The sequence below is a fragment of the Botryllus schlosseri genome, chromosome 12, assembly GCF_051294905.1.
Source record: "Botryllus schlosseri isolate E-star chromosome 12, Bs_hap1, whole genome shotgun sequence".
NCBI lineage: Eukaryota > Metazoa > Chordata > Ascidiacea > Stolidobranchia > Styelidae > Botryllus > Botryllus schlosseri.
In genome coordinates, this window is record NC_137247.1 from 25,030,836 (window position 1) to 25,102,924 (window position 72,089).

The 72,089-nt window shown below is 39.5% G+C and overlaps 2 protein-coding genes across 3 annotated transcripts; both read left to right on the forward strand.

Moving 5' to 3' along the window:
- The first annotated feature begins 16,144 nt into the window (after nucleotides 1–16,144).
- LOC145451497 (alpha-L-iduronidase-like) lies at nucleotides 16,145–18,279 on the forward strand. The gene has a single exon (XM_080329713.1). It carries the CDS (start codon nucleotides 16,215–16,217, stop codon nucleotides 18,135–18,137), a length of 1,923 nt encoding a protein of 640 aa, XP_080185839.1. The 5' UTR covers nucleotides 16,145–16,214; the 3' UTR covers nucleotides 18,138–18,279.
- Nucleotides 18,280–19,110: 831 nt separating this feature from the next.
- On the forward strand, nucleotides 19,111–44,447 carry LOC145451496 (hepatocyte growth factor-regulated tyrosine kinase substrate-like). 2 transcript variants are annotated; one of them, XM_080329711.1, is made up of 18 exons: nucleotides 19,111–19,195; nucleotides 22,617–22,780; nucleotides 22,842–22,934; nucleotides 23,867–23,990; nucleotides 25,370–25,422; nucleotides 25,962–26,030; nucleotides 27,383–27,507; nucleotides 28,382–28,454; nucleotides 28,982–29,167; nucleotides 31,260–31,343; nucleotides 33,190–33,318; nucleotides 34,628–34,853; nucleotides 37,025–37,197; nucleotides 38,023–38,169; nucleotides 39,368–39,526; nucleotides 41,429–41,629; nucleotides 42,769–42,924; nucleotides 44,254–44,447. In XM_080329711.1, exons 1-18 carry the CDS (start codon nucleotides 19,159–19,161, stop codon nucleotides 44,329–44,331), a joined length of 2,277 nt encoding a protein of 758 aa, XP_080185837.1. In that variant the 5' UTR covers nucleotides 19,111–19,158; the 3' UTR covers nucleotides 44,332–44,447. The 2 variants fall into 2 exon arrangements, with proteins under 2 accessions (XP_080185837.1, XP_080185838.1); XM_080329712.1 differs by having other exon boundaries at nucleotides 34,640–34,853.
- Nucleotides 44,448–72,089: the final 27,642 nt, after the last annotated feature.

Sequence of the window (72,089 nt, forward strand, 5' to 3'; positions counted from 1 at the left end):
TTTGTCTGAAATTTGTCATTCAATTCAACTGCATGGCATTTCAAATGGGCCCATTTGAAATTTTCTGGCAATGGTATTGGCGCCCACATTAACCGGAGTACTGGGTAGTCAGAATTTATTTCGTACAGAACGAATGTCGGAAAAGCGGATGGAAATTCATTAATTAAATTTGGTATATCACAGTTACAAATGTATTAGTGCTGGTACTAGGTTTACTCTCCTCCAGTATAGGAAAGTGAGCTTATTTAGTTGTTTCCCCCTGAAGTTGCAAATTCAGTTTGTTTAGATGTGACGTTAAATGTTCTACGAAAGCAAGATTAGATACCCATTTTCGATGACAAGATTATGAGTCGGCGATGTTTGTATTTTCAAGGAAAGTTGCTATTTCATTTCTCAGTTCATACACTCGTGCAAGCATCTCGACGTAACAAAGCATGTACGCGTTTTGCCAGTGACACTTGCACCCGACGGGTTTGCCCAAGACACAGAAAACTTCAGAAGAACGCATATTGCTTGGAATGCCGAACAGCTTCTTGTAGTTGAAGTGCTATATGTTTCGTTGTTCTTGTGTTTGAAATATACGTGACAAAGCAATGCTTATTGGGGTAGGCCTATCTTTACTATTGCTTTTGGGTCTGCATTCATTACAGTGGAACATATTGACTCAAAGGCTTTTCGCGTGCGCCTTGTCAGGAGTTAGCGACACAAGAAGAGCTTACTGAAATATAGACATTAGAGATGTACGGATCATGGTTTTTCGGGATCCTGATCCAATCCTGTTCGATAAAATGGAATCCTGATCCAATCCGGATCCTGTTTCCGTCTCAAATGTCAAAATCCGGATCCAAAAATATCCTGCACAAGGTTGAGCATCATTTGCCCCTGTTGTCGAAATTTTTCTAATTACACCTTGGCACTGCATGGAAGTTTGCTATTAGGTATTTTCCGAAATAGTGGTTCAATGCTGAAGCCAGCCGAGTCCACTTTCACACAAAATATAGAAGTAGAAAACAGAAAATCACTTTCATGCACTAGAAATTTAGAATCCTGTCCTGATCCGGATCCGGCTGTCGGGCAAAAATGTGAATCCGGATCCGATCCTGTTTGAGAAAAACTTGCCGGATTCCTGTCCGGTTAGAATCCAAAATCCTGATCCTGTACATCTCTAATAGACATACGAAAACGAAATTGGCAAAATATGACGTAACAATGCAATAATAAAAAGGATCGCTAACAGCTGTACCGGTACTCCGGTAGTCATAACAAAGTGACAAGAGAAAATCAAATCATACAAAACACCGACAATTAGCGGTATTTTATTTAATATTTTAGGATTGCATAGATAGGCCTACTCTTTGTGCTTGTTATTGTGCCGTTAACTCTTTGATGGGGGCACACGGGGGATCTTTGAGGTGATGGATTCCTCTGTGGTGAATGTGGTTCTGAGAGCAATATTCAAGTTCAGTACCCCCAGTAACATTTGAGGTATCTCTGCGTTTCTCTGAGAGCTATTAAAGTGATTAACATTTAAAAAGTGGTATTCAGCGACTCACGCAGCAGCCTGATTCTAAAATCGGAATATGACGAACCCGGACCCTTTTTCTCCGTAACGCTGTACTGAGTTTGGTCCGAAAGTGAACGAGCCCCGTAGGTGCGTGAATTACATGTTCCGGAATCATCATCCGTAAGTGGAAGAAACATTATAAATTTTGACATTTTTCGAAGCAGTGCTGCATTGCAGATTGGAACTCATTACGAAACGGCGGGCCGTATTCTTGTGGTAACTAATCATTTCGTCGCGGGCCGGACGATTTCGCTTGGCGGGCCGGATCCGGCCCGCGGGCCGTAGGTTGCCGACCCTTGACCTAGTGGGTATACGAGAAGCTTAAATCTGGTTTCTGGTATATTCGAATACCGATGAAAGATTCCAATTTCACATTAGGAAGAGTTCGCAGCATGTAATTTCTCCTAAGATGTAGTAAATAAAACTTTTTAGATGATCACAAAGCACCCAACTACAAACAGTTGGTCCGAAAATTCGTAAATACGACATCGAAAACTTGGAACAAACATGAGCATAAAAACTCACTCCTGTTCAGTCATCTTGATATATTTCTCGATCATGTTGTTGATTAGCAACGGGAGAGGTTCTACCAAGACATCAGAACAACAAAAGAAAGATACCATGGCAGATGAACCATTGAACATATTATGTCAGACTATTGCCGGAACCTTTCGAGAAGCTGCACTAAATAGCTTACAGGCGAAAATCGTACAAAAAACAATTTCGATTTAAAATATATCAATAATATTGTATTCCATCTGATTATTTCAAATTTACAATAGGTGGTTGATGTAAAACTGATTGAATTAAGGCCACGTTATTTGAGTATCTAGGTAAATACTTATATATATGACTGGAGTTTATTTATGTACATGATATTCGTGAAAGTCTGTAACTATGATAAATCTATTACCCCTAAATAAAGTGCTGTTGCTGTATTTTGATTTACGATAGTCTTCTGTGTGTAAAAATAACAAGTAGATTGAATTTCTAAACTTTATAGTACGAATAAGCCGATTTTATATATGGTCATTGCCGCGAAAATGGGAGATTTTGGTCAAAATAGCCCCAGGGGTTATCTCGACAACAAGAGCCAATTTGAGAAAACTAAGGTCATATTCGGAACCAGTGCCCTTCAGAACCCCCAAAACCATTCTTACTTTGTCTGCCAAAAAATATGTGTTGACCAGTGTAATCAGTAAAATGATCATCAAATTCAGACATAACGAATAATCCTTCTCGTAGTTGAACGCACGTGCTACGTCTTGCAATACGCCCAATATGGATATCGCTAGTCGCCGTTACGATATTGACTAGAACAGGGGTCGGCGAACCCCGCACGCGTGCCATTTGTGGCACGCGAGATGATTTTTCATGGAACGACAAAAGATTTGACGCGAACTATTATAACCATATTTTTTTGCAAAATAGTAAACAAAAATTTTCAAAATATAGAAAGCTCGCAGGCGGTCCAAAATTATTTCGTAAATCAACATAAAATAGAGTCTTTCAGAGCAGATTTTACTTGTCATGAAATTATTTTCCACGCTTCGCGCGATTTATTGGACCTGATGTCTCAATTACAATGTGGAAACTCCAATAAGTAAATATATATGAATATAGAAAATGTTTTAAAAACAATGCGTAATGTACAGAAATGAGTCAAGCGCATTAGCAGGTATGACAGAACGTCAACTGAATATCGTAGGAAATCATTTGGATGCTTTAGTCTAGGAGTGTTCACTGTGCAGCCTACGAGAGCGCAACTTATGAACCGGCATTCAGGCGCTGGGCATTTTCACGCTGTAGAAGACACGACCTAGACATAAAGTTTCGGACAACATGCGACCATGCGACTCCCGTGCGGTGTATGCGTTGTCAAAATGATTGTCGGCGACAAAACCTTGACACAAAATAGCCACCTTATGCTAGCCAAAACGTTCGACATTGATATGTCCACAGTTCCAGGCGCCGAAATGACCAGCGCCGAATAGTCCAGTGCCCGCAGCTTGAGCCGCATGTATCAAATGAATCCTGCCGAGGTTAAGGAAAATAATGAGCCCCGTGTCGAAATGCGAATTTGGAATCGTGTTCGTCTCTTGGAAGGAGAGATTCATTTAGTTGCGACTGATGGCAAGCGATTCCAATATATCTGGAGCAACGACAATATTTACCTAGGGTTACCATATTTTGGAATCTTAAGAGAGGACACTTTTCGAAATATTTCCAGACTTATAATAACGGAGTAAAATCCAAAAAAATTGGTAAATTTAATGATGTGACTTTGTAATTGGTTGACTAAAAAATGAAAGAAAAAGTCGACTTTCTGGCTCAACTCCCGAAGGTCGCGCCGGGCCGTCAATTGAGTACTGATTTTCTATATCTCAGTTGAATTTTAACATACATTTAACCACGATTTCCAAAAAAGAGAACAAATTCTCAAAAAAGTGCACATCTGGGCGTTCTCCGAGGACGCATAAGATCTATCATTGCGCGACTGAAAATAAATTATGTAAATATTATGTATATGTAAGCGATAGGTCGGGTGCGGTAGCGACCTAAATTTATTTCCTCGCGACCAATAATTGAGGAATCACTGGCGTAACGGATGCTGTTGCCAAGCTGGTAACAATTTGACATCTTGGCACGCTGCACACAAAAGGTTGCCGGTCCCAGAACTAGAAATTGCCAAGCTTATGTATCAATTCCACTGCGGTCACTGCCCCAAATACTTCAATGACTTATTTACTATAACGATAGCGTACCATCGTTATTTAGAAGCATCAAGCCATGCGTGTAATCCAGATGTAAGCCATGCTCTTGGTCTGCTGTGTTTCTTATTTAATTGGCATATTTAGTAATTGTTAACCTTTCTACCAGTGTTGGGATCAAGTCACTACCTTCGAGTCACGAGTCCTCTCGAGTCATTGCACATTTTGACTCGAGTCAAGGCAAGTCAATCGATTTTCGAAGGTGACTCGAGTCAAGTCAAGTCACCCGTTTTTTGGAGGTGACTCGAGTCAAGTCGAGTCAAGTCAAGTCATGTCACGAGTCAAGTCACAATTCAAGTCAAATTGAATTTCGAAGTATGAGTGATTATTCAAAGTCATTACATTTTGCAAGGTGTGTGAACGACAGACTAGTTGGTCATTTATCTTGAGTCAAATAACCAATATAAAGTTAAATAAACATGCAAAAAGACGTTGCATAGCCCACGCACACGTAGAACTGCTATTAGAATACGTGAGTAGCTGTGTACAGTTACATGCTACAGTCAGTTGTTATCAGCCAAGATATGGGACCGAATACGAACCCCCGAGAAGTTGAAACAAATTGATTTGGTACGATTGCCACACTCTACCCATCTACATATCCCTAATAATATAAACGCACAGACTATATTTGTTCGATTTAAATCATACAAGAGTGTTGTCAAAATTGAGCAATGCGCAGCATAAGCATTGAGCCGTCTAAGAAACAGAGACACATTGCTATTCAATCTACTACTGGTACAACAACGTAAACTGTGATTGTTTCGTTTGCGGTCAATTTATTTGTGATGTAGCGATGGAGGATCAGTGTAACGTACGATCAGTGAATGACTGGTTGCTCTCACAAGTGACACCGGCGTATCTTGAACAATTCGAACATACACAAGATACATTGATTTATTCGACATTGTTTACTTAATGACTTGAAATTGACTCGTAAATTTTGCTCCGAGTCACGAGTCAATGCAGATTTCTGAAGCTCCGAGTCAAGTCAAGTCAAGTCATTTTTGCAAAGTGACTCGAGTCTAGTCAAGTCATCGAAAAGTTGACACGAGTCTGACTCGAGTCGAGTCATGACTCGAGTCATCCCAACACTGCTTTCTACAGGCATAATTAGTAATTAGGATCAATGATGTTAGTGTAGGATTGTTGCCGGAATAAATTAGTAAGATTTGCATTGTTAGATAGGACACAGTAGGCTATTGATTCTGTTTTTGTGTAACTTTTAGTTCACCGTTTTACTTTCGTATTTCCACTGCTGCAAGAATATCCATGCGCCTTGGCTTTAGTCAACGAACATATTGAAGGATATACAACTGTGGATTTGGTTGTGGTTGACTACCGGGAGTCTTGCTACATAATTCGAGTTTGATCTTGAAGAGCCGTAATATTAACCTCGGTATCAAAAGTGCATAAGTAGGCTACAACACATGCGCGTAGCGCGTCCACGACTTCCAACTATATGGTCGAGGTAAAAGATCATCGCTTTATCAAATATGCCGGACCTGCAGCGTGGAACAGCATCTCGCCGGCTATCAGACGGCGACTTTCAAGTCGAAATAAGAACAATTTCTACTGAATCGATACTAGTCAGCCGTCTAGTTTACCGGACCACGACCTCACATATTGACCTCGCTTTCCGACACATGACATGTCTTTTTGTCGCCTGTCCTTTTATATTATCCTATTTTACTTTTCATTCAGTGTGCAATATGTGCATGTGGGGTTGCATTTAAAACAAACGGTGTTCTAAAACGCTTTGCTTAGAACATGTTTTAAGCAGTGTTTTAAAAGGAGGCCTTTAAAAAAATGTGTTTGTTTTTAAGTTATAAAGTTATACCATAATTGTGTAAATACTTTCCAAACATCATGTTGTATGAGCCTACGGATAATTACCACCCGATATAGCCGACGTATATCGATATGGGATTGTTGGAACCCTCAAAATAGTCGGTTCAACATAAACAGTACAGATATTCCGTCAACGGAGCTATATTTATCCTATATTTTCAATTGTCAATTTCAATCCCCTATGACGTCACAATTGAATATTCGTGACGTCATGACTTTAAAAATGAACAAAAAACAATAACATAAATGTTTTAAATTAAGGCCTTATTTAAACATGTTACTTTTAAATTTTTTTTTGTTTCAAATGCAACCCTATGTGCATGTGCAAATGTGTATTGATTTTTTTTAACAGCCCTATTGTGCATGCCTCCATTTTACAAAACCTAGGATAAGTGGGTGTCTGATTCTAAAGATTACTTCAAGTCGTTTCGACACCTTCCTATCTTTCGTTGTATCGCAGACTTGCCGTGTATTGAAATGGTGAAATTGTTGACAATAAATTGAATTGAATTGAATGCCAAAGAGCAGCTATATGTTTGGATTTTAAATCAACTACCGAATTCCAATTATTTGGTATGAAATTCTATTTTAATCCAAGCAGAATGGCGATTATTATCATCCCTATCTTTTTACCTAATCACTGGGTCGTAGCGGAATCGATTGTTGGCATGCGACATGAATTTTTTTTCACAAAGCATATATAGGCTACCGTAGCGCACCACTTACAAGAATCACTATAATTACTTTGATTCGATTTGATTGCCAATGCCAATCCTGCTGTTTCGCCTCTTTTAGTTTGTGAGCTGTTTCTCGGCAGTCGATTTTAGTCAACGTCTGACAAGCATCGTCGTGGTTCTTGTAACAGCTGTCCCAGCAGGTTACCAATAATCTTCTCACGCACCCCGCACCCAACCTCATTTCCCCCGACCTTAATCTTATTGAGAAAGTAGTCAGCGAAGCAAATGCTTTGAGAGATCGTCAAGTGTAGCGGATGTGCTCGTGCTTCATTCGCAGTATCGTATACAGACAATTGAATTCATTTCACTTTGTTCTTTCTATATTTGTTAATATATTGCAGTATGATTTGAACCTGGTAAATCTGCAACTTTCTGACCAATAATTACTACTATTTGGTTGTTCTGTGCTATTAAACAAAGCTCCTTTGATCTGCGTGTGTGATCAGGATTGCAAGAGAACTCAGAGCGTTCATTAGTCAGTCGGCTAGTGCGTAGGCTACAACAGGAACTGTTGCATCGACTTCAATCAAGCACTATACCAGCGTGTCTTGCAACAAGTTGTTGCACCGACCACTACAGTTCTAGTTATTTCAATAATGAGATACGCTAACGTGTCAACTTCATCTATAGAAATTTATACGAAGTCCGCGGACCTATAAGAAGTAAGAAAGAACGCGCGCCGACGAAAAACGCACGCCGTAATACTACTGCGGAGTAATTTCTAATATCTACATACTGCGTGCGAATCTTAATTTATACATTGCCCTGTTTCGGATTAGCTCTGACCCAGTTTCTGCGACTCCAGCATCCACTTTCCGGTCAGTAGATTTCGGCCGCCTTACGAATAGGGGTATAGGACTACTGTCTGTTAGGCGGTAAGGACAAACCTGTGCAACGGTATACTACATATGACATATTACTCATTTCCGGAAGTGGTTAGCTATATTGTGATTGAGATACGTAGCAACAATCTGTTGCTGGACGCAAGTTGTATCCAACTCCATCGTGGGGTTCTTAGCAATGTTCCTTTTAAGCTGCGCACGTACGCAAATGCGCATTGCTGACACTGTCTCTGCGCGCAGAAAATCCGAAGAGATGACCATTTTTAGTCGTTACACACTGTTGTCCAAGGGACTGCGCAGTGAGTTGGTGAGTGTGCGCAGACTTGTCAAAAATTAGAGGGAAGATTTGGTTCTTGGCCTGTTTTCCTCCAAGGAACCTTTTCAGAAATTTCCATGGGCTGTCCCCCATACGTTAAGGGCTGTCAACGACGATGGGGTAAACGCCGGAAACCGATCAGCCGTTTAAGGTGTCGACTTCACTATAGGAAAGCTTGAAGCGCGGCCGATCACCACTAGACTAATTATAACGATCCAATAATGTACGTGTCAAATCAGGGCTGCAAGACGAACCGTCAGGTACGGTCTCTTTCTTACATCGAATTAGAGCGCAATGTACCCTACATCAGACACAATCACAACCTGATTCCACGTCGGCGATTGGCAAATCAGTGAATTGGTATTTTGGGTTTTGTTTCATTTCTTTTTGCGACTATAAACATCAACTGAAAATGTGGTATAGATCTATGCTCATTGCTCAAATTTGAATTTATATTGTTGGGTCTTGCATCAAGTTCTTAACTTTAACATACGCATAATCTGGGACCTACGATACGGGGTGGCGCAACTACATTACATCAGCGACTTAAAATTAACCTAGTTACGAGTCAATAATAATAATCCACAATTCTGAAACGCCGAGTCAAATCAAGTCAGGTGACACGTGACTCGAGTCAAATCAAGTCAAAAGTCATACGAAAAAGTTGACTCGAGTCAAGCGACTCAAGTCATGACTCGAGTCATCCCAACAATGGTATAAGCATTTAATCGACGCGATTGTGTGTCTGTGTTCATTCCATGTCTTCATATAGATCATTGCTGCTTAGAGCTCAGCGAGTCGTAGGCCTATTGTTGTATCCTGTACTTTTAATCTGGCTAAAGTTGATGACGTTATATTTTGTTTCAATAACTGTGGCTCCAGTTAAATGAAGATCGTCATGCTGATCATCACCGTGTAGCCTGCGGAGCGGCTACCAGTCCGGTATACAATGCCAATTGTGTTCGTAGCATATTTCTGATGAATTTTAAGACATTCTCGAAGGTATAGAATTTCAATATAACATTGAATGCCGACAGGATATAGCGTAATGGCGGATCGTCCGACGTCTTGATCAGTAGGTCGTTCGGTTCAATCCCCGGCCGAGTCGGACCAAAGGCTTAAAGTAAAACTTGCATCCGTGCCTTATTCCCCGCTTGGTGCTCAGCATATCTTGGGTAAGATGGAATGGCAGTGCAAGACTTGCACTGAGAAAGCCTAGCACCTCCATATCCAGCGGTATATGTAGCTGGGGGAGATATCATAGTGGTGACGATAAGCGCCTACCGACTAGGCGCCCCGGTGGTTATTCTGGGCTCCTGTTCCCCCGCGTCGCTGTTCTTACGGCGACAAAAAAAGCTCACCAAAAGACCGGATGAAAGAGCGCACTCACAGAGAATGGAAAGAGCAAGAAAAGAGCTGCGGAATAGAGACTAGCATAGTGTTACCATATTTTTGCGTAGTAAATTCTGGACACTCTTTAGCGCCAACTAGCGGACTTTGAAATGAGGAATGACACATTGTCTTCCAATATGACGTCACAATAACAAAGCTTTGCCTATCGGTGGTGACGATCCGGATCAGGAGCCGTTACAATGTTAGGTTGGTGCATTCATGTGGTTGTGTTGTTACCAGGATCGAAACAACATTTTTTCGGCCCCCGTCCAAATAAACACTAATCTTGAGTCCACCATAGGGTAATCTATGCGACTTCTGGGGCCTTACTACATCTAGTGTTTATATGCATCTGGTCATTAAATTTTGTGAATGAAATCAGTCTATAATATTGCTCCTTCCATCTTATTACTATAAAATTTTGATCCTTTCTCCAACCACATGATGATATAGTTAGCGGTGGAGCTGGTGGAGGACGATGGAGGACGCAGTTTGAACTGTGAAATTCCATACATGTCCGGAAAATTCCGGACGTATGGCAACCCTAGACTAGCATCGAAATAAGAACTGTGACATCGCAGGCACTAGGCCGAGGTCGTTCGGCATCCTATGCTATCTGTTCATTACATCGTATTGTGTACATTGTGTGTGTCTTGTTCAGATGAAAATATAATCTGACCAGAGGTGGTCAGTAACGAAGTACTTCTACTTTTTCGAAGTACTCAAGTAGTTTTCCTCTACTTCTGGTACTTACTCAAGTATATCTGATTTTCGCTACTTCTACTTCGTAATATTTTGTGATCTACTTACTTACTTTTCGCTATTTTCAGTTTGTCAAGTAGAAGTAGTTCAATCTTCCAATCAGGAAGATAGCCTGAGGAATTTCGGGGCTGTTTTCACGGAGTATCAACATTTAATTTTCATAAAAGTTGAGTAAAGCCCAGAATTTTCGTCGCGCTTCGCGTGCAGTGGATACGGAGTTACCAGTATGATTTCACGGAAGTATCGATGAAAATAATTTAGGTAGCGGGTTGGCGTGGTTCCGTTCACACTATGGGATATCTAGAACTAGATATCTCGATGTTCCCGCGTTCACACCACAGTGTCGCCCTTTCGCCCAAATAATTCATCATAACGATTTTTTTTGGGGGTATCATGGTGTTTGTCCACTACTATGGTCATTTACACCAGGCCGATATTCTTCTTATTTTTCGTAGCTGCCGACTTATAGCACGGCCCACCTCTAGGCTTTTGTAACACACCGCTGACGCGGATGAGGTGGCGAGGAGGAGCCTAGGTAAACCTCCAACACTTCGGTATCGGAATTCGGAAGTCGACCTCGGTCGGACTCGAACCCGCACCCATTGGTGTTGCAGCCGCGGATTATACCACTGCGCTATCTCGCCACCATCATAACGTTTGAAAATGATGTTTCGCAATCTAGCATCTACTTGTCATATCGTAATCTAGCATGTCCATGGCGCGTCCTTAACCTGGAAAAGTGGACTCTGACTTTTTTCATCTTTTCACGTTTTAGCATACCACCTTTGAAACTTTCTGGACTAAAGGCATGAATAACGTGTTCAGCTTTTAGAAGTAGGCCCTAGTATTTATGTTTCATTTTCAATTCCCAGTATCATATACTTTGAGTTATAATTAATATCAGTTCTTTTGTCTGGATAACATACATGTTGAAGTACAAAAGCAAGTGTAGTAATGCCTTTAATTTCCGGAAATAAAGCTACACCATATGGCATTTTTACGGTCCACCATATTTTTTTATTAACGTTTACTAATCGCGCAATTTGTTTACACCGTCTCCTATACAACTTCTCCGTATTGCTTTTCGACCAAACTACGGACCTTATAATATGAGGGATGGCGTCATACCATGCTATTTTCTAAAACGTGCTGTTCGAGAAAACAGAGGATAAATATCGCATTTGCATATCACTCCTATCATTTTCATCCCATGATGTGGACGAATGCTTATGCTATCGAAAATTGGATACCTGCTGGTATGCATCAATATGAATCAAGCTCCTCACCTTTAGCGTAGCTTAATTTGCACCTTATTACAATCCATGTGAACGAATTAGGATCGTTTTCACAACTACTTACTAATTTGAGTACTTTTAAGGTCAGCCAATTCTACTTCTACTTCAAGTAGTTTTAGGATCCTTATGGAAGAAGTACTTCTACTCGTACTTGAGTAGATTTTTTCGTCGCTACTTCTACTTCTACTTGAGTAGCTTTCTTGACTACTTTGACCACCTCTGAATCTGACGATTGTTGTTGGTGCGCATATGCAAAATGCGCATTAGGGTTGTTCAGATTCGAAAAATTGTCAGGAAACTTCGATGCTTGTGACCCAAATGAAGGTTTAGTACATAAAAACACTTTTATGAGCAATTTTGGTCATCTTCGTCGTGACCTTCTATCCCCGAACCCCCCCCCCAAAGATCCTCGGGCAATTCTCCTTACTACTGGATATGTAATGTTGACCACGTTACTGGTTTATAGCTTTTGTGACGTTATCAGTTGAAAACGGCCGTGTAGGGATGATATATTGCAATAAAATAGCCATGATTTCAAAATTGTACTTAAATGCAGTCCCATAAAGGCCACATGCATAACGATTTCACTCTGCACAACCTGTCTATCATGCTCATGGGAATCATGTATTGGTTGCACCATTGACATCGGCTTGTTTTGGATCGTACATTGAAGAAGCGCCGTTGGGTTGCGATTCGTGAACAAATACTGATATTCCCAGCTAGTTTTCAGCCATAAGATATTATTCAAAGGTATGTAATGTCAGTAATACTTTTCTCAACTCCAAATCATCTGTAAAATACCAAGTTATCTTATTTTATGGTAGATTGCAATTTAGTTGAAGAAGAATGCCTGAAACAATGCATCAACACAATGTTCAGCGCTTGCCTTATAGATATTCTTGTCATATTCCATACGTTGTCAACCTCTTCAACAGTTAGAAGGACACAGTCCTGCGTTGTGGTAGTTTCGGGGCAATTTTCTTTCAGATATGGCGGATGTAGTGGAACATCATCTAGAGTCGGTAACTTGGAGTGACTAATACACTCAGATAAATATCCTTGCGAATAGTGACCAGAATATCAGACCAAATAGTGGGAAGACCTGAATCTTGTTCATGGTTTGTCCGCAAAACCCATATCCGCGTTGTTTCAGACATTCTTCTGCAACTAAATTGCAGTCTACCATAAAATAAGATAACTTGGTATTTTACAGATGATTTGAAGTTGAGAAAAGTATTTCTGACATTATAAAGGCTTTGATTTGGGTCACAAGCATCGAAGTTTACTGACAATTTTTCAAATCTGAACAACCCTAATGCGCACAGATCGTGTGTATGGATAATATCCATTGGATATAATGAGTCTTCGGTTCGGTTCGATTTATTAGCAATTTTCATCAGTTCAATACACCGCAAAATTACGATACAATGTAAAGATAGGAAGGTCTCGAAACGACTTAGAGAAGTATACTTCTATAAGTCTATGAGTCTTTGGAATCAAGGAACCCACCTTGGCATAGGCCCTAGACCAGTGGTTCTTACCTTTTTTCCTCCAGCGCCCCCTTTCAAAAATTATCTTGCTCCAGCGCTCCCCACCCCATGTTGTAAGGACAATGGGTGAGAGGGAGGGCCGTAACAGCACTTCGTCAACCCCCCAAAAAAACGATTGTCTTGGGCACCCATAGCGTGATAAAACAAACTCATGAGGGCGTGGCCCCCAAGAACTCCGTCACGTGATTTCGATGGGCAGCAACGTTTATGTGGTCTGGTCGCCCTAGCAGCGAAAAGTTTTCTATAATGCATGAATGAAATAGGTTGTACTTGCATATGTGTGTCACTATAAACTTTTTATCCTCTCAGCCCACGTCATCAGATTCACCAGTGGCGCTGAGTGAGCTGATGTATTCGAAAATGAAGACCACGTAATTAACAATTGAACATTTTCGGGCATGCCCCCGTTGGTAGAATTAAATAGTTACATGTTATTTTGTTACCCCTTGTCCGATATGTAGTCAAAAGTTATTGAAACGCATAAACGTATTAAACTAAAGTGAGCACACGATACAATAAAAGTGGTATTTCGTCACTGGCAAATAATTTTCTTCTAATGGATGTCATTTGTCCTGTGGGATGCAGATTGCGACGACATGATAATTCGGCACGAGCGATTTAAGCACTTATGGACAATTAGACTTATATACATCGAAGTTTACGCTCAACATAAGGGACTCTTCGGCTAAGGTTTTCTCGCTGACGATCTTTTTGACACACTTCTCGGAGTTCCATATTCACCGCAACTTCATATGTCTTTGTGCATCGTGGCGTGGTAATGGCCGACGCCGAAATGCCTATTTCTATTTTCCATAATTATTCGTATTCTTCCGTGGGGGAGTCGTCAAAACATGATGTTCAATTTATTTTCATTCACCGAAATAATTTAGGGCACCCTTAGAGCTAATCTATTTTGGGTTTCGGTTGCAGCAGTTTCGGTCTTGGTAAGAGGTCAAAGTTCAGTCGGTCTTTTGGGTACTTTTGGTATTGGAAATATTTTGCGCTTTAATCGCGCTCGAGGACCATTCGACTATAATAAACAATATAATAATTGTGTGTGGTATATTCAGGGTCAAATCAAGGTTGTTATATCAGCAACAATCGGGTACGGTATCATACCCTGTGTTTCGAACCCTCCAGAATTCACATCGCCGATTGGCAATACGGGGAAATTAATGGTATTAGATTTTGTCTTAGTGCTTTGTGTAACTATAAGTAGCCTAAGTCCACTGAGAATTGGATACATATATCTGCTCACATTGAATTTAGCATATTTAGCATAGCAATTTTAACATGAATGTATTCCAAACAAAGCAACTCATATTATATAACGCTCATGTGAGGTTGTGAACCACAACACGAGATAGTATCATCCTTTATGATACGATGAAGACATATTCTGACGATTTAAGTTTGTAGCTCTCAAATATAAGTATATTTATAGGTATTTATTTCGTGCACAAAGCTTCAAAATATATTTTATGTACAAGGGGCTCTCACTCTGAATCAAAAGTGATATACAGGGCCTCCTTCTTCGATTTTCACACACTGTGTGCGCTGCGGGATATAATACCTAATTCCAAACATTTTGTTGAAAATAACCCCAACAATGGTGACGGCAGTGTTTTAAATAACGCGAAATTGGCGATCTAAAAGTACGCGCAATTCGTTTTATAGGAATTATAATAAACCCACTACATTTATGTAAACATATGTGGCAAACATCGCCGCGTAGCGCGACCAAAATTTTGGGATTTGACATGTTTTGTGGAATGTAAAATTGTTCAGAATACTCATTAAGAATATGTCCTACTACCTATTATCATCTACGGCGAAGCCATTTTTCTTCAGCGCCCCCCTGAGCCCAGCGTTCCCCATATCGCCCCCTGAGCGTTTCCACCTCCTTCAAAATCGGGGAGCGCTGGAGAAAAGGTTAAGAACCACTGAGCCAGACTATTCGTTCTCCCCCGTACAAGAAATACAAGAAAACGCATTGCTCTATCAAGTATGCTGGCGGACCCCAATTGTGGAACAGCATCTCGCCGGATATCCAACAGTCGTCGAGCATGTCCAAATTCAAGTCGAAATACAAGCAATTTCTTCTAAATCAATACTAGCCAGCCTTCAGGATTACCGGACCACTACCTAACATCGACCTCGCCCTCCGCCACATGCCACCTCATTTTGTCGCTTGGGTCTTATATTCTATGCGTTACTTTTCATTCAGTGTGCAAGTGGATGCCTCTTCTTTTCTTCGCCTAGGCTAAGGTGGTGTCTGGTCTTAAAGGCTACTCCAGGTTGTTTCGACACCTTCCTATCGTTTCATTGTATCACAGTCTTGTGATGTTTTGAAAGGATGAAAATATTAATAAACTGATTGATGCTAGCAACCCCTACGGATAGTTTGATGGCATTGAAGGTTATGGCCGCAGACGTGAGAATTCTCAAATAACCACGAATTGGATGTAAATCGCGCGGAGCACGAACATTTTTCCTGTCAACTGCGGCTTAGCGCCCCCTTCAGATGCTTCCACGCCCCCCACATCTCCTGTGTTTATATAACTCTGTGGATAAAACGCACTCGACCGATGCAAATCACGGGACCAGCTGAGCTGACGATGTTGCAGAGATGAGCATGGATTAGGATTAGGTTTTGAAAAAACAGGATTTGTGAAATTTTGTCGGATTTGGATTGGATTTGGATTAGACATTTTTTCGGAACGGATTAGGATATGGATTGGATTTACCTATTTTCTGGGAGATTGAAATGTCGTGTGGCGAATGGCAACAAACTTTATTCAGATCAGTTATTAATGTACTTATGGTTACTAAGTTATCTTGAATCCAGGGAATCGTTGATTGTGAAAGAAAATTTTCGAATCCCTCCGTTGCATAAAATTAGTATTTTTTCTGAATTTCCAGTTGGAATCGGATTAGGATTGGACATGGACTTGAATATGAAAAAAGTTATGGATTAGGATTTGGATTTGGATTTGAAGGTTCGGATTTGGATTGGATTAGGACATAGAAATTTCAAATCCGCTCATCTCTGCGATGTTGACGACTTGACGGTGATATGACTCACGATAGTAACACCTTTTACAACTGTTGTTTTCCGTAAAATTACAATAGATATGAGCTGGTTTCGCACAAGGCAGTATTGCTCCGTAAATGTTCTAATCATAGGCTCGTTGTGCGCGGTGTTATGTACCGGATGCTACGTCAACTTGTACATCGATGCTGCGAAACCGGTGTCTGCTCTGCATCACTTTTGGAAGAGCACTGGAATGTGTCCTCCTTTACCGCACCAGAACGCTTCCGACTACTTCTTAAGCAAGGATATGTACCTGAATTTATTGAATATCGCCTCTGTTCCGCATTCTGGCATAAAGCAAGTGCGCATGCATTGGCTGTTGGATATGGTAACCTACAATAACGATTCAAAGTCCTTCGACTTTCAAAATCTGGATATTCTAATGAAGACTCTGCAAAAGTTGAATATGAACCCCGGTTTTGAGCTAATGGGCAGTCCGTCTGGGATATTCCGAAATTTTGATGATAACGATCAAGTGATAGCGTGGATGGATTTTGTAAGAATTCTAGCGCAAAGGTACATTGATCTGTTCGGGCTTGACACTGTTGCTGAATGGAACTTTGAAACTTGGAACGAGCCAGATCATAACGATTTTGATGATGTAAAAATGTCTGTGGAGGGATTTCTTAAATATTACGATGCATCATCTGAAGGATTACGATCCGCAGACCCATCCCTCAGATTTGGGGGTCCAGGGGGGTCTTGCCGACAACAATCATTTTCAAAGCGATGCTGGGCCTTGTTCGATCATTGTCTCAATGGTCGTAATTACATAACTGGAGATAAAGGAAGTCGTATTGATTATATTTCTATGCATAAAAAAGGCGGTGGTTCGTCTACCTATATTCTCGAGAGCGAACTTTCCGCAATTAATAAGATTCATTCACTCCACCCAAAACTTTCCGCAGTTCCTATATTTAATGATGAAGGAGATCCAATGGTGGGTTGGAGTAAACCATTGCAGTGGCGAGCAGATGCGATTTACCCTGCGATTGTAAGCAAAATAATCGCCCAACATCAAAAATCAATTATTTCCAACTCAAGCTGCGACGTTGATTACAAACTTTTAAGCAACGATAATGGGTTTTTGAGCTACAGTCCTCATTATTTCACGCAGCGTACTCTGACGGCTAGATTTCAGATGAACAACACAAGTCCAAAACATGTGCACCTTGTAAAAAAACCTATTCACGCTTTGATGGTGTTGCTGTCGAAGCTAGGGGATGTAGAATTGTACTCGGGGGTTGGACCGAATTCTAAATCGGACTTGATCGGTGTAATCGCGTCTGAATGTCGTGAAAATTGCTCTAATCGTGAAGTTTCTGTTCTATTATATGCCAGCAATGATACCAGTAATTCCACATCCTCCTTTGATGTGTTTCTATCAATTGAAAAATTGATCAACGAAAAATACGTTTCCGATATCAGATTGATGCAGTGCGTCATAAATAATGATCTAGTGAACCCATCTAAATATTGGAACATGGCCGGTAAGCCTGACTTTCCCACACCAGACGTATTTTCGAAGATGCATAGTGTAAGTGAACCGTATTGTAACGATCCATACAAAATTAATGCAGAATCGCGGTCTTTGACTCTAAACATATCACTTGCCATGCCCGGAGTAATGTTGCTACAAATTTGTTGGAGACCCGAACATGATCTACCTCCGCCTCAGCTAATTTCAGTGACTAACATCACTACCGCTCAGGTTCAAGTAACTTGGAATGATGAGTCGATTAAGTCCAAGTGTATATCGTCATATCAAGTGCAACTATGCACTGATGTTGATTGTAAACAACATACAATCGTTAATAAAGTAAGAGTGATATCTAATTCCCTTGTTTACATACATGCTTCTGGATTAGATGTTAATGTTCGTGGATATTACAGAGTATCTGTCATTGATTTCTGGGGTCGACATAGCTCATTTTCAAATCTCGTACGTTACGGCGTTAATTAATGAATCACAGAATTAATATAACTGCTTGCGGCATATTCCTTCAATCCTCAATGTTAAGGAAGAATCAGGAGTAGGCTCGCTCTTGCAAAATTTTCTTTTTTTGGTTTAAACTATTATGAATATTATATTTACAGTACTGTAGATCTACTTGTTACGTGATTGTGCAATTTCGACCTGGTCGCTTCAGTTTTTATTGGTCACAATATTTGTACTTTAGCAATATTGTGTACCATGACTTGACTACCTTGATCATGAATCATAATTCATATGCATTGTTTTCATATACGCTTCCTGTATCTTTTCAAAATGACTGACTAACTGACATGTTTTTTACCGACGAGGTTCCGCTAGTAATTGGTGCTATTATTCAGTGTTATAATTTCCATCTCGAGCATTGAGGCCATAATACTATACTGGGGCTTGCACATTGTTGCTTTTCCATTTTATTCAGTCACGAATCTTGTTCAATTCCTTGCCAATGTAGATGAATTTGGCATCCTTGTAAATTGTTTAAAGTAAATATTTTTTGACAATTCTGTTTTTCGTTCTGATGCAAATAATCACATAAAAGCTGTGATGGGATGAATATTTGCTTTTGGTATTTCTTTGTTTTGGAAAATAGCTTGTGTTTACTTATATAATAAAATACATCATACAATGGTTTTGTTATGAAAAACGGTAACACATATAGGAACAGAGCTTGTATTGATGCTGTTACATAGAGTAGATTGGCATTGCAGTATAAAATTGTCTAAATATCTAAACAAAGTTATATGCTTATTCTAGCCACGCATTCCTATCCCTATCTTATCTTCCAATGGATGTTATTTTAAAGTAGGAAATTAACTTGATTATCTTTGAGTCAGCAAGCTTCAAGCTCGGATGTTATTCATCACTAAGGGAATATATAATTTTCTTTCAAACTGAATTTGTTCACAGCATTTTACTATTGATTTCACATTTTTCCAGAAAAAAGTATACGGTAGAGCTAATTCTTACTTGCAGTAGATTACCCAGGAAGATGTTTCGTTCGAAAACGCAGTTCGAAAAAGTGCTGGGTAAGTTACCTCATTTACCATTTCTACCATATTATTTAGTATTCCGATGTAGGGATCTTCATAGGTTCATAATTATGGTAATAGCCTGTAACTGATTGAGGGCAGACAGGGATTTCACTACGAAGTTGATATAGAACATGAAATTTTTGAGTTTAGGTGTGGAGCAAGATTTCAAACTTAGCTAATCACATTTTTTCTTATCACAATTTGTACCTTCAACATGGCCAGTAGCCACGGTACACATCATTTTTATACGGAGAAATTGCTATAATTGTTGAAGAGGAGACAATGCATATATGATAGCCATTGTGGAATGTAACTCTGAAATGGTACTACTGTACTAGTACTACCGGAAATATTTATTTTTATTGCATATTTTCGTTCTATTCTAGTTAAAATTGTGCATCCTACGATTAACATTGACAAAATCAGAAATAATAAAAAAAAAACTTGCAAGGCTGAGTAATTTTATGGTCGTGTAAATCAACGGGGCTTCCCCGCTTCCAGACAGAACGGCGCTTCTTCGATATACGCCCCAGATCGAAACAGTGTTTCACATGTAACCAGCAAGTGTTTCCCATGGACACGATCAAATTTTATAAACGTATGTGGAACTCCATTCCACCCCATATTAAAGATAAACCACTCCATATCTTTAAACAAGTGTTTCACGAATATCTTGTAGGAAAATATGAACATTCGTAATCAATGTGTCAATCAGCGTCTCTTTGCCTAGTTTGTGTTCCTGTAGCCAGTGCAATTGTTTTATCTCGTCTATTCAGGTTACCTACTGTGATCCCACTCATTTTTTCATCTGTTTCTGATACATTGCGTATATGTTATATTTTTTGCTTGCAAATGTGTTATATTATGTGATAAGTTTCATATTACAACCTTCCTTTCAGGCTGTAGCTGACTTGATGATCTCCCGATCCCTTCGCTACAGCCTGGTTCTGAATTATATATACTTTCCTTTGTATTTATCTATACCATGTGTATTATCAATGTTCATGGACCGAATAAATTCTCTCTCTCTCTCTCAAAATAAATTGTTTTTTGTCTGTGGAGAGACGGATATTAGGGTTGGATGTGGTCAAAGTTGGGGTTGGGGATATCAGGGTTGGGGGAGATTATGGGTTTGGGGTAGGTGGATATTAGGGTTGTGTTTGGGTATTCCAGGTTTAGAGCTGGGGAAGGGGGATATTGGGGTTGGAGGCGGGTTAGGGTCAAAGTTGGTGTTAGGACCCCAAGATTAGGGTTGGGTATCATGGTCGGGAGAGTGTGGAATATCGTGTCCCGCACTCCAGACCTATTCTTGGGTTACCCTAACCCTAACACAGCTCTAACCCCAACCCAGCTCTAACCCTAACCCTAAACCCATCTTGGGATATATATCTCCGAACCCTAATATCCCACCTCCGGCAACCCTAATATCCCACCTCCGGCAACCCTAATATCCCACCTCCGGCAACCCTAATATCCCACCTCCGGCAACCCTAATATCCCACCTCCACCAACCCTAATATCCCACCTCCGGCAACCCTAATATCCCACCTCCGGCAACCCTAATATCCCCATTTCCTAACCCTAACCCAGCTCTAACCCTAACCCTAAACCCATCCCCTAACCCTAATACCCCCCTCCCCAACCCCAATGTCCCCCTCTCCTCCAACCCTAATATCCATCATTCCTCGAACCCTAATATCCCCCCTCTCCAACTCTAATATCCCCCTCTACTCAACCCTAACATCCTCCCTCCCCAGTCCTAATATCCCCCTCTCCTCCAACCATAATATCCCCCTTCCACAACAAAGGCAAAAAACAATTTATTTTGACGTTTATAAATTTTATTGTGTTCATGTGAAACATTTGTTGGTGTCACGGGGAGCACTGTTTCGATCTGGGGCGTATATCGAAGAAGCGCCGACAGAACTGCTTCAAAAACCAAATTTTGAAAATGAATTTCCATGGCCCATTGTAGTTTGGTTAATAACGCATAGTGGATCACCTGATACTCCTGTTGTAGCCTGTCTAGTAAATAATTATTACATACCAGTTATGATTGCTGGAATGTGCTGGTCACGGTGGGCAATTTGAAAGGGAGTGTAATTTCGACCACCTTGCATGCAATTCAACAGAAATGGATAATATTTTCACTTCAAAATAAACCCAAATATTTTTGGATGACACTTGTCAGTGGGTGATCTCCAGTAATCAGTTGAAATTTCAGAAGAACTTTTTCATCAGCAATCGTATCGCTTATTTCAATATCAATTATCATATTTTTCAATTGTATATTGCAGTTCTGTAATGCCAAGAAGCTCTTCAAATTCAACAGAACTATGTTATTAACACAATGTACCCTGAATCAAAAACAAGCCTAACCGACTAATTAGTAGAGATGGTGTAATCGTGAGGTTCACGTTTGCGTTCCGTGTGTGAGCCTCAGAAATTTTGAGGTTCATGTTCACAAACAAACCTTGGCAGGTTCTGCACTGTGAACCTTTTTCATACATTACAATTTTCTCTTCATTATAACATCTTTGGTTCAAATTTATTGCATTTCAACTTCGGGCCTCTCTATGCATGGCGCTGGCAGCGTAAAACAATCAACACTAAACGAGCCTGCCTTGACAATCTCAAACAATTTTACTTGCTTTGTTCCAAAAGTCTGCTCGAAATACCCAGCTTTCCGTTGGTGAATATTTTGTGACTCTCTGCTGTGAGCTTGACCCGCAATCACACAACATCAAGATTGAAATGCACTATATGAAGGTAGTCAGCGAATGATGCTTATTCAACCAATTAATGAAATTGCTATCGTTGTCTGATATAAAACATCTAGCAGGCGAACTGGGTCAATCTTGACTTCATATATTTACTGTATCATAAAGACCAAATCCGTGCGATTGGGGTGTTGTCTACTGCTACCGTATGTAATTTGTCAATATGGTAATATCGGTGGCAAGTAAAGAAACCCGTTTTACACTCTCCTCAATATCAAGGTAGCAATTCTCTGACGCCGAATACATTGTCTGGTCTAGACCGTTAAGGCGGAAGCTTATATTCCCTTGCAAGTCCTCATTGAAATTGTTGTTAAAGCGATGGAAGATATCAATTTTATGGGATATTATATCATTTGATTGCCCCAGTTGATACATTTGGCGACGTTTAAAACGTCAATATGTTCTTCAGCATTGTGGTATTATGTGACCCGAGTCGCTGCTAGGTATCGTGTACATTAATATGGGCGATCACTTCACTGATATGTAGGGTTGAAATTAGTAATATGATGTCATGTGGCTCATGTTTACGTTCACACGAACCTGAACCTTTCAGAGGTTCACACCATCCCTACTGACTAGCCTATGTTTCATTGTATTCGAGATTCTCCATATTCATATTCATGATACATTTTCAGATAAAGCAACCAGCAACCTTCTGCTAGAACCGGATTTCGACTCCATGCTCACGCTATGTGACATGATCAGAGGGGGTGATATTAAAGCGAGAGATGCCGTGGCATTCATGAAGGCTCGGATCAAGGACGAGAAGAATCCCAACGTGTGCTACTTTGCCCTGAGTGTGAATATTTTTACTTTGCAAGTAGCGGCTGATTGCGTTGAACATGACGTTATCGTTTTAGGTTTTGGATACAGCAATGAAAAACTGTGGTGACGGAGTCCATGAAGAAGTCATCACGCAGGGTTATCTCGAGGAGTTGAAGGAGATGGTCAAGGTAACAGTGTATTGAATCGTATTTATGAAATGACTCTGACGAATAACAACAAAGCAGATCGAAGTGCTTGCCAGAATATTTAGACAATTGGATAATTCTAGTTGTCTAATTATACAAATTAGAGCGAAATGTTGGTACCGGTGGTCTAATTTTAAAATAGTTTGTGAAATGTTTCTATTCTCTCGTTTTAATTCTAATCTAATTTCTAGTTTTCCTGAAAATGGTGCAGGACAACTGTATAGTACGAAACGAGCCAAGCCCGGTGTACAGACATTTGCCATTCTTGCGCTCATAAGAATGAACTCTATTTTGATAATAAACTGTAGGCCTACTTGCTTTTGTTGTATTGTAAACAGGAATTGAATTCAATTCCCAAGTTTTTGCTAATTCAGTAATTCTAATGACAATCTAATTTGACAAAGTCGCAAATTTTTTATTTGCTTACAAGTAGAGTTGAGGGGATGCTTGACAATTCTATTTAGAACCACATGACCTAAATATCCTTTGTGGTTTCGTTGGGAATGATGAACTCTGCCACTGCTCAATAATATAAGCCCATGATCTGAAATATTAGCTCGATTTTTGACATGTAAGGTGTGTCCTTATATTATTTGTAACCTGCATACAGGTAGTGCATAAATATCTGATATTTCTTTCAAAGTGCATTATCAACTGGAATATTATCTGTGAACCTAATATTATTATCACAGCGCTGTAGTAGGTAGTCAGAGAACTATAGGCTGCATCTGCTACACTGGGAATATTGGTATATGTCTTATAGCTTACACATGTAAAGCTGATTAAATAAATGAGCTGAAGTTAAGAAATACATCTGAAAGCTATATACTATTTTATTTATCTGACTATGCTTACCCCGTGTGTCCTGAGACTAAAACCGATATTGGTGATTTAACGTTTTCGAACGTTTCCAGAGCTCGTCGGCTGACCGCGTGAAGGTCAAGATATTGGAGATGGTGCAGGCTTGGGGTATCGCTTTCAAGGACAGCAAAGATTACAAAATAGCCACCAATCTATATAATATGATGAAAGCCGAGGGTGAGTCTGTTGGCACCACGTCGCTTGCCATCTATTATCTAAACCAGTGGTTCTCAACCTTTTTGTTTTCGCGGACCCCTTTTCGACCGTCACGGACCCCCTCAAGTTTTCGTTCAAAATTAGCTCAATTATCGTGTAACCGTCATCCGTCTCATGCAAATGTTAATTGCAGGCTAGCGATAAACAGCCATAAAATGACTTTTTTTGAAAATTTCAGTACACTAAATGTAGAAATTGGGCAGACACTTTTATTATTTCGAAGGTAATTTTCCAGCTGTATTTATGGTATCACGACCAGCCTAGTCATTTCTATATAGCATCTCATATTGAAGGTATTTAGTGGTTATATCAAAGAAGAAATTGGATTTCATGGCGAGGTGTCAATTCCTTCATTGGAACAGATTAGGAAAAAATTCAGGAATTTCTGTTTCAAACGACTGTTTACCGATTTGCTGAGACTGACAAAGCCATATCCAAAATGTTTTGCAAGAATTTCGAAGTCACCCTGTTTGATTTTGCTATCTCCAACATTTCATTTTTCCACAAACCCCAACAAATCATCTCTAAACAGCAATATGTTTGCACAGCAGGCTATTGCCAATTTGACAATTGAAATAGGTTTGCGCAGTCTGATATTTCATCTCAGAGGACCACTTGAATGATTTGAGTTGTAAAGTTTTAGTAATTACGAAGCGAAACTGGCTCATGCTTTTCCTAATTTAAAAATAAAAAGAAATTAGGTTTTCGACCATTCTACAAATTTAGAGGCTCTGCGGACCCCCTGAAAATGCTTCACGAACCCCCAGGGGTCCGTGGACCCCCGGTTGAGAACCACTGATCTAAACAATTATGCTAGAAATGGTACAGCTAGTCGCTGACAATGTTACTCCAGTAGCATTAGAAGTAGGCCTAATGAAAAAAAGGGTGGACATGTGGACATGCGGCCAACCATAATTGAAATCGATTGAACTTGACTGTCGTCAGGTGGCATTGACGTGTGACTCGGAAACTTGTGACTTGGTTACAACCCTAGAGGATGGAATATAAAATCGGAAGAGAAACAAAGATTTAATTTACTTTGCGTATCGGAAACGAGCGAGTCCTGTGTCCCCAATATAAGTGCATCATGTTGCAACACACTAGGAGAAAGGATTTAAAAAAGGATAAATTGCCCAATCGAAGTTTCCGATGCGTCGGATTTTTTAATCCTTTTTAATACTTAATTTACTACTTTTAATACTTTTGAAATAGCCTTCTTTTTCCATACCTTTTCAATACTCTCGACGAGAGAAAAATACAGGACTAAGCTTTTTGCTTTTGCAATCTCTAGTGAAGACTATTACAGATTACCAACCAACGGTATACTCCTTTTTTCACAGGATACGAGTTTCCAACTCCGACTAACACCGCCGATATGTTCAAGTCTGAGAAGGTGAGCGATTCCTCGGGATTCAGCATAACTCCCACATCCGCTATGTGCATCACTTTCATTTTATTCGTGTCACCAGCTTTTAGTTCTTGGCAAAAAATGTGTCATAAAATCAAAGCTTGTAAATTTGACGCGACTGTGTGGTGCTATCTTTGACACATGTGTTCTGCCATCTTTATGTTGCCATACCAGATTCCGATCTTCCTATTTGTGGGTGTTAAGGCAATTCAAAATGACAAGTGTAATATTCAAGATTCCATAGGTTGAACATTATTGAGTCTCCTTGGAGGAAATGTAGTCAACGTTGGACCTTTCGACTTCCGCTTGTAGTCGATATCACATGTCTCGAAAATTGAATGCCTACGTCAATGTGTAATTGAGTGCTTCTACCTGTTAATTATACCAATATGCTCAAGAAGTACTTGACTATCTTGCTCATTTTTTGTTGTGATTGTTGAAAGTGCGAAAATTAAGACTTTCTGTCTATTTCGTGAACTTGAACGCGTGCATCTTTGGTAAGATATGACTGATGATTTTTTCAGGCGCCTGTTTGGAAAGATGGTGACGAATGCTCAAAGTGTAAATCCGAGTTTGGACTTGTTCAGCGAAAGGTATGTCGTCATAAAGTAGGCTGCATTTAGTCGTGAGTTTGATTTGACCAACGACATCTGCTGATGATTACAATGACATCCTGCCATTTTTCTGTAAAAGTTTTGACCAAATAGCAGTGGTGTAGCAGAGCAGCTACTTGGTGCTTATGGCTCCGTGCCATGGGCGGCAGGCTGCAAGGAGGCGACAAAATGTGAGGTGATGACCTTTTTTTTCTAGTCAACACCACTGAAGTACTGAAAAAGGTGGGTAGTGTGGGAGTCGACACAACAAGATTTCCAGTAAATATAATTGGAAAGATTGTGAAACTATTTCTAAATCTGAGCGGCATTTTCAACGAAAGCCAGGGGTGGCAGCATATGCTCCTATGCCCCTGCCAAAAATAATATTGCTATTTGTTTTATGGGCGAGTGGTTATCAACCTTGTTAATCTAATCTAAGATATTGTTACGGCGAATGTGTGCAACTTATAAGAAAATACTGTGAAATTCAATTTATTGAAAAATTTGGTATTGACGTCAGACGTGCCACACAAAGTCCTGTTCCAAACCGTCAACTCGATTTTGATTGTTCAGTTTATTTCGAAAGAAAAGCGTCTTGGCTGTTAGGTAATTTGAGGTTAAAATTTGAAAGAATTTTGATTGAAAGGTATTGCGGTCTTAAATGTGTTGTAAGCGACTTCTAAACAGTCTGGAGCAACACTGGCAGAATTGTGACATATGCCAAGTCCAATGTAGTCTATGGACTTCATATGACTACACAGCAAGTTCCAAATTTTTAAACCTTAACATTTAGAATTTGGTGTGTCGAACTATTTGTATTGCACGATTGACGATATATTCGGATTGGAGGGCCTGCAGTTGACACGGAAAGCAGATGTGGTCAAAGTAGTCAAGGATGCTACTCAAGTAGGCATGCCGACTCAGAATGCTATTCAAATGCAAGTAGAAGTAGTGATTTTCAAAGCAAGTTGAAGTAGAATTTGCAGACTTTGAAAACTGCTCGAGCAATGAAATTCTGGACTCAATTTATCCGTCTTGGTCTCTATCTCTCTCTTGATGGAAGGATACATTACTTTTACTTGACCAACTGTGAATAGTAAAAAGTAAGTCACAAAGTATGGCAAAATAGAGGTGGAAAATTGGATTTACTCGAGTAAGTACTGCAAGAGAATAAGTACTTGAGTACTTTAAATAGGTAGGAGTACTCTGTTACTAACCTCCTGTGACGGACGGGCATTGGTTCGAGGACAGGTGGTTGAGAACCACTGATGTAGACTAATTTTCAATTTTTATAAATCATAGCGCTTAATGAAATCAGATAATCCGGTTGATGAGTGTTCTTCGAATTGCAGCACCACTGTCGGGCCTGCGGAGGATTGTTCTGCAACAAGTGCACCAGCAAGCAGTCTATCATCCCAAAATTCGGCATTGAGAAGGAGGTTCGTGTCTGCGACAGCTGTTACAATGAAATCAACGCGTAAGTTTGCAAATGAATTCTACATTTAGGTTACTAATTTTGCGGACCTTCACTGGACTAGCACAAACTATTGATCTACTTAGTTGTGGTTGCGCATTTTGGAAATCCAGTTAGAAAAGGTCGGATTTGTTATCACAGAAAATTATTCAAGCCCAACCATTTGATAAACGCATAGCTAGATGGCGCTATTGCACCAAAATTATGCTAATATTATGAAGTGGTCCAGAAGCAGGACTAGTTTTTGAAGTACTCAATTGTAGGTTTTGCCTGTTTTGACTAGTTGCTCGAGTGGATGTGATTTGATAGTGCTTGTACCTACTCGACAGTTTTTGATTTTCAGGCAAACCCAGGCCTGGAATAAGTTACTTTTACTGCAGAAGATCAGTACTTTAGGCCATTAAGGGATCTAATTTTGAATCGATTATTAGGCCTCTGGTCGAGTGGAGTATTCAAGTATGACTCATCATGATTACACTAGGAAAGACGTGGCAAGTTGCTACCTGTTTTGTATGCTGCAATACGGCCAATCAAGGTTTCAAGGCTCCCACAGTAGACAATTTCCTCGAAGCTAAATAGTCTTCATTGATTAAATGAACTCTTGATGCCATGGATTGCATAATTTCAGTAGGGCTACTATTAATAAAACAATCTCACTGCCCGGCTCGAATGGTTAGAATTGATACTCAATGCAGATTTGAGTACGGGTACTTGAGTCATTCTGCCCATCCCTATCATTGTGATTTTTGTCACAACCCTACCCATAGTGCGATCTCCTTTTCCCCTAAAGTGATAAATGATCGAATTAGGGCCTACTGGTACAGTCTTAGATTTGAGATCCATTAAAGGAACAAGAAGTATTATTTTTCTTTTGCAGGAAAAGCGCCAAATCTGACTCGAACGAATTGCCGCAGGAATATCTCAACAGCGCCTTGGCAAAAGAGAGCCAGGTTTGCTGGTTTGTCCATGGTTTATATTAACCATCTGCACTATTTTGAATGTTAAAATGCGTTGTTGATTGTTGATAGTTGTGTTAGGTGCATAACTACTGGTTCGGCAGAGGCCAGTAACGAATAATCTACTTCTAAAATGCAGATACTGTGTCTGATATTTCTTAACTCCAGCATTGAATCTAATTAGTAGTGTTTTATCTGGTTGGTTGCGGATTTTTAAAGGCTTTTTATTATAGTTGCAAGTTTTCGAAAGTGATGATTTTTTTATCTAGTTCTAGTTGCGGATTTCAAAACTTGGATGGTTCCAGTGAGTAGTTCTAGTTCTAGTTGCGTATTTAAAAAATCCAGTACTTTGTACAAGTATTCTGTGGCACCAATTCTCCACTAGGTGCTGACGGTTACCCCCGTTGAGTGTCAGCCGAAAACATTCGGGTTTATTTCAATATCGATATATAATAATTCAATAATATCGACACACTGCAGTCACACATAACGCCGCCTTCAACGATTGATCCTTTATTTAGAAGCCGTCGAGCAAAAGCGAGCAGCAATTGAAGGAAGAAGAAGAGCTTCAAATAGCCATCGCCATGTCGTTGAACGAACAGGAGAATTCTCGTTTGTCTACGAAAGAGCCAGCACGCGGTGCGAATGAAATCTACGCCACAGTGAACAAGGAAGCTATCACGCAGGCTCAAGTAGTACCCACTACGGTGAGTGTCTTTGGTTTGTGGATATCAATTGGGATTGCCGGTCAGTGTCAAATCATTTGCTGATGTTACTAGCACGGAAGAATGTATTTCCGAGTCTTTCAGACTACTATTATAAAGTAGTTTGTGTATGTATATCAGTTAGTCTTACCTTTAACAGCCTGAGTAACAATGACGTTAATCTCCATGCATTCGGGAACCTCAACCTTTTTCTAAGTCTTAAAAACAAAAATCTACAACTACAACAATACACATCTAATATGGTAGGTTTTAATGACTCGATCCATGACTTGAAATAAGGACTAGCCTTTTATTGACTTGACTTGGACGCGATTCATTGCGCATGACTCAAACGAAGTCATCTGGCTCGAGACTCAGACGGCCAAAACCGGCATCTCATTGTATTAACAAGGAATAGTAAAGTAACCACACCATTGGGATTTCGTCTATTGGTACTGGTATTTGAAAATGTGACCAGAAACTACCAAAAGTGAGTAAAATTAGTATATTATAAATGCGAACAATTCGATATCACCAAATAGTGTTATAAAAAGTGGGTTTAACAAGACTTTATCTTAAAACTGAGCAGTCAACACAATGACTTGGACTCGGACTCGAGTCATACTACCATGACTCGGACTCGACCCTCTGCTCGCTGACTTGGACTCTGAGCTTTGCGACTTGGTTACAACCCTGTTACTAGTGATTATGAAGTCTGCGTAAACAGAGTGTTGAAAGAACATCGCGATTTAAATCTAATTTTTGCACAAAGCCTCCTAGTAACATCAATTTAATTATCAACGGCTGCGGCAGTGGTTCTCAACCTTTTTCACTCCACTCCTTTTTGAAATCAGTAACCAGTTCTCCAACCCCTCCAAGTATGTTTACTTCTCGTTATTAGGCTACCGGTATTCCTAAAGGTGGAATTGATCCTATACTTCAAGCAGAGCTTCATCAATTGGGTTTAGTGAACGTCCAATATGTATGATATTAGTCAACAGCCCATGAGCTATGTACAATTGAATATAATTGGTGTCAGCCTATGTATTTTTTGCTGGATGGTTATCAAGTTTGTCCATTTATTGAGAGATTTTTCTGGATGACAGGAAAAATTAGAGTATACCTGAACCTTCCAAAGCTTAACGCCCTAATATTGTATCCTCTTGGTGGTGCTATTGCACTTTAGTCCTTGCTCATGTCATGAGGCTTTTATTTACTCCACTTGAAAGACTGTAATAAATCAACAATTCAGTGGATAACAAAAACAACTCAACTGCTTGAACTCGCATTTGATAATTGTTATAATGCATGATGTACACATGGCAGATATACCCTAGAATTTTTATTCACCATTCCACTCCAGCCTTTTGTAATGCTGCTGGTATCACCTGCGGATTTCTCTCATGGAAATGTGGGCTACCTATTCTTTGTTATCATTTCATGAGCAGTATATTGCTTAAAACACATTATATGTTCTCTAAATTTGTTACGTAAGGATCAGAGAAATGCTCCATTCTGTTATTACGCACATATGACATGAGATCACCAGGCACAATTGAACCAGCCACTAAAGAGTAATGTGTGTGGATTAGTAACAAGATTGTATTGTTGATGGCAACCAATACCCATACATTGGTCAATAGATAAAGTTTGCTAATAGTTTCTCTATAGCTGGAATCAACCACACTGAGGTTTGTTTCAATTAATGTTTCAGACAATTCCATTAACACAACTAGTCTTCTAACTGGCAACTGTGAATGTATTTCTAGTAGTGTTCAAGTACCATCATGACCTAAATAACGATGCAGCTTGTGTGTTATTGATAAGGGGAACTCAACCATCTGCCCATGTATCTCATATGACTGGTCATCCGTGATGAAATACTTGTCAATGAGCTGAGAGATCAATTCAAGCTTTGTAGTATTTGGCTGGAAGGCAAATACGAAGATAGGTCACTGTGTTGTTGTCTGTGAGCAGCATTAGTCCATGTTTGCTCTCTTTGATGTAACTGCATGATAATGAAGCTACTAGTTTGCCGTTATGAGACTTCAATGGACTTTTATAGTGTGACTACAATAGTTTTTTTTATTGGTAGGATACTGCTGACTTGGACCCCGAGCTGGCTAGATATCTTAACAGGAATTACTGGGAGAAGAAGAAAGGCTCGCAGGATAAACAGGTTGGTTTAAGTATTTACTTTGAAACCATACTATTTGTGCTCTTGGTAATATTTGCGTCGCAATTTCAATGGCTGTTGACAGGTCTTATGAAAAAAGATCCAAACTCTATATGAACACTGCCCTTTATCATGCCAATAATCCGAATCAAGACATTCTTTATTATCATGTAATTTCTGCTCGGTCCCGTTGTACCATTGAGCATGATTGATTTTGCGTGTGCTAGCCATCAATACTTCAAACCATGTGATAGATTTGGTGATATTCTGTGGAAGTTGTCGCTAAAACTGAACGCTGTATTTCATTTGTCCAACTTACAGCAAGGTCCTGTTACATACATGAGCTCCAGTTTATCTATCAGCTTATAACTAGGGTTTCTTTGTTCCATTGAACATTTTAAGCTTGCTGTAAAGAATTCTTTGCCACGCCACACTGATTTCTGTTTAGCATAATGTGCTAGCTTATATGAATGATTATATGTCCATAGGCCTTTTAAGGACTATGGTTATTTTACATTGGATTTTTATCAATAGGTTTGGAGATTTCCCTGGAATGGCTAAATGTTATTAGTAGGGCGATTATTTTTTGTCTTGTAAATAAAAGTCGGATATTAACTGACATTGTAATGGTATGGTAGAGGTTGCACTGTTAGTGAACTTTCCAGTTTACATTTGAACCTTTCAGCCTAGTTGATACTGTTGGAATTACCCATTGTCTACTTATTGTGAATAAACCATTTAGTTAAATAATTAAATTGATACCTTGTAATGATGAACACAATAACACACATCAAAACTTAGGTCGTCATTTTGTGGCAGCTGTATGTAAGTTAGGTGCTTTAGACACTTCATGCAGCTTAAGTTTTGGCAGATGTATCAAACAGTTTTTGTGTATCAATTCTTGACTGCAGTTCTATTGGCTATGATTTGTAGTGAATTCACTCTACCGAACATGCTGATATGTGTTCCAATTTTTGCCCTTTTGAATAGATTTTATGTAGCCTATATATTTTTATTTTGTACGATAAGATGTAAAGTATCTCTTGTAGTAGTACTACAATAGATTTTAAATTTTTGTGCAATAATGCGCAATTCAACTTCTTCAGTTTTTCATACATCAAAATAATAATCACCATAATTAATTGACAAAACGCTTACTTTGTTGCCAATATAAAACAAAATTGCAATAAATTTTCACTATTTTCTACAATAATACTAATTTCGACTACCCGAGTTCTTCATACGTCAAAATTTGTCAAAAAAAGTTTTTTGGTGTTAAAATTTTTAATTACTACGCCTAAATTTTTCAATTTTAGGTCAAAAAATAATCGCTAGAGGTAATCTGAATTTTTGGTATGTATTGGAGATTAGATTACTCAGTCTAATTAATTGACAAAACGTTTACTTTGCTGATACAACATTAGCAATACAGGCTAACATAAAACAAATTCGGAGACGCGTTGATGTTATCATTATAATGCTATGCTAGGCCTACCAGTGAGAGACCCTTGGACATGCGTAACTTCCACGTACAATTGAATAATATATTCATGAAATATTCCTGAATGTTTTCGACTGACGCTCATCAGGGGTTGGCCTTGTCAGCAACTAGTAGAGTGTTGAAAACAACATGCCGTTTATGTAAAATGTTCTTTTCAATTCTCAACGAGCTGTTGACTGTTACCCCTGATGAGTTTCAGCCAAAAATGTGTCAGTAAATAATGCACAAGGAAGCCACTGTGACGACTAAACATTTTTCCAAGATATATTTTCGATCATGCCTTTTTAAATAACTGATCAGGTAATTTCCGGGTTACGGTGCCAATATAATAACACCGTTTGTGTTCAGACCAAGGAAGACGGTAACGTGGATTCTAAAAAGAAAATGGTGACACGGGAGGTGAAGGAAGCCCCCGAAGAACCAGAAGCGGTCGTGGAAACTCACACCGAACCCGCGGAACCAAAAAAAGCAAACGAAGTAAGAACCGCCATTTCGAATCCCGCTATTTCGTATTTGATTTCAATTGGAGCCGGGCTAATGTCAATATTAGCGCGGGGGGCTTTTGTCTGGCTACAAAAACGTTAGGACAATGCAAGCATTTTAGGACTTTAATCGGACAATCGCAATCGCTTATTTACATGCTAATATCAATCTTGCTTTTCATTACGCTTTGAAAGCGATAATATTTGACCGAAATCTCCGGTATGTTTGGAAACTTAAAAAATGGTATCATATCTACGTGCGGCGCGGGTGACATTTAAATCAACATTGTTGTAAGTTCTCAATGTCAATAACCAACTGTCGGTCTAACTTTTCATGTCGTCCGCACAAAGGCGTTTGGCAAAGACAAGATTATTCTTGTGTCCCGATACATGAGCGATTTGAAACGGTGTTGACCAACCGATGCGGGTGACGCTCTGCTAACAGTCTGGAGGTGTTTGAACTAACTGCGAGGTAACGTGATGCCCGTTCGGAGCAGACTCGGACTCGACTGGATTATTCTAGACTTATTGGAGTCAAATCAAAAAATGGAGCATCTAATTGTGATCTGATGTCTCAAATGTTACTATGGTCTTATACAAATTTTAATGCTACAGGAGATCTATACAGTAGGGTTGTTCTGAAATAAGTTTTTTGGGGGGTTCTGGGGATTCTCTGATTAAATTGTTAAGTTGGCAAAAAAAACGCTGCATAAAAATTTGGTTCACTTCCAACAAGAGGAAGCGGCCGCAGAGCCTATTTAAATTTTTGAAATTAATATCAAAATGAAAATAAATGTTTTAAAATTGTACTGCCAACCCCATGAAATCGCCACGTTACCTAAAAGAACTATTTCTGTTCACTTTTAACCAGTGCAAGCGAAGTTATTTCAATTGAAACTCGTGGATATGCGTAAATAGATTGGATGGTGGGTAATCCCAGAATTATTGACAAAAAACTGGAATAAGTTGGTCTCTGCTGGTTGGAATTGCGTCAAATTTGTTTCACATCGTTTTTGTAGATAACTCGACAATTTCACGGGGTTTACAGAAAAATCTGAAATTTTCTTCAATTTCTTTTATAATAAATTCAAAAATTTTAATCGGAACTGCGGCCGCTTTTGCTCGTTACTATTGAGTCAAGTTTGTTGCGCAGCGTGTTTTTAGGTAACCTAGATGTTCCAAATGCGCTATAAGAACTAGAACTAGAACTAGCAGCAGAAATATTCGGAAAGCTAGTTAATGTCAACCGTCAATAAGATAGGTTGTTTGTGCAAGTTTTCCGACCGCTACGACCAATTCTGCAGCCGTTATTGCAGAGTCTCCAAAACGGCGGCTTAGACATTCCGGACAACGAGGAATTTCTGCACGGTCTCCGCACCAGTGTGGAGATCTTCATGAACCGCATGCGTTCGAACCAGATGCGCAGCAGGTCGATCGCCAACGACTCTGCTGTGCAGAGCCTGTTTCAAAGCATCAACTTGATGCACCCCACGCTGCTGCAGCAGATGAACGATATGGAGGAAAAAAGATGTGAGCCCACTTATTGTGAATAATAAGCTGTTCTGCAATGCATAAGATAAGATTAACAAGTATAGCCTGATAGATTATAATAGCTTTCCCGATAAGTAGGTCTCTGCAAAATCATCCACCCGAGTCACTCATTTTGACTAGAGGTAAGTCGAGTCACCAAAAACTCGCGACTCGACTCATTACAGCCCCGGTATGAAAGGCGTGGATGTGGACAGTAGGGGTGTTCAAAAATGCCCTTTTTTCTCAAATTGTACTGGCTACTTGATGAAATTGTCAGGTGACCTAATTCAAGCCTGCACACCAAATTTGGTTCAATTCCAGCCAGTAGCCGCATTGCTGCAGAAGATAGATTCTATTAATAATATAAAAATAAATGAAAAAAAAATTAAAATTTTTTGTTCACCCTATGAAAGTGTTAGGTTGTCTACAGAAACGATGTTCACCAAATTTGGTTCCATTTCAACCAGTGGAAGCGGAGTTATTGCCGACGAAAAATTTGGATTATCAATAAAACAGTATTTACGGTGACCTAATTCTTTGATTATTTATTATAGGTGTAGGCTACCCACTGTAAATAGTATTTTATTCAAATCCAAACCTGTACCGTAAACCGGGGTAACTTTGGACTTAAGGGTAACTTTGGACACTAAGCAGTAAAAGATTTAAATGGTTATTGATGGAAAAGGGTTGCCGCTGGATGTCCAATTCTTTTTCATGAGGCAACAGTACCACAAGTAGTCTCAATAAAAGATGGATTCATTTCACTACCAGTTAAACTTGACCCAACATTGATAAATTAATGGCGGGGGTCAATTTCATCAAAATTTATGGCCATTAAACTTCTTACAACCAAACATAGATAGCATGTGATTCATAGATTCAAAACTTGGCAGCAGATACCTCTAAATAGTCTTAATCCATGGCAAAAATCTCAGTGGGCTCATCCTTAGATCAATATAAGAAAATGTGATGTCCAAAGTTGCCCCGTCAAATTTTATCAGAACGGGGTAACTTTGGACAGTGGAAAATGTGATATTTAGAGCTCTGGAAAGTGGCTGCTTCATCTGTGTAAAAGTGTATCGTCAACTATATTCCTTATGACCGGCCTGATGGCTTTTTAAAATCGAATGAGAAGGTTAACAAATTAAGAGTTTGCCAAAATATGAAAAATGGGTAGGCAAAGAGCTGAGAGATTGTAATCGGGTGTAAGCTACTTCAAAACTTATCACATACTCCTAAAGATGTGCCTGCTGAATATGGGATATCGTCAATTATGACAAATATATCTATCAGAGGGCATAAGAAAGGGAAAGTGTATCTTTTAAAGAACAGTAACATATTTGAAATCGGCAATAAATCACGGTAACATGCTTCATATTTGCTGTCGATTTCTGACACTGCCAGTGGGATACCCCTCATCACCATATGTTATTTATAAGTCCCAATTGGTGGAGGCATGAGGGAAAATTGAGATAAGGGATGAATAATGGGGCATTACCCTTCATAAACTACCTATTTATTTATTTTTTTTTTGGGGGGGCGGATTAGGTAAAAATCATGCAATAGGGCAGACATAAACTATTTTGTTTCAGTTTTAGCCACTGCTCTCATCAACTCTTACCAAATAAGCCTCATTTACGAGGTTTCATAAACAATAGAGTGTAAAGGCATACAAAAAACTACATTGTCCAAAGTTACCCCACATGCAGGGGTAACTTTGGACACGGATAATTTACGAAAATAAGGTACTTATTTATGACCATGAAGATTTTGGATTAGGTAATTCTAATCTTTGCTCCATGACCCATGAAAAACACAAAACTTGCCTCCCCTACACCCTAGCCTTTCCAAGATACAAAGCGGAATTGTTGAAAATTGTCCAAAGTTACCCCGGTTTACGGTAGCTCTATTATTCTAATTCCAATCTAATTCAGAAAAAACTAGCTATAAGTGTAATTCTAATCTAATCTGAAAAAAAGTTTAGCTATGATTCTAGTTAGAAAAAAACAGCTATAAATGTAATTCTAATCTAATTTTGGAAAAAATGTAGCTATAATGTTAATTGCAATATAATTTGGAAAAGCTGAAAATTACCTAATTGTCCAACTGTAGCTGTTAACCACTATCTGTATCTGTAAGCGATGAAAGTAATTTCTTGTGGCTTGATTCAGTGCAGTACGAGGCCTTGCAAGACAAGCTGGTGCAAATTCGCGACGCGCGCGCCGCCCTGGACGCTCTGCGAGAGGAACACAAGATGAAAATGAAGCGGGCCGCGGAAGACGCCGAGAGATTGCGGCAGATTCAGATGGCGCAAAAATTGGAGATTATGAGACAGAAAAAGCAGGTGACATATAATTTGCTATCCGGCTTTAAAAGTTATACGGGCACATGTGAACATAAAATGCTTAAAAAAAATTATCTTCAGATTTCTCTATCTACTCGATAAAATTGTTAGGTTGGTGAAAAAAACGCTGCACGCCTAATTTGGCTCCATTCCAACCACTAGAAGCGAAGTTATATTGCAGTAGAAAAATTTGGATTTGAATAAAATAGTATTTACGGTGACTAACTCTTCAATCATTTAATATAAAATCATGGAATTGGAGATTTTTCTTCTGCAATAACTTCGCTTCTAGTGGTTGGAATTGAGCCGAATTTGATGAGCATCATCTCCACTGACAGCCTAACAATTTTATGGGGTTGGCAGAAATATTATGAATTTTGTTTCTGTTTTTTTATGATAAAGTAAAAGCTTTTTACTGCACGAAAATCGCTTCTACTGGTTGGAATGGAGCCAAAGTAGGTGTGCAGCGTTTTTTTCGCCAACCTAACAATTTTATCGAGTAGCTAGAGAAATCTGAAGAATTTTTTTTTTTTTGAACAGCCCTAATGCATAGCCATGAAACATCTACTTGTGTGAAATGCATTGTCTTCAACCATTTGTGGTATAAACGATTCACCATTGTAATGATAATGTAACTGCTATCATTAATTTTGCCACCGATACCGACTAATTCCTAAGCTATTTTGAAATAATGCAAAAATACATCTCTTGTAATAGAGTGGGTTGTTGAATTGTAATCATGGCCGACAGCATTGTTACTACTCTCAGATAAATCGCTTTGCAACATGGCTACTTGGATTCATTTTCAATGTTCAATCTGTTCAGGAATACTTGGCCTACCAACGTCAGATCGCATTGCAACGACTTCAGGATCAAGAAGCCGCAAGGCAGGCGAGATTGGAACAACAGAAGCAGTTTATCATGCAGAGAGCCATGCAGCCCGCCATGATTGTGCAAGGGTACAACAGCCAGGTAGATGAATTGATCTTCTCGAAATTCATAGTGTCCGAGCCCATTATTATGTACTGTAGTAAAATTCACACAAATCTTAAGCCGACTCCTGTATATGTGCTGGTGTTCTTGATGATATGAGCCTCTCTGTTCTATTTTGTTTAGTGACATCACAGCTTCTCAGCTTGTGTTGAAACATGGGCCTTGTTATGCACAGTTTTTTTTTCTAATGAAAACTGTGGTGCCTGATAACATCCAACAGTAACTACATTAAAAGCACTTGATTCGAATCGAATTCTAACATATTGTCGTAGCCTATAGTTTTTAATCCTAAACCTTGATAGATATAGAACGTCTGCAGTCGATCTTGGTCGGATGCAATTGAGATATGTAAAATGTAAAATATGTAAAATTATTCGTGGAGCAGCGATTGACAACCACAGGACTAGACGAGAACTAGAAAAATTTCAGTTTTTCCAAATTAGATTAGATTCAGAAGTAAAACTGCACATTTTTCCATTAACAGATTGGAATTAAAGTTGAAGCTACACTGTTTTTTTTTTGCAAATTCGAATAGAATAAGAATTACTGAATTGCGTAACGAATTCAAATCCTAATTAGAAAGAAATGCAATAAAAATCAAAGTTCATTTTGTATCAAATCCCGAGTCCATCCACATCAGCATGAAAATGACGAATTTCTGTACACTAAGGCTGTTGAAGAATAACTTTTTTTTCCAAATTTTACTGGCTACTTGATAATATTGTTAGGTTACCTCAAAAAACGCCGCACACCAATTTCGGTTCAATTCTAACCAGTGGAAGCGAAGTTATTGTAGTAGAAAATTCTGGATTTATTTAATAAAAATGAACATAAAAATTTTTTGGATTTCGCGTGCTACCACATGAAATTGTTTGATTGTCTGAAAAAAGTGATGCGCAACAAATTCGGCTCAATCAAGACCACTAGAAGCTAAGTTTTTGGAGTACAAAAGTTTCGAATTGAAAAAATAGTATCAATAAGGGCAAAATCTTTAATTATATATGATCGAAGTACCCAGGAAAACCAGGAATTAGATTAGAATTTAATAACCTGCATTTTGTTCTAATTAGTCTGACTAGACTGCTCGAATTATCTAGTTGTCCTGCACTATAGTATCAAAGTTGTCAAGGAAATGAAAATGTACAATCTTGTTAACTTTATGTGTTTTTTTCTTCAGTATGTGCCTCAACAAAACGCCATGAACGAGCCTCTTAGAGAAGTGCCTGGTCAGGCTGTTTCAATGCATTCCCCGGGATACAATCCTTACGGTCAATCATACCCGCCTCAGGCAATGCAGCAGCAGCAGCAACAGATGTTCCCTAATCAATATGGAATGGTATGTTGTCTTTTTTTGATTAATATTGTGGGCCTTACTGTATAATTTCATGTGCCATCTGCTTACAAACTCATTGCTAAGAGCTAAAATAACGATAAAACTGATAACAATTAGCACCTGCACTGACACCGATATATTCAGCCAATGTACAAACGATATGGCATCCAGCTTAAGGCGCGTTCTCAAAACCTCATCATTTTATTGAACAGCTTTAGACTACATCCGAAGAGCTTCTCGGGAGGTACAGAACTTTAATGTACAATTGAATAGTGCATTTATATTGAAATACACCCGCATATTTACGCCTGACACTCGTCAGGGGTAATCGTCAGCAACTAGTGGATAGTTGAAAGATATTCATATGCTATACAATGTCCCTTCTAATTCTCTAATAGTTAGTTAGTGAGAAACTGATGGTTTATTCACAAGAAAATATAAATCGCAATTAAATTCACAGATCGTGTAATTTGTCAAGTAAGAATGTTAGCCCATTTTGTTTGAACTATCCGTACGAAAATAGTAAAGCTGATGCTGGAAGTTGGAATCAATATTTATTCAAGATGACCAATGCAAGTTTATGCAGGCGAAAAGAGTTTCTCTATAACTCGCAAATCTCACATTAGTTTTTTATGTTTTTATGTATGCGTTTGTCGTATTCAACTTCAGTGTTACTGTTTTTGTATAGTGGCCTGTATAATTTCAATTCTTGTTTGTTGCCATTGTGACATTGCGAGTTACAAGGGCTGTTAATTTAATAGTTATAGCCAACTTTACTGCAGTGTTTTTATAATCCCGGATTACGCATAGAAGGTACTGTGCTAAGTACACACGGTACTTAAATCAACAGTCTTCAAAGTAAATGCATTTTCAGTTTAGTTAATACATGTTGTACAGCTGTAAAATGTCCACGTTGGACATGGAGGTTGTTCAAAACTAAATTTTTTCTTCAAATGTCAGTGGCTATTTGATGAGATTGTTAGGTTTGCTAAGAAACGCTGTACGCCAAATTTGTCTCAATTCCATGCTGTAGAACTAAAGCTATTAGAGCTGCAAATTTGTTTAGTTTATCAGCGGTACCGGTATTTTAAAATGTTTGTTTCAAAATTTAATGTGGCCAACCTCCTGGAATTGTTAAGCTGTCTAAAAAAACAATGCATTTTGCTCATTTCCAACTGACAGGAGCCAAGTAATTGGGGTTCAAAATTGTTCATGAACCACTAAATAGGATAGTAACCAATTCGCAAGGCCCCGAGTCACAAGTCAATTTGACTTTTGTAGTTTTGACTCGAGTCAACTCGAGTCATTTTCAATTCATCACCGAGTCAAGTCCGAGTCCAGGTGTTAAGACTCGTGTCCGAGTCCAAGTCATAGTGTTTTCTGTTCAGCATCGAGTTAAGCCACGTTTAACTCACTTCTGTATATTTCTTGGGTGATATCAAAGGTCTCGGATTCATAATATACTGATTTTTCTCACTCTAAGCATGTTTATTGAAACAGATAAAGACAGTTTCTGGGCCTATTTCTCAATTATCGTTGCTGATATACGAGAGTTGAATAAGACAAAGTAGAATGTGTCGAGTCCTAGGCAATGACTCGAGTACAAGTCGAGTCAATACACAAATTGACTCAAGTCAAGTCATTTCACCTTTTCAAGAAAATGACTCGAGTCGAGTCATCACAACCCTGTATAGTATACTTTTGCATAAAATAAACTGTGCATCAGCAGCAATGAAGATTAAAACCATTGATACATGATTTCCCAAGAAAACAAAGACAATTGAGCTATTACAAATATATAATGCAAGTCAATTTAACTTCTGCTGTGTAAGTCAAGTGTGTATCTTCACCTATAGGGAACCCCGATTAAGAACTGCTGACTGACGGTATCATTTACTTCTTCAGAGCAATCCGCCCCAATCTCATTACGTCGCCCAGCCCATATCTCAGCACGGACAGTATCAAGAATATCCGAATCCAGGCCTGACCTATCAACCGGCCGCAGAGGCGCAGTTACATCAAGCACCACAACAAATGCATCAGAACGTCGACGCTTACAATATGTCTGCGGTTGGTTCAGCTTTGCCGGACCTGGCCTCCACCCAGGTGTGTGATAAAGCCAACCAGTGTGTGGCGGTGGAGTTGTTCATAACGTCATAGTTTCATTGTGTTGTTATTGTGAACATGAATTTTATTTCTTGAATTGACCCACTTGATGAAATTTACATTTCATAACAATCACCACAAACAGGAGACATCTGATATTTTTCTTGATGCTTCTCATCGACTTTGGCCAGTCCAAAAAATAGGTCCTAACATAACCAGAATGAATGGCTGATAACTTCGGAAATCAGTTCTATTCGTGAATAATATATTTATATGGAAGTAAACTGGAATATTCTCGGCTGGCACTTGTCAGTAACTAGTAGAGAACTCAACAGACATTTGTTTATCAACTGTCGATTGCCCCTGACGATTGTCATTCAAAATATCCGGCTTTATTTCAATATGGACATAATTTTCAATTATGTATTAAAGCTCTGCACTAACTCCTTCTTCAGATCTATTTCTGTGATGTTAAATTTGAAATGACAGTCAACAGTCAACACTTCTCAAAGTACTGGCACTGGAATACCCCTCAGGAAATTTAATATTCAATTTCCAAGATCTAAATGTGCTCATGTGTACCCTACATCATCCCTGTGCCGCTTTGGGTTGATGATTGTCCCATTTGGGAACCAGTATATCAGAAGTTGTTATATTAGTAGATTGCCAAGTTGTGATTAAGTCACAAGGTTCCGAGTCACGAGTGAATCTTACCTTCATAATTTTGACTCGAGTCAAGTCGAGTCGTTTCCAACTCATCACCGAGTAAAATCTCAGTCAAAGCGTTCGCTGCTCATTATCAAGTTCAAGTTGGGTATAACTCACTTTTTTGGAACTCTTGGGGTGATATTGGGTGACTAGCATTCATAATATGCAGATATTTCTTACTCCCAAGATGTTTATTCAAACAAATAAAACTTTCTGGGCTTAGTTGGAGAATAGAATCAAGTCAAATAGCTTGGTTGAGTCATTTTCCATTTGTATAAAAATGACTCCAGTCGAGTCAACGAAAAATTGTGATTCAAGTTGAGTCATGACTCGAGTCATTACGGCCTCGGTAGGTTGCAATAATTTCGGCGAGCAGTTTTTGCTCACTAGGGTTTTTATATGAAACATATTTCTCAATATCTTCTTCCAAGGTTGTCGCCACAGCACCGCCGCCCACTCCCCAATCAACTCCGACTCCCCATCCCATCCCGCAATCCGTTCCAGTGACGCAGCCCGCCATGATGATGGAGGATCCAAACTCGCATCAAATGAACGCGTCCCAGCAATATTACCAACACCCGCAGCAGGTTCGTGTGCTATTTTTGTTCACTGTTTGAGACTAGTTTGTAGCTAGGGTTAGGCCCAGTGATTCAGGTAGTGACAAGCTTCTGAGGCACAGGTTCATCTTGCTTTTATACTTTTGTCTCGAGTCAAGTCGAGTCTCCATTCAGCACCGAGTCAATTCCAAGTCTAGTGCAAAAGGTCAACTCCGAGTGAGTAGTTCTGATACTCGAATCAAGTCAAGTCCAAGCCATAGTGTTTTTGCTAGGGCGATTTTTTTGTCATGTCAAAATTGTAGCATTAGGTGAAAAATTTGTCAAAATTATTTACAAAGTCGAAATTTCTTTGCAGTCTACATTTCGTTTGTGTCGTAGATGTTTGCACTGTCGTTGAGCTTATAGCTTGTAGCCTACTTTATAGGCCTACCGTTGTAGATAGCCCATTGTCTGCTAATTGTGAATCATAAACGGTCAAATGAAACAAATAGGTTGAACTGCCCATGTCCATTGCCGGTGAACTCCGGACTAATCTCTCTACTGATTCACTATACTTCACTATACCTGCCGAAATCGCAAAAATTCATGTTACAAATAGTTACTGGAGTGAGTGTTATAATTGTGCCGAGCGCTAAAATTTTTTCAAATTCACAAATGAATTTCGTCATTAATATTATTAGTTTCCCTTATTATTGTCAAATATTTATCCTTTCTCAGCCCATGTGATCAGATTCAGCGGTAGAGTTGATGGGAAATTTCGGGCAAGTTATAAATGATGATGCATCTTTGGGTTGGCCAATTGGCAATTAGTCACTTTGTTGCATGCTGTTATTCCTTGACCTCCCATCGGGATTGTCGTCATAGCGGAAATACATTATAATCGCCCAAACGTACCAGAAACAAATTTCTTTCGTGAGGAGCACACGGTCCTGTGTTGTTGTTGGCCGCATCATTTTCCCTGCTGTTCGTATCTGTACTCTGGGGCTCAGATTGCAAGGGGCGCTACCACATTGAAATCGATAATCGAGTAGCGTTAAATCGCTCGTAGCGCGAAGAAAATTTCAGCATTAATTATAGCCTCAAAAATTTAGGAGTATATTCGTAAATTTAATTTGCATGTTGACGACCACCATCGCATACTAAGTGAATGAGGTGTTGCCGCATAATTTCCGCCATACTGCCACAGGTTGGCCACCCCTGGTTGCCAGAACTTTTTGCTGTTATGAAGCAAAAGAGCTTCATATATTCCACCATAACTTAGAAATTCACAATTACGCTTATCAGTGATGTTGCAAATTTATAGGTTTCGCAGACCACCCCCGTTGAGCTCCAAAATAAACCTGCGATTGTTCTTCTCAGGACCAGCCAGCCCCTGCGTCTCAAGGACAAGTTCCGCCGTCGCAGCAAAGCCAAAGCCTGCTGATCTCGTTCGATTGAACTTGTTGATGTGAACATACGATTCCGTGCAACATGTGTAAAATTTTTCTCCGGTAAATGTGTCTTTATTATCTGTTTTCAATGAAGGATGATTGTACTTGTGTGCTATGATGATAGCTGTGGTATTGATTCTATTGCAAAGATTCAGGTGGCGTCAGGTGTAATTGTAGGTCGTTCTACTCCTACTAGGAACAACTTAAAAACGAGTTTGCTTGTTTGCCAGTTGCAATATTTCCGGTTACACAATCAGCCAACACTCAGTCGTTGAATTTTTAACATGAAGCAGTCAGGTTTGTTGTGTATCTGATTGCATTTGTTAGTAGCTGAGAAAATTAAGCGTGAATAATGCCAAATAGTGTGGTATAATATGGTACCGATGAGACAGTGGGACCGAATATACTTGAAAATTTCTCTGTGGTAATCCCACCGTTACAGTACGCGAGTTTGTCTACAATTGCATGCTGGCAGAATCTTTCCTCACATGCTAAAAACTTCAACCTGCGGTGGTTATGGGGTCTGTGGCAGATGATTTATGTTTTCGGGGGGGTGTGAAATAAATTTGGATTGACGTATAAATTTTTCTGTACCACCTTCGACACTGACAAACCGGCCATAATTTTTAATGTGAAGTGTAGGGCACAGATCAGGGTATATAATCCCACATATTTTCAATTCAATACCATCCTCGAATTGACTACTTTCGATTCAATTACAATATTTATAGTGTGGGGACCTATGGTACCATAGCCAAATCAAGCAATATAGTCGGACCAACTAATCACTTAACAACAGAAACACGCCTAGATAGATGGAGGCTGCAAATCATAGTTACCTGTGGTGTTTTTTCGCTATAACGAGGTAATTGAAAATCGAAATGTCGATTTACGGGTAATATGTATGTGCCATTAATTTTGTAAGTTTGGACGTAAATCGAAATGTGATTTTACGCCCACATTTGAGTTGATATATTCTATTTTATTCTTGAAACATTCTTCTTTGGCTTGCTGTAGCTTATAGATTATAGTTCACAACAAATCAAGATAAAACGTTTGAGTTTTTGAGCATATGTCTCATAGGTCCCATGGTCGTGTACCTTTGGACCCACCGGGTGGGGACTGATGATACGTTCGAGCAACAATTTTTAAACGTTCATAAATATTTTTTGGAAAAACGAATATTCATGTTAATGTCAGCGATAGGTAGAGCTTGGATCAAAGTGTTGAGCCTGCAAAATATCTGCTATTATCGGCTGAAGATTTGAGGGCCAGAGATTTGCAATTTTCGATCCGTCGGTACCACATCTCCTCTAGGTCTACAACAGAAGTCACACCGGCCTGCAGTAAATACTCATGATCATATTTTTGTTATGAGTGGAAATGATGTTTTAAATACATTGTTCTTCACTGTTATCGAAGTACAGCTCATTTTGTACTCCAGTAACCGGTAATAGATAGATGTGCAATGTGGTATTGTAGTTCAGTGAAAATGTGAGGTTCGCCGAAGACTTGCAGATTAGTGTAAGGCAGGGGTATCGAACTCAACTTGCGCCGCAGGGCGGATTCATATCTTCGGATCGCTCGCGGGCCGGACCAGTGAAATAATTCTATTCTAATATCACCTTTATTCGCAAACAAACCAAATTCAATATTCATTGTCTAGCTCTGTGGTTCCCAACCTTTTTTTTAGACACGCTCCCTTTATGATAGTGAAAAATTTCGCGCCCCACCCCCTTCGTCATATCACAAAGTCCAACCGGGATGCTAGCAACTCCAACAGATTGTTTGATGGCATGGAAGGTTTTATGACTGTTGATGAGAGGATTAAATAATATGAAATTTGGTCTATATATAGAGAAACACGCGTGAATTGGAGGTAAATCGTGTAGAGCGCGAAACAATGGTCAGTCGATCGACCGCTTCTTCGCGCCCCCTTCAGATTCTTTCACGCCCCCAGGTTGGGAACAACTGGCCTAGCTTGAAATCATGGTGAGGGGTTATTCATTGGAAGTAGGCCTGCAACTAAAAATCGAAATATTTGTTAGAAATATGCTAGAAACTTCGGTGACCTTAGTGCTGGTGGACACACCTCGAAATTCAATATAACCGGTATTATCCAAAAGCTATTGTTATACTGATTCTGAATATATAATTTTTATCTGGTTCCGGGTACTGGAAACCCCCCCCCCCCCCAAAAAAAAAACGAACTTAAAGATGAAAATTACCATTGTTTTGGACAATCGCAAATCTCCTAAACAATGCGCGATTGACTCCGCGAGCACACTGTGTCGCCACAAATAGTCCACTCGGACTTCTTTGCCTCGCTATCAAAAGTGCGTAAGTACGAAACACGCGCGCCCACGTCGTCCAACTACCGTATGGTACATACAAAAGATCATCACTCTATCAAATATGCCAGACCTGATTTGTGAATCAGTATTTCGCCGGCTATCCGACAGTCATCGAGCATGTCCAATTGTCCATTGTCCACATTCAAGACGAAATAGTAACAATTATGTGAATCCTTAATAGCCCTCTAGTTAACAGGAACACGACCTGACATATCGATCTCGTCTTCTGACACATGCAACAATTTTGTCACCTTCTTATATTATCTTCTTTTACTATTCATTTAGTGTGCATGCCTTCTTTTTTACATCGCAGGCCAGGTGTGGGTGTCTGATATCGAAGACTACTCCAAGTCATTTCAACATCTTCCTCTTTTACTGTATCGCAGTCTTGTGGTGTAGGCTATTGAAATGAAATCGAAGCGAGAAAAAGAAATGGTATGCGTTGGAAGGCGAGGTCGATATGCTATGTTAGAACATGGTACAGTAAACTATAGAGCGCTAAGTAGTATTGATTCAGTCTGTAGAAAATGATGTGTACTTTTGATACGGTCGGAAAAAAGTCATTGAAATCTTCGACGCAGTGACAACAATGGAACTGATACATAAACTTGTCAATTTCTAGTTTCCACATATCTTTCATGAAATTAATTTAAAGCACATCGAACCTATTGAGCAGTGATTTCACAGACGCACAGCATGGCCACACTGGGGCCCTGGCTATGATGCGCAGGACTTGATGTTGGTGTTTTTGAAGTGGCTTGAGTGCGCTAACACAACACAGCTCCCAGCAGATGATGTCACATTGTAATTTCGATTGAAATAAAGATTTAAAGAGTATCAGAAGGACCCAGCGTGGCATGAAGCGTCTAAGGCTATAGAACAGACCACAGTTCCGTAATAATTTTGTTTTTACCAACTGGATGTTGCCGTTATACATTAGGCCTACTGATGACAAGATTTGAACTGTTACAGTGCCGATTTTTTTACATTCAGTCGCCAAAAAACCTTTACAGGTGAAATCTGCATAGGTTCGTAGCCATGGCTAATGCTCCCGACACAAGCATTGCGTCACCACTACGCTTATAGTAGGCCTCCTTTTTAAATTACTGATTGATTACACTTTACTGCAAAACCATTGCTCTGCCTGCCTACTTCTGCTTTACAAATTCTCTAAAATCGCACAATATTGTTCATTTTCACAAAACGTCGACGCCCGCCAAAATCAATTAAAAATTTTAAACGATTCAAAGAAGGTACAAATGGTAGTAAAACATCACGCCTCTACTTTAATGTTAGAGAAGGGAGGTTCTGTAAATACCGCATGCTGATTATGGATGTTAAAACCAAGTATTGCAAACTTTAATTTGATAAGAAAGTAGCTTCTCCATTTTTTATATTACACGCGGTTCCATCTACGTTTGTGCTAGGCGAAGCTGTGGTAAAACCACTAACTTGATTGTGGTTGTTGGGTTTCATTTGAAAGAACTGTAACTGCGCTGTTTGTTAGCCTCTATTATCCTGTCAAATGTCAGGATAATTATACTCTCGACATTCATCTCAACGTAGTTTGGTTACAGGCTCGTATGTTTTGACATGTAGGCCTAGCTGATGGCTTTGAACGAGTTGTAAGCAACTCAAACATGTTTGGTACAGCACTTGCTGCATTGCAGGAATGTGACGTATGCCTATACGTCAAGTATAGTCCTTAGTAAACTCCATTACGACGCGATGCAGAAAAATGCGTTCCAAATGTCTAGAACTCTAGATAAATTTAAAAATTGATCTTTCATTTCTCTAATTCAATGGCACGGCATGTGTTTTCGCATTTTGCAATAGGTCCATATAGAAGGGGTGCCAAATTCAATTTGTGTCAACTGTTTGGTCGGTTGCAAACTTCCTGATCGCTTGTTGCGCCGGACCAGCCAAATCACGTTAAAATGTAACCTCAAAATCCATCCTTTTTGATTTCCAGTGGACTGCTTCATGATCAAGCCTATACCATAATACTATAATATTACGGATCACAAGGACCCTATCTTAGCTATAGCTACATATTTATTCGCAAAACCGAAATTGGCAAGATTAGCCTTTGTATTCAATTATAAATCACCAAAGCAATGATCGACTACCTCGATCTCTACCCGATTTTAATGTGTGTGTTGGTCAAGCTTATATGCGTTGTAAGGAGTGCGGGAGATTTACCCGTGAACGATGACTCTTCGGATTCGGTTCAATATTATTAAATCATCACATATACCACTCTTGTTCATAGGACATAAAAAAGAGGTTATTGAACCATCGCATTGTACTAACTCACCTCGTATTTAAAGAAAGTGGGGGAGAATACATAAATTGTTTCACAGCAACCAACATTCTTTGAAAGCGCATATTTGTAAACGCAGCATTGACGGCGGCATGTAAGAATGTGGCATATAAACGATATCTTCAATGTTTCATTGAACACGTTCGAGATTTTTTTTCTTGGGAGATCATTATTTATGTGGGTGTTTGACAGTAGAAATTTCCACTTAGATAGCAATATGCTGGATTAAACAAGCATTTTTAGCATTTACTCAGCATTACCTGGCAAATCGGATGAATCGCTTGGGTCAGTCAGGCCAGTAATAAGTTGACTTGAATGTAAAATATTTTTGGTGTACTCAGGCCGCAGATGACTCGATGATTTCATATCCCTGGCCTACACGGCAGTGCAGAACCTACCAAGATTCGTTTGGGAACGTGAACCTCTAAATTTCTGACGTTCACGCACAGAAGGCGAACGTGGACCTCGCGTTCACACCATCCGTAGTGGTAACCAATGTTCCCTCTAAGCTGCGCACGTGCGCAAATGCGCAGTGCTGACACTGTCTCTGCGCACAAAAAATGTTGCACACAAAAAATCCGAAGTGATGACCTTTTTTTAGTCGTCACGCATTGTTGTCCAAGGGTCTGCGCAGTGAGTTGGTGACTGTGCGCAGATTGGTAAAAATTTAGAGGGAACATTGGTGGTAACATCTTTTCAGTGCGACAGAACTTTGTGAGTACTATACTAACAACTAACTACGAAGTACGAACTGCCTGATTTTGTCACCAGGTGGCATGAGACAGCAAGAAGTCAAGCTCATAAAATGGTGATCTCGATCTGGTTGTTCACTAGTGAGAGGTAGGTAGACCGGTAATTTAAAATTCTTTCAAGCGCGTAATTGGTTGGCATTTTCCTTACGGGGACATTGGATTTCTGAAAAGCAGATATCATCATGCATTGAGAAGTAAACAGCCACGCGCTTCATTCTTTCGTGCAATCTGCATTGATGCGACAAAATATACTTCAAGATATCTCTTAAGAAACATATTTTTACTGCTTGTCAGCTTACATCCTTCTCGTGTTCGCAGATTTAAGCGTGAGAAGTATTTCATCGGCGAATTACATCACCATCCTTTCAACGGGTTTATCCCAATGCAGTAGACTAATTTCCAGCTCATCAATGTTTTAATTAGTTTTCATTAATGTCTCTACCCTTGCGCTTACACAGGCCCGTATCAAGATGAAAACCCATGAAAATGCATCTATTTCTATTAAGCCATGGATGAAACCCGATGTTTGATCATAGCGAATTGACAAAATTTGACCCGTAGATACATGTTATAAAATGCTTTAAATTTCAACTTGTTGTAATAAGACCTGTACTGGTGGGAATTTACTGAAATTACGTGTGCAGCGCTTCTTTTCGCCTTCAAACAATTTTATCAATTTGACACTGAAACTTGAATAACAAAAAAGCCTTATCCTAGAGCCCTAACCTTAACCATATCCTTAACTAATTTCACGTGAAGTGAAATTTTGTATTGCGTTATAGCTTACTTGTGGGTGTCTTGTTTGTTTGTTTGTTTTTGGGGTATTCATGGTGTTTGTCGACTACTATAGTCATTTACACCAGGCCGATATTCTTCTTATTTTTCCGTAACTGCCGACTTATAGCACGGCCCACCTCTAGGCTTTTGTAAGACACCGCTGAGGCGGATGAGGTGGCGAGGAGGAGCCTAGGTAAACCTCCAACACTTAGGTATCGGAATTCGGAAGTCGACCTCGGTCGGACTCGAACCCGCACCCAGTGGTGTTGCAGCCGCGGATTATACCACTGCGCTATCTCGCCACACTCTTGTGGGTGTCAGAGATGGTTTTAAGCATTGGTTCGTAACTTTAGAATGTTAGTATGATACGTTTATACGTTCCAGGGATATCTAGATATCTAGATATCCCTGACACGTTCATAGATGAAATATAAATGGTGCAGACAGCGCAACGCAGTTCGAAAAACATGTAATACGCACACGATTTAAAATAGGGGCGCAATCGGGATTATTCGTCGACCGGACATATCAGTATCGAAGGTTTAATCCAACCAGCGTCGGTCATTTTGGGACAAGGTTTTCTCGCCGCCGCACTTGACCCAGCCTTATGGTGGTCAAAGTTTAATGTCTTCAAGTGTCCTGAAGGCACCTGAAATCTGCTCCGAAATACCTGTGTCTAACAGTCCCGCACCCGCATGTTGCCCACCCGTAATCTATATAACATTTCAACGATATCCGACAGCGTTAAGCTATATTAGGAGTATATACCGTTCCTTCACAATTGTGAATACTGTAGTATATACTTATTCAATAAATATGGGGTGCGGCATATACGGCATCGCTGTTTCTTTTCCTCTATCTCTTTCTCTATCTAAGCAGGCAGCGCGGGTTCGCTTCCCGCCGTCGGAGCTTATTCTGGGCCCCTCGTCTCCCTTGTTGTTGTTCTTACGGCGATAAAAAAAAGCCCAGAGAAAAAGTCCCAATAACGAAAGAAAAAGAGCAAGAAATAGCTCCTAAAAAAGGACCGACAATGAAAGAATACCATCGAAGAAGACTGTGATAGCTAGGGTTGCATTTAAAACAAAAATCAATTTAAAAAAAACATGTTTAAAACAAGGCCCTAATTTGAAACATATTTTTAATGCCATGACGTCATGAATTTTCAATTGTTACGTCATACTGGATTGACATTGACCATTGAAGATATAGGGTAAATATAGCTCGTTTGGCGAAGTATCTGTATTATCAATATTGAACCGACTATTTTGAGGGGTCAAACCATCCCATATCGATAGTCTTCGACTATATCTGGTGGTAATTGTCCGTCGGCTCATACAACATGTTTTTTGGAAAGTATTGACACAATCATGGCATAATTTTACAGCTTGAAAAAACACAATTTTGATTTTTTTTAAAAAGGCCTTTTTTAAACACTGATTCAAACATGTTTTAAACAAATTATTTCAAAACACCGTTTGTCACAAATGCAACCCTATTGAAATCGGACACTAGGTCGAGGTGGATGGAGAATTATTGGTTGCAAGTCATTCAAGAAATGTATGTAAATACATAATTAAAGATCTTTCGGGTGCGGTTAGAAACGAAGATGAGAAGAAATGATGTGATTCCAATTTGCAAGTATAATAGTAATAATAAATAAATTGTAACAAGTGTTAACGTATATGGCAGCTTATAGCGAACGAAACAAGACTCTCTCCCGGTGCGTAAAGGCACTCTCCCAGCTGGACAAAGTATCGGCCGTGAGAGGTATTTGTTCGTAAATTGAATCACAGGAATGTGTTGTATAAATGCACAACATACAGATGTCCAACGTACGCGAAACAGTGAGAGCCGCTGTCTTTGTTGGTATCATCTTTCAAATCTGATCCACTACAATGGCGGCGCACAATGCGTCATTGTTGTCTAAGTGTGAAACATTATGTTCCGAGGTGTGACGAAAGAATAATGTTTTTATAGGCCATCGTCTGGGGTCTGTATTGTTTATTTTGTATTGAGAATATTCCCATTCTTGTCAAATGATTTGGGAGATTTTGTAACCGATTGAAAACCGCTTTTCTGTACATGCGCATGAGCATGTATATTCCATCTACATACATTTGCGCTTCATTACATAATATATGTGATAGTATTGAAAGAAGTACGAAATAAAACAGGCCGTTCCTGATTCCCTAAAGTTAAGTATGAGAAATATTCGATGTCCTACGAATTAATACATTCACGCGATAAGTGGGGATAGGGACACTTGGACACGATATATTTCTAATTGTCCAATTGGACTAATTGGTGCGAAATGCCTGTAATCAATTATTTAATTTGCTCCAATGCTAGCTCTAATCAATTTTTTGAAATGCTTTTATGCTCCTATTTGAATTCTATAATTTAAATTATTACTTTCCCGAAAATGCTACATGAGAGTTGTTTTATGAAAAACATGCCAAGCTGCTGTACATACATTTGATATTCTCATACTATGGAGAATATACTCGGATTCGATACAAAGCGAACTTGATTCGATTTCCAATTTTTTGCGAATTCAGTAATTCTAATTCTAATGGAGCAAACTGCACATCAATAATTCTAAGTCAAGTCTAATTCGGTTAAAACCTTCGTAGCTATAATTCTAATTCTAATCTGAATTGTAAAAGCTGAAAATTTTATAGTTGTCAAACGTTCGTTATAGGCACTGCCCCATTAATTTTCCAATTTCCTAGACAATGTTGGAAGGATTTTGCCGATAGGAGCCATCAAAAATACCGAATTGTTATCCCAACGCGAATGTGTGGATCTACGTCAGAAGTTACGTTCTATGAAAGGGCGTAAAGGTTACCCCGTTCATTTGTACAAACCGATTAAATGTTTATACTATATCTATGAAATCAGCGACATTACGAGACTTAGCGTGACGAGTGTCAAAACAAACCCCATCGGTGTCACGCCAGAACGCGTTAATCTCTGCAATCATTTGCTTTCCACTGAGTCAGTAGGCTAATTTTTCAGGAGGCTACCGGCACACATCTGAGTTTTAGCGGCTCTCAAAACACGATTCGTATGAAGCGAGGACCAGAGGTTTCAACCTGCTCTGAAATATTTGACCCGTTGTCGTAAGAAGCAGGGCTTTTTGTTTACGTACTACGGCACGAATGTGAATTACTGGACTTTTCTGAAGTCGGTCGCGTTCTGTCTGATTTATCCGTGAGTTTATTAGCGATTTAGGAAGTGACCTTTTACAAAAACACGACTGAAAGAATTTCAATTCTTAAACCGTGCTTCTCGGTTACTGCTCTTTTAAAGATTGCGTGACTAAACAGACATAGGGATCCGAGATATCTGATTACTGATAAACTACCAGCATGCAAGCATGCATTCGTGACCTTATAACAGTATGAAAGATGCGGAAAATCCAAATATGTACCTTTCGTGGTACCACAACAAATAAAATACCAGTTCCACGTCGCATTGATGACATTTTGGTATTTTTCGAACATACCTATTACATTGCACTGACAATCAAATCTTTACTGATATATCATTTCCACTAACGTGCGTATCTTAGTACTTGGCCTGTTCCGTATTCTGCGATACTACCAATCGAGGTATCAATACTACAACAGTGGAATATAGTATCGATACTATAATTTTCGTGATAGATTAACTAGGCCTATATAGTCGCAATACGTTCATTATTTGTGGCGAGATAGCTTAGTGGTATAATCCACAGCTAGGACACTAATGAGTTGTGGGTTCGAGTCCGACCGAGGTCGACTCCAGATTTCCTATCTAAGTGTTGGGGGTTTATCTAGGGTGCTCATCGCCATATCTATCATGTAAGGCGGTAAGCGGTGTCTTATAAAAACCTACAAGTCGGCCGTGCTACAAGTCGGCAGTTACGAAATAAAAACTGAAAAAATTGGCCTGGTGTAAATGACCATAGTAGTCGATAAAAACCATGAATACCGCAACAAACAAACCATTATTTCATTATTTCAGTACCCAAAAGAATCACCACCAACTACTCCAGCGCTGCCCAACCGGTGAGCTATTTCAAGTGGGTCGTGAATGAATTTAAATGTTAAATGGTACGGTTTCCTAATCAATGTGCCAAGTACCTCATCTTCTCACGATTGGACGAGTAAATATACGTTCTCATTCTCAATAAGCCCCTGTACAAGTCGCATTCTCTTGCTCACAATAATTCACGAGCCAGATCTCCGTAAAAGTAATTTTGGTTGGTGCGCGAAATAGGAAAGAGAGAGAGATATGATATTCTTTTTCGCCTGCACCATCAGGATGCCTTGACGACGGAGTTGCGATACGGCCGTGAGGTCATCTAGTCTGCGCCCCCGTTTTTTTTTCTCCTCCATGCTATCCGTGATTGCTGAGCGCCTAGCAGGATAGCTTGCGGATACCAATTTTCAGAACCGCATCGTGTTCAACGTAAAATTTACGCGATCTATCGTTTGTAAGCATCAGTTAAATGTAAAAATTCTTGTCTGCTTCATACACTCGTATTCAAGAATTATCGTTCAACTTCATGAACAAATTTTCCTTTTTTTTTCTCTCGTATCCTGGTCATGTTTATATTTATCACATTGTTTGAAAGTATGCCAAGGGGAAGATATGACCAAAAGAAAAGGAAAACTTAATATAAAGTTTATTTTCTCAAAATCTGTAAAATGGAAATAAGGTATTTTGATTCCACCTCCATGATATATATGTATAGGCCTACTGTATAGAGCTATAAGGATTGTTGTATTTCACTATTTTTTATCCATTGCAATTGCTGTGAAAGCACAAATCTGTATACCTGATAGTGCCTTTACCAGATTTACACCCGTCACTGCGGTGGGAATTATGATAAACACATTAAGTTACCAGCGATTGACAGGTCAGGTTGTTCAAAAATAACTTTTTCAAATTTCACTCCCTTACTGATAAAATTGTCAGGTTGCCTGAAAAAACGCTACACACCGACATTCAGTCAATTCCGACCAGTAGAGGCCGCGCAATCTTGAATTGAAATTTTGACCATTTCGACAGTTCGGTATGACCAAACATTTTGTTCCATAGGCATGTCTGAAGTGATAATGATGCCTTTTTTCACGCGTTTACATTTTGATAAAGGCCTGTGATCGAGACTGGATGACGAAATTGCTAATACATGAAAAATGGATATGACATTAATAAGCTGGAACTACATTGAAAGAGCCCCTTGAAAACGATAGTGATATACATTGCATATAAATACTTCCAGCACTGAAATCCGGGACCATAAAGAGAAAATAAATTGCAAAGCAGGTAAAATACAGTAAAATATATTTCCCAAACTTTAGGCGATATCTTTTGTCGCACCAGAGTGAATTTCACGTAAATAGAGCAAATGATCTTGTGGATGTCGTCTTCACAACGCAGAACGACATTTGTTTTTTTTTTCATTCTGCGGTAGAATGTCTATATTTCTCTGGCAAGCGAACTACTATACTTGCAGGACATTATGTCGACTTTCAGAGATCCAACATCATTCTCCAGACATTTATATTAAGGGAACTCGAGTATCTCGCGATTCGATGTTCAAGGACTCTCAGGTCATAATTAGGTAGATAGCGATGCTGGTCTCGTGTTTCGGTATTTGAGACAACGGCCCCGTATATACGCCATCATATTGAACTTACTGTGCAATGTTTGCTTACCCCATATATTTTCATTGGATTGCAATCTTGTGGTTTATTGAACTGTCTATCGACTCTGCAAACTCTCTGACTGCAGAAGAAAAGGCATGGAACCATTCCTCCTTACTGCACTGCCAACTGGTAACATGACATACCTCAAATATCCTATTGTTGGTTGGCGCGAGTTAACTACGGTACATATTAATGGCCTATGATGATGCGGATCCGCTAAAATTCGAAAATAATGCCTCAGCATTCGTAATTCGCCTTTTAGATGTACATAGGAGTCGTGAAAAGCAAATGCCATAACGAGTAGCGACGAAAACAGGGAGATAGCGTAGTGGTAACGATAAGCGCCACCAACCTGACGAATCCGGTTCGAATCCCGTCGGAGGTTTATTTGGGCTCCTCTTCCTCCGCCGTTGCCGCTCTTACGGCGACAAAAAAAGCGCAGAAAAAGACCCGACGAAAGAAAGCACCCACAAGGAATGGAAAGAACTAGTAGAAAGGGCCGCGGCTTCAAAAAGATCAACATCGAAAAGAACTGTGACATAGGGCACTCTAGGCCGAGGTGGATGTTAGAGTGCAAAGAATCGCTACTGATGCGTGTCGTTCGACATCCTCCTATCTATTCATGACATCGCATTGCATATTGTGTGTGGCTTGTTCAGATGAAAAATATAACCCAACGATATTATTTAGAAAAAAGTCGTCAAATCTACATTGGCACGACAAAAGTTAGTTTCGGGTATCAATATTAACCTAAGAAATAGATTTTGCTGTATGTTACCTCTGCTTCAGTTCATTTTCTCTTCATGGTGCCCGATTTCAGCCTTTAATGTATTTTATTTGCTAATATACATCACCATCGTTTTGAGACTGTATCAATTTCGTTTACTCATTTCCAGCAAATCAGTGTCAAATTAATTTTTCATTAATTAGCAATTTCAATAATGTCAACTCTATCAGAGCCCAGTATCAAGATGCAAACCCGTGGAAAAAGCTTCACTTTCCCTTCAGGCATGCCTGAAACACGATATTTGGTCATATCGAAGTGTCGAAATTAGCCACCGTAAATACTATAAATTCAAAAATGGTCGACATTTCAATTTAAGATTGCACGGCCTTTACTGGTCGGAATTGACCCAAATTTGGAGCGTAGCAACCTGACAATTTTATCAGTAATCTAGTTAAATTTTTCAAAAAAAGTTATTTTTGAACAACCCTAACATAGGTCCTACAGACCTACAGTGTATAGAGTGGATCATCAACTGCGCCGACGGTCTCCCAATCCATCAAATCTGGACATAACAACAGGCTGCAGAAATCTTTTTGCTCGCCGCAGTCATTTGTAATTGTAGACCCCGACAGGACTCGTAATGTCTCGCTTGGACACTCGCGAAGAAGCGGCGCAAAGAGCTTCAGGCATCGGAAACTAGGTTCCAGAAAAACGACACCGTTTCTTACGCGTCACGCAATTTAAACACAAGATAAGAAACATTTGAAATGTGTTGTTGACACAGTAACCCGAGAAGATCCGACTTCCTCTTTGATACTCAGCAACCTTTCAAGTTTGTACATTAGTTCGCAATTGCAATGCGGACCTTTTGTCGTATAGTAAGTTGTTTAAAATCGTGGCGCAGGATATAATACATGCACATTACACATGCTCGCACGTATACACTTACACATCGCTAATAGTATATCGTGAATAAGTACATTGTGTCCTGATGACAAGAAATCATATTATCTAATAAATATCTATCAATTATCCTCCCATGTTTTACATGTACTGTAGGTATGCGCCATCTCCCGACATCCATTTGTTTGCAGTGCCGCGGACAGCGGACAAGCCCGAGCTTTTGTGGATTTTTCGCGCGATTGAAATTTTGTAGAATACAATATAGCAAAAAAAAAATTATTCAGTGGAGTGGTAGTTGCAGTCGGGCTATTGCGTCAATTTATTTTGAATAACAGGACCATTTCCTCCGGTAATCGGCTAGCTCGTGAACGGACCGTCATAATAAAAACATTATGTCGTTGCGCCCCAAGGAAAATGACGTGATTGAAGAAAACTTTTCAAATTTAAGTAACAAAGTCAAGTTGCTATTCCCATGCAATATACTTGAAGGGGTTACATTACAGAATTGCGGTAGATGGAGAATGGGGAAAGATTTTAGAGTTGTATAGATAATTGAAAATGAAGAAACGATAATATAGAAGTTATGCTATGATTATTGAGCCCACGTGTAAATTACCTATATCATAAATATTCTGTAATCGCAGTGAGACTAGTAAATACAGACACAATCCAGGAAGCAACCTGCCGCCTAAGGAAAATGGATAGGCTGATGTACACTTAAAAGTTGAGTAATAGAGTCAAATTGCTTTTCTCAAGAAATAATTTATTCATATTAATACCTAGCGATATCAAAAGTGTATCAGTGTTGGGGCGGCGATTACAGTGATTGGTGTAGATTACACAGCGGCAGAAAAGATATGTGCGTTTCATTTGGATTTGGATTACTACCGTATTTATCTCGCTTCATTGCTACTACTAAATGGACGGCCAACGTGCAGTAGAATTTATTAATATGGCGGCAACCGATGTCTAAACTACCGCTGGATTCCATCTTCTCAAATATTTGAATGCGCATGATCATTACAGCTATTCCTTGGATAGATTTTTGTTGTTCGATATCTAATACAAAAATACGGCCATATCGGTTTGTCTCTATGAAGATAAATAATTTATTTGAACAAACAATGACTACGGATGAGAACATGCCGTCGTGTCCACGAGACTTTGATCATAAAAATTCAGAAACGCACTTATTAGAGTAGCAGAACACAATAATACAAACACGAGCTATCAAAACCTATAAGTCTTTCTGTGATTGAGGGCTGTGATGACTTAACTGTGATAATACATTGCGCAATCACAATATTCACACGGTAGTCTCATTACTTATCTATGGTTGCGCAGGTGCGGCAACTGAGGCGGCGGGACCTTTCATCTCTGTTGACTTAACCAAGTATTATTATTTGCGTATTGCAGGTAAATTAGAAGCGACATGTGTGTAGTTATTAGAGCGGCTGATATGAAATGGTGTACGCGATGGCCAGTGAAAAATAAATGGCGAAGGACAAGTGTCTAAGAAATTACTTTTTTCTTCTCTGCCAATGATGTTCTTGTGCCATTGTAAATTTCTACGTCGAAGTTAACCATTGCGATATTGTCACATCTGTCGCTGAAATTGAAGTCTACACCTTATCGAAAAGAGGGTGGATTCACACCTAAAAGGTGTTGCACGAAAACAGATCCTAACACAGAATTATACAGTTAATCCAATGATACTTGGCTAATTACAATAAGCACAATGGCATACGAAGGAACGTATAGGGACGTTGGAAGGTAAGCACCTAAGCACGTATGCACGTAGGATGTCTAAGTTTAAAGCATTAATCAATTAGCCCCGTATATGATAAGTAGGGCAAGTTTTTGCAACTTTTGCAACTATTTCTTACAGCTTCCGACAGCTTCCTAGATAGTCAGAGTATATGTAATATGATGTTGTAAGCTGTCTGGAGATATTTAATAGTGCACCTTTTTTCAACTTTTTTCCATTTTCATACCAATTCTTACTGCAACTTTGATCAAATATTGCGTCAAAATGTAAAGGAGTGATTTAAAAACATGCTATAAACTATTCCTATAGTATGGTTCTTTTCTCATTTATTTGCATAACAAAGAGCTATATGATGGGTTAGCTGCGTCTCAACTGTTATCTATGACACAATGACTTGCAAGCAACATGTTCAATTATCCCTGCCAAGCACGACCGTGTCCGAACAATTTGTGAATAGATCGTTTTATTAATTCTATGGTTTAAATTTGAGATAGTTTCCCATTATAGGCGAGACCGCCGAATATTACATTTCACTGGGTAACCTTATTCAGGCTATTGATTTTGTTAAAGTCGCCAAGAGCGAGTGTTTCATCCACGACTTGGGTCAGGTTTGCAGGTCTAGGGGTCTGGGGTGTGTTATTTGACTTTTTTCAGGAGGAGGGGGTTATTGCTATGCTGTTTGGCTTTTGGGTGGGAATTATTCCCGCACCGCGTAATTTTCTTGCTGTTTACAGGGAAAAATGTAACTGTTGGCGGTCTCGCCAAAATTTTTTGCAGTCTTGCCAGAATGTACGTGAAATGGCAAAGTAACAAATTTGACTGCTCTGTAGGAACCAGGTTATACAATGGAACCTTTCGAGGATCCCATACCCCACTAATTCAACACAATTAGAAATGCAACTTTTTACTTTTGTCAAAATTAAGTGCAACTTTGTTGCGATTTTAGTGCAACAAAAACTTGCCCTAATAATTGGCAATGCTGTCCAGTCGCATATTATTCCAGACACACAATATGCCTGAATCTTGAGTAGTTTTCCCGAAATTTTTGTACACACGTCTACGTAGGCAACGAACCAGGCAACAAACGCCTGTCTACTTCAGTAGTCACCACCAAAAGTTGGCGATTTCAAGTCCTAGTTAGATTGATCCCATTCATAAGGCAACACAACACGCGTTGTGAAAGTCAAATATATGTAGAATTATTAGAACAGACACAATCAAGGAATGAGATGGAATACCAATTCATAGTCATCGAACATCGTTGTATTGCATTAACCGAGGGCCGGCCAACCCGTGGACCGCGGGCCACATGTGGCCTGCGCGAAGGTTTTGAGTGGCCCGCGAGGTAATTTCCGAAATTGGTAATATTATCAAAAATGGATTGCACAGATTGTGAACTTGCAAGGCCAACCAAAAATTTGATTAGTCAGGCAGCAACACTTGAGATGTTGAGACTGAAATATCAGTTTCGACGTATTGGCAGATTCATGAGCCAGTCACATATTGATAGATCTTCGTACACTACAATAAAGCAGAAACATTTGCGATGGATTTATCAAAAGTTTAAATTTCTACACGCTTTGCGCAACATGTTGTCACTCGATTTCTTGCTTTTAATATTGTTGCCCTTTGTGAAAATGAAAGAACGTCTGATGTATCAGATTGAGTCTAACTATATTCGCGATTACGAGACAAAGTGTCGTTCAATATATGCGACCTTGAGTTTGCGCTCGCAGAAAGACAGACGACTATGAAACCTAGGCACAAAATGATTGACGCATGTTTGTCGAAGCTTCCGATATCGATATGTCCACTGTCCAGGCGCCGAATGGTTCAGTCCTTGCAAACTGAGCCCTGCGATATACAGCAGGCCCGCAATATAGTCAAGTGACAATATTATTGACTTATGAACTTCGAAAAATTTTCGTGGTTGGCGCGGCTAGTGGTCCGCGCAATAGTTCGTCAATCGAATGTGGCCCTTTGGCTGAAAAGGTTTGCCATCCCTGCATTAACCACTTAAAACTTAGCTCCAATTTAACAGGCGTTCTAGACCTCGTCAGCTAATAGTTCTGTTCGTAATTTAAAGGTTGGATGGTTAGAAAACCTATTGCTGCAACGCTGCAATGAACTTCTAAGAAGATAGATGGTATCTTATGTCGATTGAATGCGTCTGATAGCCTACTACACTTCGAACGACGGGACCACATGTTCATACATCTGTTCTGGGTGTATAAGCATAGGTATTCAATTGCGGATTTTCCAAAGATATTTTTATAGCGAATAATGGTGGTCCCTTTTGCTGCTAGCGCCACTTTTTCTCTCAACGCCCCCAAGGGGGTCGCTAGCGCCCGCTTTAAAACACAGATCTGGAATACCGAAATCTCGTAATTATGTATGTATTACACTTGAGACAGTTTCGTTCGTTCCATATAGGGATCTTTATTACAAGCAGAAACATACATGTTCCATGATTTATGGCATGCGCCAATATAAAACGGGTGTTTCGACGATACAGATGCGGGAGAGATGGCGTATTCGTGTAACATCCGGTTTCTGGATCGGTCGGTCGTAGCTTCAATCACCGGCCGGGTCAAACTAAGTAAAAGTTTTGAACCTAAAACTGGTATGAGCGGATTCCCCGCTATAGGTGCCCAGCATTCCGAGGTAGCGTTGCGAAGAAAAACGGTGGTGTTGCGGCGATTACTTACCTTTAGGTTCTATCACGTATCCATCGTCAAAGCACCACGACGGTGCAGAATAAAATAAAACTACTCCTTCTCTTTTATCGGTAAAGCGTTGCTAATACATATATCGTTGCAACTTCGTTGCATATAAACAATTACCAGAGCGTAGATTTACTAGTCTAGCATTTATTGTACTAGCACTTTTTGTAATCGTGTAAAGACCGGTATGATTACAGCAAATATTGGTTGCAACAAATAAATATCCACGTTAATATTACTACGAATTTCCGAATCGAATCAGCAGTACCATTTCCTTCTTCTACGAATTATGAAGTTTCATATCGTGCGATATGACCCTGATTGCAGTATAAATTCTCAGCGTGATTACGTGGATATGACAATGTATTTGCAAGTTATTTGCTATTTGTCGGGTTTGATATTCTGGTAAACAGCGTCGCGCAAGTATTGATTTATAGGAGCTAATATTTTTTAATCATTTACGTTGAACGATATAGTTGGCTAATGGCGATTAACGCATTTCTGATTGTATGTGTTTTTGACTTCTAAACAAATATCACGTTATTGAATTTACTTCATTTATGGCATCGATTTATGAAACATGTATACGCTTGCGCTGTTAGATCGACACTTAAAGATTACATCCTACCAACATGAGTTACATGTCGCCAATATTAGAATATAGCCGAATCTGCATAAACTCGGATCACCGCTTTATTCAGCCAAAATTCCCGGGAACAGAATAAAAGTACAAATTGCACTAAAACAACTCCGCGGTTCATTCAGATACTTTCCGCCTTATTCGTATACACAGGTTCGCAATGACACAATAAACAGTAAAGCCTTCGTTTTACCACAAGATAAGTGATTATGGTGAAACAATGATTATTATCCATGCAGTATCAATGGACAATGAACTCGCCTCTACATATTTGCTTTTTATTCGGTGTTAGTGTGTCTATCACCCAGAACAGAATGACACGGAAAAGATTTCTGCGTTAGTTACAATCTTGTTGCTTTTAATTTCCTCTTGTGGAGTACTTTAATCGGGTGGAAATACAGTAATTGATGACACTAAGGAATTAACGAACAATTGATTTTCCCCTTAATTCCGACATAATCGTTTCTCCGCTTATGTCGGCCAAACGTGACTGGATACATTTTTTCTTTGGTGGAATCAATTTTGAAAGTATGATTTTCTCCCACATAAGGGCGATTACAGTCTTTGCATGCGGAATTAGCATTACATCTATGCAGTATAGGTAAACACATATAGGAAGATAGCAGGCAACGAACCAGTGTTGGGATGACTCGAGTCATGACTTGACTCGAGTCAGACTCGAGTCACCTTTATCGTATGACTTGACTTGACTCGAGTCATTTTGCTAAAATGACTTGGCTTGACTTGATTCGGCGCATCAGAAATGTGGATTGACTCGTGACTCGGAGCAAAATTCACGAGTCAATTTCAAGTCATCAAGTAATCGGTGTCGATAAAAATCACTGTTTCTTCCATATGTTCGGATTGTTCGCGAAACGCTGGTGTAACCCGTGAGAGCGACCAATCATTCAATGATCGTGTTTTTCACTGAGCCTCCATTGTTCTCACATAAATAAAATGACCACAAACGTATTGATTAAAGCTTACAGCTTACGTTGTCGTGAACTGGTAGTGAAGTAATTTAATAGCATTATATTCATTTCTGTTTTCTGTTCTTATACCTTAGCCAAACGTCTTGTTTTATTGAAATTGAATTCGAATATAGTTTATATACTCCTCAACCATTGGCGCAGGCTCGAATTTTACCATATCAATAAGTAAATGGGTAAAGTATTGCATCTTGCCAATTCGTTTCTCTATTTTGGCTGATAACTATAAACTGAGGCTATGCAATTACTTAACTTATAGGTAAACAGCAGTTATTCGTATATGTGATCGATACAGCGCCTTCTTGCGTGTATATTTAACTCTATATTCGGTCATCGGTTCAGTATCAATGACCACATCAATATGTATTTCAGACAGCTAGCATGACTTAATCATGCCTCATACTTCGAAAAGGCAACTTGATTTGAATTGTGACTTGACTCGTGACTTGACTCGACTTGACTCGAGTCACCTCCAAAAATCGAGTGACTTGACTTGACTCGAGTCACCTTCGAAAATCGATTGACTTGACTTGACTCGAGTCAAAATATGCAATGACTCGAAATGACTCGTGACTCGAAGGTAGTGACTTGATCCCAACACTGCAACGAACTGACATGCTACTGATCGTTCTGAATTATCATGATTGCATTATTTGACTTAGAGTCATTTCGAATCCGTATGTATGAGCTGTCACTTCTCGGTCGAATTAAACATCGCACGCTGCAGATAACCCAATTCCTGAAAGAAAATCAGGCATATTTCCCGGCCATTCACAGATAACTTGCCGTTCGTCGGTTGCAGTTTTATATATTGTCACACTCAGATCACGCATATCATAATAAATACACAGTTGTGAACTATCTCTACAGATTTCTTGTCAGTAAACGCATCAATAATCCACAGTATTGATGAGAACAACCATGACATGTGATGCGGATCACTGCATCAGCGTATAACATATGTGTTGCAGAGACAGCGATCCTCCCCTATTCCAACTTTCCAGCCCAGAGTTGTAATGACTCGAGTCCTGACTATGGTCGCAAATTTTCATTGACTCATACTTTACGCGAGTCTTTCATTGCAGATGGAAAATGAACCAGCTCGATTCGGATTACTTAGTGTATTGACTCCACTTGTACTCGACTCATTATGCATGACTCGTCCAAGTCACATGACTCGAGACATTCAAATCTCATGCATCAGGACCGATACCTGAACGATAGGCCCACACTCGATCCTTTTTTTTATTGTGTTTAAATAAACATATTGAGAGTAACAAAATGAGTATATTATGAATGCAAGACCGTCGATTTCACCCAGCAGTTTCATAAAAGTGAGTTGAATCTTACTGGAACTTGATAACGAACAGTGAAGACTGTGGCTTGGATTTGGGCTTGAGTCTTGCCACTATGAATGGAACTCGAACCTTTGCATGGAATATAACTTGACTCGGTGGTGAGTCGAAAATGACTCGACTAGACTCGAGTCGAGCTATAAAAGGAAGATTGATGTGTGACTCGGAACCTTATGACTTGGTTCCAACCCTGTTTCAACCGATGGATTGATGACAGAAATGATTCGAAGCCCGGCAAAACATTTGAATTTGGCAACAAAAACAATTAAGATACACACGGATCCGGCGCAGATGTGATTATTGTCTTGCATTTTATTCGCGAATTCCTTTCGTCAGGTTTAGGAGTGAATCCCAACACTTCATATATTTCCGCTGCTTGAATCCAATTGAAGTATCTTGTGCTAAGTTTACTTAATATTTTGAGAGATAAACAGCTATTCTTCGCCGAGTTTGTTTTACAACTGGGCGCGCTCTAAAGCATATTTCTCGTAACGCGTTAGACACACAACATTTGAAGGTGTCCACTCAAGAGACACCAGGAACGGGCAATGTTTTTTCAATTTAGCAATGTTATTACTGTCGTCGACTGATCAGAATTGGCTTGTTTGTAAAATTCAGAACCTCTTCAACACCTGGATTCATTTGATATCACGGCATAGTCGTATCAGACAAGTATCCCAATGACTTTTCAATGCACTGCTTATGAGAACAATTTGATCAATAGTTTGGGATCTTGTAAATCAACATATCAGTGATGACAATTTTCCCTTCATGTACCGCCTATAATATCGCCTCTGATCCACGAGCATTGTAATAAACCATTTTAAACCAGTGAAACACACAAATACACTACTGTTTTATATTTACGAGCCGTTGCCCACTTAATATATATGTAGGCTACCTAAGTACTGTTGCAATATCCTTCCTCGGGTGGGCTACCTTAGCTTCAGCGTATCCAGGATTACAATTTAAGGGTCTGCGACATTCTATTCAATGATCATTTGACATCAGGAATCTCGATAACGACCCAATGAATACCCAAGGCCAAATATAGAGGCGGCATTGGCGTATTTCACCCCCACCCATCTTGCGTAAATACTTGTACCTTAACTCTTGGCATGAATTTAAATGTCAAACTATCGTAGTTTGACTGGTGGGGAAATTTGACAGACCTAATTGAGGTCGATAGCCAACGTATTTGAAAAACATTTTGAAGTTCGTCAGAAATTTTGATTCTATTCACTGTTTTTGCATTCATTACGTCCCACAAGATATTGTACTGGTTCTGATCAGTTACACTTGTATCTATGGATTTCCCCCTGACGCTAAGCATTAACGCGATAGCACGGATAGTGGCGCAAGACTTAAAAAGCCTTACACCATAGTGTCCTATATGGTGTCTACACAAGCAATCTCACGGCTCAGTGAAATTGTATCACGTCACAATTTCCATTTGGCTACAGGCAATTTGACAGTCATCTTTGACCGGCTTGCTGAGCATTAAATTTGGTAAAACGGGTATCAATCGAAAGCTGACTCTGCACTGATTACGAAAATATAAATTTTATTCCGCTCGTGGCCCTGCAACTCCCACAATCAGCCTCGAATTTTCCATTGTTATGGAGATTGGCATTGGGACGCAACAATGCTGTCTGGCGAAACGAGAGACTAGCTCATGACGCAACAATGCTGTCTGGCGAAACGAGAGAGTAGCTCAAGAGAAAAAGAGCCAGAAAGCATTGTTGCGTCCCAATGCCAACCTCCATAACAATGAAAAATTCGAGGCTGATTGTGAGGGTTCCAGGGCCGCGAGCGGAATAAAATTTATATTTTCGTCATCAGTACAGAGTCAGCTTTCGATTGATACCCGTTTTACCAAATTTAATGCTCGGCAAGCCGGTCAAAAATGACCGTCAAATTGCCTGTAGCTAGGGTTGCCATACGTCCGGAATTTCCCGGACATGTCCGGAATTTCACTGAAAAATCTGCGTCCGGGAGGAATTTCTGAAATATGCCTAAATGTCCGGAATTTTGAAGGCTGGAAGCAGGCTCAAACGTTTTTCGTAAATCAACATTAACAATATTCTTTTCAAGCAGATTTATGCTATTCAAAATTGTTCTTCGCGCCGCGCGCGCGTTAATGCAACGTATAATGATATTAGTATGGGCACCAGGCACCACCCTCTCCAAAAATGCAATCAAAATAAATATAAATAACCATCATTTACTGAAATAATCTGATTGTAATCGCAATTATAAGCTAACGGTATATTCCTAGAGTTGGTTAAGGCCGATCGGATGCTTCAATCACAGTCAGTGGTTCCAAATCTTGGGGTCGCCCGCCTTTATCTGGAGATCCTGATGATGTTGGACGTAATCAGCTTCCTAGGCCGTGAGTAAGTGTGGGCAAGCTGAATTTTTTTAGTAAACAGCTTATCAAGTTTTGAGCCTTGCCACGGAACATTTTCAAGTGGGAAATGAGGTAGGTCGCGACCATAAAAGGTTGGAAATCACCGGATGTGCAACCTGCTGGTGCATTTTATAGTAGCGTAATATATCGAAGAATCAATATTATTGACAGAATTCATACATAAAATTTAACAGCCAAATGCATGTAGTAAGTGCCCAACAAGTTGCATCGACTACCTTATGGTGGGCCCAAGATCAGTGATTTTTTTGGGCGGAAGGAGGGAGAAAAAAATGTTCTTTCGGACCTGATTAAAACACATAAACAGATAGCCGCACCGACCTAACTGTATAGCAGGGCTGTCAAACACAAACCTGACAGGCCAGACACGGCCCACCAGATGATTTCATCCGGCCCGTGGAGGAATCTATTGCAAACCCTGGCAAGTATAGGAATCACCAGAGCTCACATTACAGATGGCCCATTCATGACCTATGTTCCACTTCATTCCTGTATAGTGTGTATACCGTCGATGGGCAATGCTTTGCTAGTGTGACGTCATATTGACGGTCAATGTGTTACACCTCATTTTAAAATCCGTTAGTGGGCGCTAAAGAGTGCCCGGAATTTGCTTAACAGAAATATGGTAACCCTACCTGTAGCCAAATGGAAATTGTGACGTGATACAATTTCACTGAGCCGTGAGATTTGCTTGTGTCGACACCATATAGGACACTATGCTTACACGGTTATATCTGCACCTTCCTTTTCGGGCAGCATACGCACATCCTGCACTCATGGTATGCGTATGCACACATGCTGTAAAAAGATAGTACGGACAAAAATATACAACGCCCTATATCCCCATTCCTACGCCCCAATTATTACCTATGCATTATGAAATTTATTCCATTCCAAGCACGTCAAACAGGGAACATCCTCATGAGTTGCATATGAAAACCTAAAGTTGGCGGTAACGAGACAAATTTAGTCATAAAATGCTCCAAAAGTAGCGCAACTAAAATGAAATATTCCTAGGAATACAAGCCGTAAGGTACACTAGCAGGCTCTCGCGTGTTTGTGATTATCACACCAATAAGAAAGAAGTATTTCTATATTTCGAGCGCGACTATGAAAAACGGATCACGGAATATTTTCAAATCTGAAGTATAGGCCTAGGCTGGACCACGCCTATAAATGTGAAGAGAAAGTGTGATTATTATTTATGCCAACGTATGTCCCGTTGAGGTTACATATGTGGGTTTAGGCCAGTGGACAAGCGACGATGTTTATCGCGTGGTCCTGCGGGATAAATTACAAGATGTCCATAACTAAACAAAGCATCCTATATGTTGACGAATATAGTCTGGCAACCACATGTAGACTGTAATCGTAGCAGTAAGGCTACATTCCCGTTACTGGGGTTCAATGCCTAAATCGATCATCGCTTCATCGTATATGAAGGACGATCGTTAGTGGTCAGTGGATACTAAAAACTTAAAATTGTCCCGGCGACTGATCACTTACGCCAGCGCGGCCAAATGTGGTCCGCGAGACGGTTTTGTGTGGCCCGCGAGGTAATCCTCGAAAATAGTTGTAACATCAGGTAAAATTGCAAGGCCAACCAAATTTTGATGATGACAGTTCCGACGTATTGGCGTAATCTACTGAATATTATGAATACGCGTAATTCATAGAATTGAGTCTAACTGTATTCGCAATTAGGAGATAACGTATCGTCCAACATACAACTTCGCTTGTGCGTACGCTGCGAGATCTTCGGCGATGAAACATTTGCTCAAAATGATAGAGGCATGTTCACCGAAACCTTCGATATTGCTATGCCTAATCCCGTTCTTGCCAAATAAGCCAAGTGGTATACAGAGGCGACTCCCAATATATGCAAGTAGCTTATTTATTGATCGAATTCATTCATTGATGACCTAATTTGGTTCCCTCCTATCGGACGAATAAAAAAAGGTTAAGTATACGCATTATGTGTGAAGACAGCAAAGTTGAGAATCCTCTAGGTTGGAACTTGAAATATTTAGTTCACTAAAAATATATCAAATATAAATATGATCGTACTACTACATGACTGCTTAGATTCAGTTCAAGTGATCTCCATTTACGTAGTCATGGGCTTTATCAGGCGATCGGGTAGGTTTGCGAAATCAGCTCTTGCATCACGGGCCACAAGATGATATAAGAAATTATTTTAGTTTGTTGACAAGTAAAGTTTTGTGCATCCCAGCACAGGTGTAGATAACTGTATCGCACTGAACAGAGGGATAATATTACGCAAATACACACGATTTTGTTTACACAAAAGAGAACTTAGTTTTAATCAAGTGACAATTGTGCCAAACTTCGATTTCTCAGATACAGCCGAAATTGATCGTTGTTTGGAAACATAATCAACATCTCTTTTAACTTTTCCGCCTATACAATAATTAAATATTTTCCTTCCCCGGATGTGCGATGATTCCAACAACCCTCATTACTGATGCTTACCGTTATTGGTTTTACTTACCTTACTCTCAAATCGAAAATCAACTTTACAATAAAACGAGTGGAGGACACCAAAGTAGTATCCATCTCGATGCTTTAGTGCTGCGTTTCCATAAATGCCGCTATAAGTAGCTTCTAACAGGTATAAAACACCACATGCCCCCTACAAAAAGTGGTTTTGACTACAACAAACATACACTACGCAGGCGAATTACTTTTTAGCTTGGTCTAATTCATAGGTAGAGCGATACGCGTTAAGTTAAAGTCACATCTTTGTACAAATTCTATTTATAAGACCACCAGCGAAAAGAAAAGACATGCAAGAATATAGTCATAACTAGGTCGATTTTTTGCTTAAAAACGGAAGGTTTTGACTTAAAAAAAAATCAAAATTGTGACATTGAACCTAATTTTGACCAAACCTTGACCTAACGTATGCAAATTAGATGTTTTCCCACATAATGTCAGAATTGTACTACTTATCTTCATTTCTGGTTGGATCTGTCTGTCCTTACGAACTATAGTTTAGCATGAAAAAAACTTTTTTGACTTGAAAACTGACAAATTTTTACATGAGAAACTTTATTTCAACGAATTCTGAACCTATGAAGAATTCAAGTAGTTACATCACGCCTTATGGTACCCGACCTAACGACCTAACGATACAATTTTGACAAAATTTTGACTTATTTTGACATGTCAAAAATATCGCCTTACTGATAACGTTACACACAAACCATATAATACGCATATAGCGAGTCGCGCGTAGATCTGGCACATCGATTCGGGTCGAGTGCTGGTGAGAGATGATTTCTTTAGTAATGAAATCATATGCCACTATCCACGACGAATTACATTTATCAACGGTAATTATAGTTTCGAGGTTTAGTTCCCACCGTTGATCCATGGAACATCGATTTGTCCTATCTCAGTATTGGAAACATGTAGGACAAATCTGGGCATGTTAGTTGAAATGATCAAACGACAGTCTTGCCACAAAGCGCAATTAAATATGCGTGGTGCAAAAATTATCAAATTATCTTGAATGGGGTGTAGAATATGCATTATATTAGTTGTGGTCTCATGAGAGGTACATATTTGAACATTCCACGCCATCCATACTCTTGTGACTTCATAAGGAGTGATACTCAGATATTCGATTGTGCACAGCCCTTGTCCTAACGTGATCATAAAGGCCCCGGAAGCAGCTGGTTATCGGACCAATGGTTTTAGCTAGGGTTGCATTTAAACAAAGGCCTTTAAAAATGACCTTTTAAAAAATTTGTGTTTTAATTTTTCAAGTTGTAAAATCATGCCATAATTGTGTAAATACTTTCCAAGAAACATGTTGTATGAGCCTGCCGACAATCACCACCCGATATAGCCGACGTAAACGATATGGGATGGTCGGAAACTTCAAAATAGTCGGTTCAACAGCTATAGTACATGGATATTTCTTCAAAGGAACTATATTTACCCTATATTTCCAATTGTGAATTGAATTGAATATTCGTGACGTCATGGCTTAAAAACAAACAAACAGAAACAATAAAAACATTTTTTAAACAAGGGCCTTGTTTTAAACATGTTTGTTTTAAATTGATTTTTGTTTTAAATGCAACCCGAGTCTTAGCACGGCAGGTAATTACGGCCTCCTTCCAGTACACCATCCACAGAGGCTCGTAGCTTTCGCTAATATTGTATTCAATTTTAGATAACTCTATTTACATTCAGGGCTGTGGAGTCGGAGTCGGAGTCGGAGTCGGGCTAATTTTCGCTTGATGGAGTCGGAGTTGGAGTCGTGGAAAAAATACTGACTGGAGTCGGAGTTTGTGAA

Excerpts from the sequence above, each read along its gene's own strand:
- LOC145451497 (XM_080329713.1), top strand. The coding sequence starts at position 16,215 with ATGAGCTGGTTTCGCACAAGGCAGTATTGCTCCGTAAATGTTCTAATC.
- LOC145451496 (XM_080329711.1), top strand. The coding sequence starts at position 19,159 with ATGTTTCGTTCGAAAACGCAGTTCGAAAAAGTGCTGG. Across the intron at positions 37,198-38,022 it reads TTATGAGACAGAAAAAGCAG|GAATACTTGGCCTACCAACG; the intron begins GTGACATATAAT and ends CAATCTGTTCAG. Across the intron at positions 39,527-41,428 it reads TCCCTAATCAATATGGAATG|AGCAATCCGCCCCAATCTCA; the intron begins GTATGTTGTCTT and ends TTACTTCTTCAG.